Source organism: Primulina tabacum, chromosome 16 (assembly GCF_025594145.1).
Source record: "Primulina tabacum isolate GXHZ01 chromosome 16, ASM2559414v2, whole genome shotgun sequence".
Taxonomy (NCBI): Eukaryota; Viridiplantae; Streptophyta; class Magnoliopsida; order Lamiales; family Gesneriaceae; genus Primulina; species Primulina tabacum.
Window position 1 is genome coordinate 31,073,784 of NC_134565.1, and position 71,309 is coordinate 31,145,092.

Consider the following 71,309-nt stretch of genomic DNA (forward strand, 5'->3'; position numbering starts at 1 on the left):
TCTTGTAATTTGGAATTTAGAAGTCGATTTTATATGATTATGTGAAGTTTTTTTTATCTGACAAGGGAAATTGGCTTACCCGCTGGTGTTGCATAATACATTTTGCTAGTTTATCATAAAGGGTTCTCTATTGTTCAAGATTATTTTTTCAAAGTTTTAATTTGAAATATATTTTTATAGCAAGTCATTAGAACATCAATGGTCTTGTTCTAGTTACACTTTTAATAAATTATTGATATTATTGGATTAGTCAATTTTTGTCATAATTTAATGTAATTGATAAATTTCTAGGTGAATAATATGGATATCCAAATAATTTTTTGGCTTTTTTTTCAGTCTTGAAAAAAATCCCAAAACCACAACCCTTTTTAAATTGGTTGGCATATCCAAGCACTGTCGGTGGAAAACTGGTGGTAGATTCACGGATGTAAACTTTTAAATCTAATGTTATTATATGATATTTAATTTGTATGATATGATGATCGTGGTAATATTATACATTGATTAAAAATATTTAATTTAAATATATGATATTTTTTTCCGTCGAAATTCTTCATGCACATTGGAAAACATTAAACATAAATCTCTTATTCAAAAAATTTGACTTAGATCTGCATTTATTTGATACCTTTTAAAACTTCTACCATTGGGATGAATTTATGGCGATTATTGACATTTTTTTCATGTGAAACTACGTTGTCGTTAACCATTCAAAAACTAAAGTTGTCACAAACATTAGTCCTTTCAAAAATAGTATGCAGACATGGTCTGAATTTGACACACCACAAAAGGAACTGTAAAAACTAAATAATAAAACTGACATTTCAAGATAAATATAAACAAAAGTTGTCCAACGTTGTGAAACTCTCTTCTCCTCACACAATATCACCCACACTGAGAATCAAACTTACATGGCTCCATTTCCATCTGCTTTATTTCTGTTACTAATTCTCAATGCCACTTTAATTCTATCAGCAGCATCACTTCTCTCCAGTCTTCACTAAAGTAGACTGCAAAGATTTCGAGGCCAAAAACACCATACGAAACCCGTTATTTTCCTCAAACATTTAATCCCAAGAGTTGCAAGGTTTTCTATAAGAAGTACCAGATCAACAGCCAGCAATGGCGAAAGGGTGCCCCCATCTTTGTTTACACTGGGAATGAAGGAGATATTGATTGGTTTGCTGCAAACACAGGTTTCGTACTCGACATAGCTCCAAAGTTTCATGCCCTCCTATTTTTCAAATTTCATTCATCTCTCTGCCACTACAATAATCTGCATGGCGCCTATCTCTAAAGGGGGCCTTTTAACTATGTGCATGTGGCTCAGCATTATGTACTCATATGAAAATGGCCTCTGTTTTAGAACTGAAATGGTGATTTTCCTTTCTCTTTTTGGCCTGGACTGATTCGTAGAGAAGATGTCTGGCCTTGATTTGTTCTATAACTCGATATAATATATATCAATACTGTGATTGTTGGTACCATTTTCACATACTAAAACTTGTAAAAAGTTTAAACACGAGAATTGTTGGAAAATCCCTGAAACAAGTTGGTGTCCAGTTCCTATGTTAGAGATTTTTTATTCGGACTCTCTTACCCAGCACAAAATTCATTTTCCACTCTCTAATTGAAGATTTTACATTTCTGTCTGTCCTAGTTTATTTTTGCACCCTCCGTTCCGTTCTTCACCTGGATTAGCAGCAACAACGTACCCTCGCAATCTCAAACGCCACAATACACAGAAGCTTCTTCACTTATATATGAACCTGTTTGGCAGTGTTCTTGTGTCCAAGATTATAATTTTTCTTTGACTTTTTAAGAAAGTTTCTTGTCTTATTGCAATACGAAGAACCTTGCTCTGAAATTAATGGCTTCCATTTATTTCCCCTTTTAGTGTGATCATTGCCGTTGTTGTTAAGGTTTTTTTTTTTAGTGCATTACTTTGAAATCTCTTTCAGAAATAGGTAGAAAATTATTGTGAGCTATTAGATAAAAACTCGTTTAAACCTCGTTAAAATAAACTAATTAAGCTCAAATTTTATAATATTCAGCTTGTTAGATCGTGAACATATCGTTGGTAAGTTCATGAGTCATCTCTTAGATGAAAAATAATAGTTTTGATATTTGATTTATTGATTTTGTACATTACTTGTGAAATATATAAAAAATTAACTAACTCGATAAAAGTTTGAATAAGCTCGTGAGCCATGAATATATTTATTAAATAAAATTTGAGTTCGGCTCGATTATAGACAAGTCTAGCTCAAGCATTTAAGAATTCGATTTGACTCGGCTCGATTACATGTCCCTAATTGTGACATGACCATCCTTGCTACTCTGCCCATAAGATTCAATTTCGTCAACATAATTTTCTTTTATAATTATTTCTACATCAAAACAAACAAAACAATATCAACGTAACCAATTCAAATACAAATATAAATATCTAAATTTTGTGTAAACAACACGTTCTATCAAACTTAGCAACATAAAAAAGACCAAAACAATTAAATAATAATAAAAAAAAGCCAAAAACTTTCAAAGTAATGCACTCAAAATAAAATCTTTACCTGAACAAGAACTGCAATTATCCTTGGGGAAAAACACAATCTACGCAGCTCAACCAAGAAGTTCTTCAGGAAACATAATATCCAAGTGTGTTCTATACTCTGCTACGTTGCTTGCTTTAGTTTGTTTGTCCCTCGCTTTCGGGCATTCGCCACCTGATTTAGGTGGTTTGTGGCCTTCTGTATAACCAGGGGCGGAACCATGATTCAAAATTACCTGAGGCTGGCTCCGTCACATATGGTATTTAATAAAATAAATAATTAAATAAAAATTTTGAAATAAACAAAATATAAACATTGACTTCATGAAAACATAGAATAAGAGTATTTAATATTTAACACCTTCAAAAACATGGAGCTAAAACACTACTGAAGTAGCGCTCTTCGATTCGTTTTAGAATAAAACTCATTAATTATTAAATCGTTATCAATTTTTTCAACCAAATCTTGTTCGATGTAGACTACCATAGAATCTCCGAAAAACTCTGCTTCCATTTTGTTACGAAGAGCTGTTTTAACAAGTTTCATTGCTGAAAATGCTGGTTCCGTTGTTAATCCAATAAACCTCGAACAATTATAATTATTCCAAAACAATTGCGAAGTTAACATTTGACAATCTTAAGGCATAATATATTTAAATATAAAATTTTTACAGTCTTATAAGTTCGAAAATCCTATTTACATAATTCTGAATTTTTCAAAAATTCCTACAAAATTCCATAAATTCGCATTGATATTTACTATAGCATCTAAACATCCAAATAATAAATAATCAACATTAAAAATCGACAATCGAAAGCTGATTTCAAGACGACAAATAAACTTCGAAATTTTGGTATTAAAAGAAAGCTTATGCCTTGGGTTTTCCAAATCTACATTCGATTTTGAAAAATGGCGATCGATGATGAAGTTACGACCATTTGTAGTAATGAAAATTGTGATAGTTTGAGAGAAAATAATAGAGATGAGGTATGAGACAAGTGAAAAAAAGAGAAAAATAGATTGAATTTTGGGGCTAATCAATAAATTTTTTAAAATAAATCATATTTAATTTTTATTTTTTTTTAAAATTAGGTGGGGTTGGAGCCTAACCCAGCCCCTAATATACCGCCGCCCCTGTGTATAACTGCTACTGCTAGTTCACGTGAAGAAAAGAAGGTGAAAATATATTTTATGCTATCAATAAAAGAGTCCAAATAAAAAAATCCATGAACGCCAATTTACTTTTCTAATTAGAGATTTAGCTTTCTAGAGTAATAAGATTTATTAGAATATAAAATATTTATGATAAGATATGATATTGTTTATTTTCTAATGAAATTCTTGTTTTTATATTTGTGTAAGACTCTATACAAGAAATAAATTATAGGACAAAAGAAGGCTATAAATAAGTTATCATTGTTGTTGCATGCATGTGGTTTTCTTAGTTGAGGGAGAGCGGTCAAACGCCGCAAGAAAAGCAAGTAGTTACGTCAAAGAATTAATAAAGAGCTCAAGCTAAAGCGTATTGAAGTATTTGAGAATATTCAAATCAAAACATCTAATCACTATTTTGATTAGTGTATCGTTTATTCGAGAATTTCGACTTCGCTTTTGTTGCATCCGTAGTTTTAGTTATACGATTTGATATATATATTTGGATGCACTTTGCTCCCTCATTTGTTAAGGGAGTTAGCGTTTATTTATTCACTGATATCGATTTTTGTAAAATGACAACTTTTCTAGTGAATCGTTTTGCTCTGAGTCAACGCATAAGTATTTATATTTATACATGATTGGTGAATTATCCAACACAAGCTAATTTTATGAAGCCATTGCCAACCTACCCTGTGAAAGAGGTGCAATGTGTATCGCCTATATATTATTCATTACCATAGACAACTGGTTTTTGATGATTTTCGGATCCCTTGAATTGATTAATATCTTTCTTTTTCTGAGAAGATGTGCAAAATCATTGATGGATCTATGCCGGGAGAAACAAAGCTTAGCAGAGTTTTCGCCGCTGCCAGCTTGTATTATAACTACTCAGAGGACTGAAAAATGCTTCAAATTGGAAGATGAAACCGATGATCATGGCCTTCATAGTTGGGACTGGCAGGTAGACGAAGTTCCTGAATAATTAACTGTCGAAATACTGAGTGAATTCGTATGTTTTTATTCGTTTTCTTGATGAACAAACTATGTTTAGGTATGTACAGAGATGATTATGCTGATGATAGTTTCAAATGAGAGCATGTTTCCTCCATTTTCATTCAGTTACGAAGATTACGTGTCGGATTGCTTGAAAAAGTATGGAGTGATCCCCGACGTCCCTGAATCACCACTGAATTTGGTGGGGTTTTGAGTGTCCAATTCAAATATCATATATCAACAAGGTTCTGTACAAAGTATTTAAAAATCTAAATTTGAAGAATTTATAGCCAATACATGAACTGGTAATAAGCCATTTGCAATTGTTCTTTTATTGATGTGATAATTTCTGAGAAGTTTAAAATATTTGATTCATTGTTCTTGAAATGGATACACAAACACATATGATGTTATCAGAATATTTATTTTTAAACTGATGTGAGACAATGATATTACGAACACTTCTCTTTGATAAACGACCATCCTTGGCGTGGCTAGACTGGTCGATCCACCAGCATCGAGAGGTGGCACCTACATGTTAGAGAAGGGCGTCAGGACATGACGTATATCATGTTGATGTATCTGGCTGATGTATCAATGCACTCACTGCATTGATTATCATAATGTTTGATTATTTATCTGATGAACATATCTACTAGCATTGTGGCACTTGTGGCAGAGCAAGGTAGTTTCGAATACGTTGTCTTATGTCATATTTGGATCGATGGATTTAAATACAATGATTTCAAATTCATAATGACAAATATATTGGTTCGTGTCGTGAATTTAAATTCTGAAGTGATTAATTTTTGAATAATTGAGTGAATTTCAAATTAATTTCAAGTACTTTATCTAGACCTTCCAATCAAATTTAGACCTTAATATCGTCAATAATATCCGAGTTACCATAAACAGAAGCACACCACACAGATTTACGTGCTACAACGATTAGCAATCCCGAATGGCTAATTCATCATAGAAATCAAGAAGTTGAGATCTTCAAGAGATGGATATGAGATTACCATCTTGATCTGAAGCAGATTAAATAGATTGTTGTAATGACAGATGTAATAATATCTTCATCGAGTTGAAATGCAAAAAACATGGTACAAAGAGCTAAGGAAGTCTTACTGCTCAAATACTAATCTTGAATCTTTTGAAATGTTTCATTTCTTTTATAGGATTATTGGCCCTGCAAATGGATGTTATGTTTATATATTTTTAAATGTTTTATAGTCTTAAAATTTATAAAAATAATAGGATGTCTAATTACCTAAATTACATTATTACTCTTTTTTCATTTGTTAGTTAATGTTTGGATATTAGTTGATTATTAATGAGTACAATGATTGTACCAAGCATTTATTTATTTAAATATATTTAATTGATTATAAAAAACCATTTTTTTACAATAAAATTTTTATTATATTATTTCAAAGAAAAAATGATATAAGAGCATATAAGTAATTAAAATCACTTATAAATTCTAAAAAGAAATATATATTTTTTTAAAAAGAAAACTTTTATTTTACATATATCTATCTATCTATCTATCATCATTATTATTATTATTATTATTATTATTATTATTATATATAAATGTGATTTTTTATGTGAATTTTCATTTGTCTCTTTATAGATTATTTGTTTTAAATGTATTCATTTATCTCCTTATTCATGCTTTAAATATTTATAATTATTAATATTTGGTCTTTTTATGCATAATATGTTACTTTTTATCTAGTGATTTAGATTTTTTATTTATCATTTCATTATGTAAACTAAATTAATTAAAATTTAAAAATAGCTCATTATTGAATTGTGAATTTTTTTGGTATCTTACTGATTGTCTTTTTCATGTCCTCATTAATTAGTTTATGCATTGTTTATTTGGTTTGTCATCACACTTTATCTTTATTTACATTGATTATTTTTAAAATAAGGATAGAACTTATGTGTTTAAATAAAAAATTATTTGCAACCAACATTTTTTAATGGCTTACATTTATAAATTACTTGAATAAAATATGGTAAACAAATAATTGTTATATGCATTTTTTAGAGTTTTCAATTTTCTAATTTGTAATCCCTTTGTTTGTGATGTTAACTAGAACTTATATGTTTAAAAAAAATATTTTTGCAACAAACTTTCTGGGTTTACATTGTGATATGTCTTTTTATAGAGTTTATAATTTTCTACTCTCTGTTCTACTAGTGGTCATTAACCAGAAATTATATTTTTAAATTAAGAGTAGATCTCTTGTGATACTGTTTTACGGATTTTTATTCATGAAACGGATCAATCATGCTCATATCTACATTAAAAATAATATTTTTGGCATAAAACATATTACTCAAATTAGATATTTATTTGTCTCATAAATTTGAACAATGAGCCTTTACAGAAAAATATACCAACAGAAAAAACCATAAAAATAGTAACGATATGTGACCATTAAAACCATTAAATAACAAATATGCAAACATAATAATTTCATATATTTTTTTATTGAGCAATGAGCTTTTACAAGCAAATAAATCAACGAAAAGAATCATAAAAATAGCAAAAATATTTGACCATTAAAACCATTAAATAACAAATATGCAAACATAATTATTTCATATGATACTTTGTTACTAATAAACCATGGCTTGCGAACTTCATTTGACAAAGCGGATAGCTAAAGACTCATACAAATCTTTAACAATTCAACAAGGTCAACATCGGTTTAATAAGAACAACATCCTTTAAACTTGTTCTGCAGTGTGCTAATACCAAGTAGCTCTCTTAGTTTACGAAATGCACATAATTTGAGAGACTTGATAAACATATCAGCTACTTGGTTTTCGCTTCTACAATAGATGAGATCAATTGTTTCATTCTTTGTGAGATCTCTTAAAAAATGATATTTCACATCAATGTGATTGCTTCTTCCATGTAGATTTGGATTCTTTGACAGTTTTATGGCTGAACTATTATCACAATAAATTATAATAGGATTACGATTTTTAAATTTAAGCTCTTTAAGCATTTTTTTCAACCAAATAGCTTGACATGCACATGAAGTTGTTGCAACAAATTCAGCTTCAGTGGTTGATAAAGTAACAATTGCTTACTTTTTCGAAGTCCATGGAACAAATGTTGAATCTAAGATAAAAGCATATCATGAAGTTCTTTTTCTATCATCTCGATTTTCTTCATAATCACTAACACAAAAAGCCATCTGTTAAGAAATTATGATTACTCAAAAGTTTTGGTGATAGACAAAATAAAGATAGCACTTCACTATTTCAGAAAACCTGCATATCTTATGTGTAACAGGTATCAGTTCAACTATCCAGCCTAGCAACCAGACTACTTCACTACCGGCTACAACAAAAAGAGTTTAACCGCTTAAACAAAGGATATACTAAAGAAGTCTGACCGCTTGAATTTCAGACTGCTGATAATTCAACCGCTTAAAGTAAAAGAAGATGAACTTCTCAACCGGCTGATTCGATGACATAATTAAAGAGGGTTATTTATTACCTACTTAATGAAAGAAATTTTCTGACCAGTTCAAGACAAGTTTGCACAAAGTTAACTTGTCCTTAAATCAGTCCCAAGAATGATCTGCATTTATATCACTATCCTAGAAATGAAAGATCTTTTATCTTACAAAGGTCTGAGGATAAAAGCAGTTTCCATAAACGGTAACTCTGCAGCAACTCTTCAAAGAACGGTACTCAAGACAATATCAGCAAAGAGAACATTTAATGCATATCTGAAGAACATTAAATGCAGTTGCGGCTGATAGTGACATAGCTTCTCTCTATTACAAGTTAACGTTATTTAAATCCTTTCGACCGTTGGAATGATCGCTTATATTAACAGAGAAGGAAGTGTGCAAGAATACACACGATATATTATCAAATTCGCAACAGTGAAATCATCACAAGCTTGCATACTTCAAAGATTCAGAGCGCACTCAAAAGTCTACACACTTCATTGCTCATAAGCACGCACTGAATATAAAGATATCTGATCATTCAAGGATCATCTTTGTGCTACCAAAATCAATTTGTTTACTCATATCAGTAACTTTTCGGTTATTTGTTTAAGTTGTGGTGTCCGGTGAACCGAGTGTTCTTAAAATCCAAATTTGTAAAGTGATCATTAAGAGTTCCAAAACAGGCAGTGTGATAAGTCCTGATTGGAGTAAGATGTTGCAAAGAGTTTTTGTAAAGCCAAGGTCTTTTAGTGGAATCTTTCCTAAAGAGAAAGAAGGGGTGACGTAGGAGTTTTCATCTCCGAACATCCATAAAACCTTGTGTCTTTACTTCCTGCAAGCACTTACTTTTCACTATATTTGTTGATAAGTTTGCCATCAAGTTTTAAGCTATCATTAGAAATCTTGAACCGTTTTCCCGCACTTTACATTAGCTCACATTTCTAACAAGTTTGAGAAGAATTTTCAACCACTTCAAAACAGTTGAAAACCAATTTTAAAAAGCCAAATTTGAAAGAATTCTTTCAACCCCCTCCCCCCTCCCTTTCTAAACTCTTTCCCGATTCTATCACCATCAAATCTAATTATTCTCCTTTCTTATAGTAGGGACCAAGTTTTGGTGTTCGTTACAAGTATCGTAAAATCCTTTTGGCAGTTAAAAGATTCATTTCTGTAGGATTCCCAATGTATCTGCTTATGAAACTAAAAGAATACATAATATCTGGCTTTATTACTATCAAATACATTAAGCTTCCAACAATTTGCTTGTAAAATATATTGTCAATCTTCTTGCATTCAAAATATTTGGTTAGCTTCAAACCATACTCTATGAGAGTACTTGCACAATTGAATTTCTTCATTTTAAATTTCTACAAAACTTTTTGAATATATTTCTTTTGGGAAATAAAAATCTCATAAGTAGATTGAACTACTTCAACACCAAGAAAATAATGCATCTTGCCCAGATTCGACATATCAAACTCAAACATCATGGACTCCTTAAAATTTTCAAACATGACAATATCTGTGGGGCCCTTAGCTCCTAATCTTTATTACAACACAATCTGATTAAGGTTAATTAATTAATTACAGTGAAAAACGAGTTTAAATTTTCTTTACAATGAGCCCAAAATATTTCTTCTATAATTTGAATACTAAAAATAGTATTTTATCTCATATTATAAAACTCGTTCACACATAATCAAAACTATCATATACAAACAACTCATATTCTCGGGAGATGCCCCGGTATATAGATACATATATATATACTGGGAACAAAAAATAAAACCTCAGCCCAAACTGTGACTCCCTCCAGAAGTACCCTCTCCGACCTCCTGATATCCTGGAGTACCTGCCATTGTCCACACACAAAGACAACAACAGCACCCTTGAGGGTGAGCAAAGCTCCGTATGGAACAACCATCATATATACCACAAGTATCTAAACAATGATATATGGTATGCAATGCATGTATGTCGTGGAGGTATCAGGTCAAATGCCCATCCACTGAGCACATGTCAGAATCAAACGAATCGCTATCAAATCAATGCTCGAGCTGGCACACCGGCCTCAATCAAGGATACTCGTATGATAGCGTCGACAAAGCGCCATCAAATCCCAAATCTCAATCAATCGTCGGGGCCACAAATGTCTATGTTTTAAGGGTCATGTAATACCAAACATAGCATTGTGTTCACAAATCCCAGAATCCAATCAAATCATATCAGGGTATCCAAGGATCATAGCTCAACGTGCATGTCATGTATCGATATATGCATCAAACGATGTGTGTTAACAAAGCATTTATTTTATACATCAATATTCAAATCACAATGTCATGCATGCCACATAAACTCAACAAATAAGGCATATAGACATGTATTCTCATTCCAATCAATCAAACCAATCCAACATATATCATATAATACATATACATGTCGTATGTTACCCGGTCGCAACATACCTCAATTCTTCATTCCAGTTGATGTAGCTTGAAGATATCAGTATAATAATTATCTACATCAATACATATTCATTTCAATCAATAACATGATCCAAAATCAATAATATGAGTTTCAAATATCTTTTCAAACTTCAAAAATTCGTATCAAATCCAAATCATAACATAATTCAATTCCGACTTCGAATACGAGTTTCTTGTCGGTTATTCTACCACATATAGGAATCTTGACTTCAAATATATGCTATTCCAGCACTTCCATATTTAGAGCTGCTGAAACTAGAAGAAATTTATCTCAAAAGGAAGCTCTCAATGCGAAGATTCCGAATATATAATTTGTTTCGCGTTTGGACAACGTTTCGAAGTCGATTCGGACGAAAAAAATCGATTTCCCAACTTTCCCTCGAAGTTTGCTGAAAAAGAAATGAAGAAGGAAAGAAGAAAAAGCTCATTCTTATCCCCACCGCTCTCGCGCTCGGGCGGTAGAATTCTCGCGCCCGAGCGCGAGATGTTCTGCCCCCGAGTATCAATTGCACCGCGCTCGGGCGGTCAAAAATTACCGCTCGGGCGCGGAAAGTTCTGCCCGAGTAATAACATGTTCTACACTGGCGCTCGGGCGGTCATTTACTATCGCTCGGGCGCCCCATGTTCTGTCCAAAATATTGATTTTGTATTGTTTTGGCGTCCGGCTTCTCCACTCGAGTTCTTACAACTTCAATTTTGTTAATTAATCAATATCTAGTACGATATTTCATTATTAACACTTATTTTCTCATTTTCCATTGTCATGATATACCTCATATACATAATCACATGACAATTTCATAAATTATCGATAATCAACATAGGATTTACGATAATACGATACACGGTCCTTACATTTCTCCCCCACTTAAAAGATTTCGTCCTCGAAATCTCAAACATCTCTATATACATAACATTGACAACCATATATATGTCACCGGTTATAGTACATATCAAAACTAAAATCAGTAAACGGATAAGTATACATTGAATACAATGGAACAGATGGAAGAGAATCAAACAAATGCGGATATGAATCTCGTATCTTGCTCTCCAATTCCCACGTCGACTCTTCCACACCATGCCGTGTCCATTGCACTCGAACTAAAGGAATCGATTTATTACGCAATATCTTTTCCTTTTGATCCATAATGCGAACAAGTTGTTCAACATAGGAAAGAGAAGGATCAAGTTCAACCTCATCAGGTGCAAGTACATGCGATGGATCTGGTTCATATTTCCTCAGCATAGAAACATGAAATACATCGTGAATGACAGATAAAGATGGTGGCAATGCCAGTCGATAAGCAAGATCCCCAACTCGATCAAGAATCTCGTATGGACCAACATATCGAGGAGATAATTTCCCTCACATGCCAAATCGAACAATGCCTCTAAAGGGAGATATTTTCAAAAACACTTTGTCACCTTTCTGGAATTCCAAGGGTCATCTTCATTTGTTCGCATAACTCGTTTGACGATCCTAAGTAGCTTTCATTCTCTGTCAAATCAACTGAACCTTATCATTCATTTCTTGTATCATTTCAGGTCCAGTCAATTGTCTCTCACCAATTTCATCCCAGAATAATGGTGATCTACATCGTCTCCCATATAGAGCTTCAAACGGTGCCATACTAATACTCGTTTGAAAGCTATTATTATAAGAAAATTTAACTAATGGTAAGGCATCTTGCCATCCCATTCTGAAATCAATCACAATCGCACGTAACATATCTTCCAACGTTTGAATTGTACGCTCAGTCTGGCCATCGATTTGAGGATGATAAGCAGTACTCATAGCCAAACGCGTACCCATCGCTTCCTGAAAACTACCCCAGAATTTAGAAGCAAACCTGGGATCACGATCTGATACAATCGACTGGCACACCGTGCAGTCTCACAATATTTTCGATGTATAAACGGGCCATTCTCTTATAAGGATAAGTCCGCTCATACGGAATAAAATGTGCAGATTTCGAAAGCCGATCAATAATAACCCGAATAGCATCACAGTCCTTGGGCGAACGAGGTAAATGAATCACGAAATCCATAGCAATATGTTCTCAATTCCATTTCGGGATTTCGAGACTATGGAGCAATCCTCCAGGTTTCATTATCTCGGCTTTCACTTGCTGGCAGACAAGACATTTCGAAATAAACTCAGCAATGTCCTTCTTCATACGTTTCCACCAGAATTGAGGTCTCAATGTCAAATACATCTTTCGACCTCCAGGGTGAATACTGTATTTGCTACAATGTGATTCTCGAAGAAGGGCAGATTTCAAATCAGAATCATTAGGGACTACCAGCCGACCATTAAGTCGTAAAGAACCATCAGAAGAAATCTGGAATCCAGACTAATGTCCTACAGATACAAGTTCTTTCGACTTTTGGATCTGAGCATCGCTTCGTTGGGCCTTTCGTATTTTCGATATCAAGTTCAGCTCAATTTGCAATGCTGAGACAGTGACATAATTCCAATTCAAGTGAAAAGTCCAACAAGAAGTACATATATCCTCATGTACCTTGGCGACACAAACAGATGCTAACACAGAATCATGCACCTTACGACTAAGGGCATCCGCAGTAACATTCACCGATCCAGGGTGATATTGAATCTCACAATCAAAATCCTTCAGGAGATCCATCCACCTGCGTTGTCTCATATTCAAATCAGATTTAGAAAAGAGATATTTCAAACTCTTATGATCTGAATAGATAACAAACTTTTCTCCGTACAAATAATGGCGCCAGATCTTCAAAGCAAACACAATGGCGGCCAATTCAAGATCATGAACAGGATAACGAGTTTCATGAGATTTCAATTGACGAGACGCATAAGCAATCACTTTGCCATGTTGCATCAGAACACAGCCCAAACCTTTACCAGACGCATCTGTGCACACAACAAATCCTCCGGTACCTGAGGGAATAGTAAGCACAGGTGATGTGGTCAATCTCGTCTTCAATTCAAGAAAACTAGCTTCACATTCATCTGACCAAATGAATCGCTGATTCTTCTGTGTCAGTTGAGTAATAGCTTTAGCTATTTTCGAAATTCTTTCAATAAAACGACGATAATATCCAGCTAAACCCATGAAGCTACGGATCTCAGGAACATTCGTAGGTCTTGGCCAATTCAATACAGCTTCGACCTTCGCAAGATCAACAGATATGCCATGTCTCGAAATGACGTGGCCCAAAAATATCACTTTGTCCATCCAGAATTCACATTTGGACAATTTAGCATATAAATGACTAGTACGAAGAGTTTGAAGTACCAGTCTCAGATGTTCAGTATGCTCTTTTTTCGATTTCGAATATACAAGAATATCATCAATAAATACAATAACGAATCGGTCAAGATAATCTCGAAAGACACGATTCATTAGATCCATAAAGACAGCAGAAGCATTCGTGAGACCAAAAGGCATAACCAAAAACTCATAGTGGTCATACCTCGTACGAAAAGCAGTTTTAGGCACATCTTCATCTCGAACTCTTACTTGATGATATCCAGAACGAAGATCAATCTTAGAGTAAACAGAAGTACCCATAAGCTGATCAAATAAATCATCAATACGAGGAAGTGGGTACTTGTTTTTCACAGTAGCCCGATTCAATTGCCTATAATCGATACTCATTCGCATAGTACCATCTTTCTTTCGAACAAATAAAACTGGAGCTCCCCAAGGTGATACACTCGGTCGAATATATCCCTTATCGAGAAGATCCTGTATTTGTTCTTTCAATTCTTTCAATTCCAATGGTGCAATGCGATAGGGAGCTTTAGATATGGGAGCAGTTCCCGGCACAAGATCAATACTAAACTCAACTTCTCGATGAGCAGGAAAATCAGGAATCTCATCGGAAAATACATCTGAAAACTCTTTTGCAACATGAATCTCAGATAAAGAAGGCTCCTTCTTAGAGACATCAATAGCGTAGATAAGATAACCCTCATCTCCGCTAGTCAAAAGTCGAGACATTTTCAAAGAGGATACCAATGGAATTTTGGCTAGAGAACCCTTGCCATAAAAATTCCACTTGGGTCCATCAACAGGTCGAAATCGAACCACTCCATGAAAACAATCAACAGTAGCTCGATTTGTCGTCAAGATATCCATGCCAACAATACAATCAAAGTTGTGCATTGGGAGGACAATCAAATTCAAGAATATCACATTATCCTCGTATATCAATACACAATTATGCACAACTTGCTCAGACAAAATAATCTTTCCTGCTGGCGTGGCTATCGATAATGTATCATACAATGGGGTACACTCAATATCGTGAGATGCAACAAATGCATGAGATATGAATGAATGAGATGCTCCTGTATCAAATAAAATACGTGCAGGATAATCGCAAAGCAATGCAAATACCTGCAATCACACCACCAGGAGCTTCTTTCACCCGATCCTCCGTCATAGCATACACTCTAACTTGAGGAGTAACTTGAGCAGTCTGACCACCTGGTCCTCGATATCGTGGAACACTCGACTGCTGAAAAGATGGAACAAGAACAGCAAGTCTCATCATGCTGGGGCCACATCTAAATCCTGGCTGGGGTTGAGAAGATGTCGTACCCTTGTTCGGACATACTCGAGAGAAATGACCTTCCTGCCCACACTGATAACAAGTACCAAATATACCTCGACACTGCTCGATAATATGTTTACCCCCACAATGGCTACAATAAGAAGCAATCACAGGACTCCCTCTCTGGGATCCACTCGAACTCGAAGAAGACGAAGAAACAAAACTAGTCTTCTTGAACTTTTTACCTCTTGGGCGCAAAGTAGGCTGCTGAGCTGTCACTGGAGGTGGAGGAGTATACTGTGGACCTCCTCGCCTTAGTCCAGTCTCGGCTGCCTTAGCTCGTTCAACTGCCTCTGCGTAGCTGGTAGGCAATCCAGAAACAACAAAAGTATATAAAGCAGGATGCAATCCATTCAAAAACCTGTTATATTTTGCTTTTGCATTCCCAGCTACGTGAGGTGCATACTTCAACAGAGTAGAAAACTTCGAAGCATACTCTGCAACAGTCATCGTTCCCTGCTGCAGACTATTGAATTCATTCTCTTGGGCAGTATAATAAGAAGGAAGAGGAATATTGCTCCAAAAACTGGGCCTTGAAGACATCCCATGTGATTTCAATCCCGGCTTCTTTCAATCCAATCTCAGCGGCTTCCCACCAAGATTTTGCTCGGTCTTTCAATTGATAAAGAGCAAGTTTCAGTCTCCGAGCCTTGGAATATTCAACAATATTAAACAAATGCTCGATATCCTTTAACCAAGCCTCTACTCTTTCTGCACTCTCAGTGCCAAAATACCTCGGTGGTTTCAGATCCTGGAATCGAGCCATCACTATATCCATGGACAATCCTTCAAATTGCCCAACTATCCTCTCAGTACTGCTACTCGCAGTTTCATTCGTGGGATCCATCTACAAATCAGAGGATAAATATCACAAATCAATATCAATTTCACATCATCATCATCTCATATCATCAATCTCATCAATAACTTACTCAAACTAAATTAAGTAGGAAGCAAGTAATACAAATAAATCAAACACATACGTACAATTCATTTGTGCCTATTCAAGTGTACACAAGACTCAATCGAGCATTCCCAGCTATGCTCTGATACCATACAATGTGGGGCCCTTAGCTCCTAATCGTTATTACAACACAATTTGATTAGGGTTAATTAATAAATTACAGCGGAAAACGAGTTTAAATTTTCTTTACAATGAGCCCAAAATATTTCTTCTATAATTTGAATACTAAAATAGTATTTTATCTCATATCATAAAACTCGCCTACACATAATCAAAACCAATCATATACAAACAACTCATATCTTCGAGACATGCCCCGGTATATAGATACATATATATATACTGGGAACAAAACATAAAACCTCAGCCCAAACTGTGACTCTCTCCAGAAGTACCCTCTCCGGCCTCCTGATATCCTGGAGTACCTGCCATTGTCCACACACAAAGACAACAACAGCCCCCCTTGGGGGTGAGCAAAGCTCCGTATGGAACAACTATCATATATACCACAAGTATCTAAACATTGATATATGGTATGCAATGCATGTATGTCGTGGAGGTATCAGGTCAAATGCCCATCCACTGAGCACATGTCAGAATCAAACGAATCTCTATCAAATCAATGCTCGAGCTAGCACACCGGCCTCAATCAAGGATACTCGTATGATAGCGTCGACAAAGCGCCATCAAATCCCAAATCTCAATCAATCTCGGGGCCACAAATATCTATGTTTTAAGGGCCATGTAATACCAAACATAGCATTGTGTTCACAAACCCCAGAATCCAATCAAATCATATCAGGGCACAAACCCCAGAATCCAATCAAATCATATCAGGGTATCCAAGGATCATAGCTCAACGTGCATGTCATGTATCGATGTATGCATCAAACGATGTGTGTTAACAAAGCATTTATTTTATACATCGATATTCAAATCACAATGTCATGTATGCCACATAAACTCAACAAATAAGGCATATAGACATGTATTCTCATTCCAATCAATCAAACCAATCCAACATATATCATATAATACAGATACATGTCGTATGTTACCCGATCGCAACATACCTCAATTCTCCGTTCCAGTTGATGTAGCTTGAAGATATCAGTATAATAATTTATCTACATCAATACATATTCATTTCAATCAATAACATGAGTTACAAATATCTTTTGAAACTTCAAAAATTCGTATCAAATCCAAATCATAACATAATTCAATTCCGACTTCGAATACGAGTTTCTTGTCGGTTATTCTACCACATATAGGAATCTTGACTTCAAATATATGCTATTCCAGCACTTCCATATTTAGAGCTGTTGAAACTAGAAGAAATTTATCTCAAAAGGAAGCTCTCAACGCGAAGATTCCGAATATATAATTTGTTTCGCATTTGGACAACGTTTCGAAGTCGATTCGGACGAAAAAAATCGATTTCCCAACTTTCCCTCGAAGTTTGCTGAAAAAGAAATGAAGAAGGAAAGAAGAAAAAGCTCATTCTTATCCCCACCGCTCTCGCGCTCGGGCGGTAGAATTCTCGCGCCCGAGCGCGAGATGTTCTGCCCCCGAGTATCAATTGCACCGCGCTCGGGCGGTCAAAAATTACCGCTCGGGCGCGGAAAATTCTGCCCGAGTAATAACATGTTCTACACTGGCGCTCGGGCGGTCATTTACTACCGCTCGGGCGCCCCATGTTCTGTCCAAAATATTGATTTTGTATTGTTTTGGCGTCCGGCTTCTCCACTCGAGTTCTTACAACTTCAATTCTGTTAATTAATCAATATCTAGTACGATATTTCATTGTTAACGTTTATTTTCTCATTTTCCATTGTAATGATATATCTCATATACATAATCACATGACAATTTCATAAATTATTGATAATCAACATAAGATTTACAATAATACGATACACGATCCTTACAATATCATTACCCGTGAATATAATATCATCAATATATAACCAAGCAATGAGCATTTTTCCTTTATCTTTAAATTTTGTATAAAGTGTATACTCATATGGACATTTTTTAAAATTCGCCCTAAAAAAATAAGTCTCAATTTGACTATATTATAGTTCGTGGGACTTGCTTTAGCCTATACAAAGCTTTCTTCAATTTATGTTCATTTTCAATTTGGTTAATATCAATTATCTCATAATCTGTCATCATGCCGGTCTTCTTCTAACTCGTTGAGATCTTTGTTCATTTTTATTTCTCATTGACTGAAATATATTGATTGATTGTTGATTGTTGCTCATTCTCTGCAGATTGTGCATTCTCCAAAGGATGTTGAATTTCTTCTCTATTTTCTCCATCAAAATCAACTTGAATTTGTTGTGTAACTGTATTTCAATCATCGAAAAATTACCAAACATCGTGAATATTTTTGGCATTGGAATAGCCGACTCTGGCGATTCTCATGTTTGTATCTATTTGGTTCAATTTTGAACACGAGTCTTTTTTTGTGCATATATTTTACCTTGCTGAATTATAAAGTGATTGTGCTTTTTAGCCCAAACCTATAACGCCGAAAATTTTACGGGGTGTTCATTAACCCCCTCCTAAATATCTAGCCGATCTTAACAACACATGAGGTTGAATACACGTTGATCGTCATAGACTGAAAAACGAAAGCTAGAGAATTCCAACATTCATTGTTGCGATTGCAATTATTATATAACAAAATGAGACTTGATTATTGCATGTTGTTGAATTAATTCAATATAACTCGACGTAGTATATTGATAAAATAATGAATTTTTTCAAAAGCATTGCTTAAAAATTTAAATTCAATAATTATAAAAGATTCAAATGTATATGTATTAACTGAGATTCTAACTGGTTATTTATTTATTATTATAAATTTAAATTATTTATATTGTGTTTATTTCATTTTTTATTTTAATTTCAATTTAGTTTATTAATTTATTCAACTTTTTTTAAAATTAACTAAAAAATTATTCTTTAGGTATATTTGTAATATATCTACTTACATCGGACAATATCCGTATTTTTTTAATAAAACTTGACATGTACTTTTGTAATAATATTTTGTTTAAAGATATTCCATTATTATAAATTATTGTGCTAAAAAAGCTCGATCAGTTAAATAAAAAATTGTTATTATTATACATAATGTATTAAAAGTTCAATAAAAACATAAAATATATCAGTCAACATTTCATTAATGATCAAGAAAGTACACTACTAAATATAATGATAAAATATTTATATTCACTAAGAAGCTAATAGAAGATAAATATTAAACAAAACGATATAACAAAAATTAAATTATTTAAATTAATCACGTGAAAACATGCAAATTTCATAATATGATTAAGATGAATTTATAAAAAAAAATTATTTATTATATTAAATAATTTTATTTCAAATAAAAACACTGTCGCAGATACACTTTTCTAGTTAATATATATATATGAATGAAAGCTACGACATTTAATGAAGGCAGTGTGGATCTAACATCGTTTCTAGTTTCCACACAGAAAGATGAACAGAAGATCTGGGGCTTGCCTGCGCTGTTGCTTAGTGATTTTTGCAGTAGTTTCTGCACTCTGTGTGTCTGGCCCGGCTCTGTATTTCAAATTCAACAAGGGTTTGAAATTGAAAGCTTCTTCAGCTTGTCCTCCATGCATCTGCAATTGCTCCCCACCTCAATCCCTTCTTCAGATTGCACCTGGTATCATCTCCTCCACTCACTCGTGGTTTTTCTTGTCCCGATTCTCGATCCTATGTGCTTATTTGTGGTTTCAGTTTCTGGGGTAATGGGACATGTTGTGATATCTTGATTATTTGGTGTTCCTCTTTATCAGTCGACTTTTATTATTTCTAAGATGATTTCCTCCATACTAAAATGGAAATTTGATCTGGGTATAGCTGGATTTGTTGCTTCCATCTCTTTTTCCGTCCTTCCTTATCTTTGTGATATTTGTGCCTTCAGAGATCACAATCCAAGCTCCTTCAGTATGGGTTCTTGTTTTCTTGCGGTACATAATGGAGCAATTTTCATGTGTTAATTTAATCCTACTAGTTTTTCTTGCGATCACCAAAAAACAGGAATTGTCTTGTGAAGTGTAGTGCCCGTGACATCACGTGGGTTACTCGTATTTGTTATTAGTTTATGTGATCAATATTGATAAATCAAACACATTATGATGCAACACTGATCACTAGCATAGTAAATGCCCTTGATTTGTAACTCACCACTGGTGGGGTTTGGAAGTTCTGAAGGTTGGTCAAGTTAATTTAACTGAAAAAGATGGCGTCGAGATATTATGAAAGATGATGCAATTAGATGATATCCCATATTTTGGAATTATTAAAAATAATCTCTTGGATGAGTTGGTGTATAGCTTGTAAATGGTCCTGATCGTTTTAGCTTATCACTTTATTGACAATGAAATCAAAGGATACATTGGATTTAGTTTTGTCTCAACTTTATAATTAAGGAAAAGTTAGTACATCTACCCTTGTATCCTGTGGCGTAAATGGCGGGTAGTTTCATGTTAACATTGCAACAGCGCAAGAAGATTCTAAGCAGTGTTGCAATCATTTCAATTTATTAAGGTATGGACAGAATTCTTTCAAAAAATGGAATTAAATAGGGATCTGCAATCTTACAAGTTACATCCATGCTGTCTCGACACTCACTGTTTTTTAAATATCTTTGCGATTTTTTTCCATTCAAAATAGAATGAGTCCTGACAAAACAGGTGAACAGGTTTCCCCAGAAACTGAATATCTTGTCGATTATATAAGCTCTTCTTCTGTGCCACTCAGTACAAATTATGGTTTATAATTGTTCTCGGGTGTTTATTATATGAATACCTCTCCAAGATTGGCTAATGTATGGATTACAAGATTCCATTGATAAGAGCCAATTCAGTCTTCACGGAGGTCCTGAAATTTTACCGTGTTTCTTTTATATGTTTTTTGAAGGAGCTGCATATAAGAATATCAGTAGCCATTTTTGGCTCATGGAGACATAAATCCGAAGTCAGATAAATTAATATTTTACAAAGTCGTGCAATGCTGGAGGAGTTGTTAGACTATGTATCTCCTTTCACACCTGCGCTTCTTTTGTATTGTAGCTTTGACAACTATTTGAATGCTGTTTGTGGATAATATAAGAAGATTGGTGAGGATATGCAATGTAATTTTGAATCATTCAGGTTCTTATGATAAATAGAGAATGCCTCAATCTTTAATGTTCACAGGTTGCATTAGGAGGATTGAGGGATGATTGAGATTTTGTTTTTAAATCAATCAACAATTGTTTATCATGTCATTTTCTCGCATTTATCATCTTGTCTGCTTACATTTTAAAATTCAAAATATTCATCTTGTTCTGAAAAAGAAAACCCTATTTCGTTGATACACTCAGCTTTGTTTTCCTTTCTCTGCAGGATTGGCTAATCTTTCTGTTACAGGTAAGAAGTGTGTTTGATTTCATTCATTTCTTCTACTTTTGATAGTCTAATCAACTTCATAACCCGAAATTACAACTCATTATGATTGTCTTATTTTTGTGTTTTCTGGAAAATAAATATATTATTTATTGGAAATGTATTGGAGCATGTATGCTTGTTTTATTTTGTTTTCTGAAGTAGATAATCTTTTTTATTGCAGAAATCATATCATGTTGAGTTAGTGATGTCTCATCGTAGATGCATTATTTTTTAATAGTATATAGACTATGTTAAAATTTTAAAATATAGTCAAATAAATGAAATAATGTACTATTTTGAGGAGTAGTGAAACCTTAAGTCATAATGTTGGGAAATTTGAAAATTGGTGGAAAGGCATTGGCGGTGGAGAATGAAAATAAGAGTGTAATTTTTTGTCTCATATTAGGGATCAGTGGAGGTATAATAGATGAAACCAAACGTGCTCAGTGTTATGATTTTAGAATTTCATTTTGCTAAAGACCATTGCATACCATCTCTTCTGAATCATAAATAATCTTATCAACTTTCATTGAAATAGATTGTGGGAAAGATGACCCTGATCTCAAGGAGGAGATGGAGAAGCAATTTGTTGACTTATTATCAGAAGAGCTGAAATTGCAAGAAACTGTCGATGAAGAGAGTTCCCGACACATGAACATCACCTTTGGTGAGGCGAGAAGATTGGCTTCTCAATATCAAAGGGAAGCCGAGAAATGCAATATCGCCACGGAAACTTGTGAGGGGGCCCGGGAGCGAGCGGTGGTGCTGCTCACTAAAGAAAAGAAGATAACTTTGCTTTGGGAACGAAGAGCCCGTCAACTTGGTTGGGAAGGCGAGTAAATATAACCATAAGCCATGTACGTAGTGGTCTGAAGTACTCACAGGAAGATTATTCATTGGTAAATTATTCGTTTGCTGCCTTCTGCTACTTGTATTCTTATATTTTCGTCAGAATATTAGAATGTGCCTAAACTGGTGCGATAGCATTACTCTATTTCTTAAAGATGTGGAACTAATCTTGCAATCTATATACGAGGAATTTTCTATGCTAACTTCTGCTCATATACAACATATTGATACTGATTACTTTGGTACCTTTTACACCTCAGAGGTGAGCAACAAAATTAGAGGATATGGCTTATTTTTCCCGCTATGCTTAATTTTTTTTCGTGGTCACTTTCATTCATATTATGTTGTGCACAAGTTTATTCATATGTATAAATATCTCTAATTGACAAAGAAGGTATGACATGTTTCAAAGGATCCCCACTTTGGCTGAGATTTTTATTTTTTCGCCCCTATCAGAGGAAATGCGAAATGTGAAATGTGAAGATCCATCGATCCATGTTTCATCAAGGCTTTAAAGAAAAAAGGTTTCATTGGTTAACTGATTTTCCTTTTTAAGAGATAGTTTACTCAAAACAAGTTCGAATGAAATTCTGTTGGGATTTGTGATGAATGAGAACCTCTTGACAAACAATCTCACTAAATGAGACATTGTAAGCGTATAAATAAACATAGTAAATGAGTCGGTACCATTTATAAATGTGCACAAGATTGGGAGAAAATGTCTTATTCATAATTCTGGTTACCCAGAAAGAAAGAGTCTACAGCTCCTCGTGATAGCAACAACACTAACGTTTTCTCAACTGCAACTAGATAAGGAAAAAAAAAACAAAGAAAAATTCAAGCATGCTACAATGATTCAGAACGAAAATGCAGATTACATATACACACAGACTCCATGGGACAAGTTCCGTCATTTTGCATCCCACGAGAAAGAGTCGTCCCCGAAGAGCCTTATATACCTTGACCAAAAGCAGCATAATCATCAAATCCGAAGTCACAAATTGATGTGGTTACATCCTGTTCCTAAGCATCAAGAACACAAGGGATATTGGTATGACTCAAGAACTAGAGATATGTGTGCTGATATGATTGTCATGAATAAAATAAACAAAGGTTGTGATCTACGGTTACAGTACCCGTTTGATCATTGCGTTCATTAAATCATCCAATGAATCATAACTTTGATGAACGAAGCCACCTAGCAGCTTTGGTTGCTCCGAAAGGAAGTTCTCTTTGGACCTTGCTCTAGATTCCATTGGTGATTTGTCACTCTCGTTCCGCTGCACGAGACTCGAAACACCTCCACTTGATCTGCCATTTACAAACTCGCCAATCTTCTGTTCAAATATCCCAGTATTGTCGTCCAGACTCCGGTTCAAGGGAGAGATGATACCATTTTCGGGATTTTGAGAATTTAAGGAACCAAAAGCATTGTTTGGAATGTGCCTGCAATTCTGCCTTTGTTCTCCCCATCTCTGGTTCGTGGTTTGATTTGTATTTTGAGTATCACTCACCAAATCTTGGCAAGATCTCTCCCTCAAATCTTGAGGAGGCGCTGAAAAAGCAATGATGGGGTTGTTCTGAGAACAAGAACCATTTGAAGAGTTACTGTTTCTCATACTATTGAGAGGTAACTGATGATGATAAGTATTCGTGGAAAGCAAAGAATTTGGCTGAATTTTGGGTGATTCAATGCTGTTTTGCCAGGTCTCGTTACATTTACTGGGATCCAGTAGATTAGAGGCACAAGTGATACCAGTATTAAAGGATTCTGAGCAGAAGGAAGCCATGTTATTGGAAGACGGATTTCCAAATCCCCCACCAACAAGCATCATGGGATTATTTCCATTACTGCTAAACAAGTTGCTAGAGCCGCCTATCACTGCTCCTGAATCTGTAAATGTATTGGCAGTGGCAAAGATTTTTGAATCATTCATGCCATTGAAATTTAGAGTGCCTTTCTGTTGTATTTGATCCAGCTCCAATGATGGTATCCCTTGAAATAAACTCGGATTTTGACTCGAGGATGAGAGGACTGGGTGTGTATTCCCAACCAAGTTACTCAAGGTTGGAGAATGAGTCGGTTGGACTAGAGGAGATTGTGTGAGATTACGAAGGTTCATATTAGCAGGACTATTTAATCTCCCAAGTATGCCACTGGTTCCATAAGGTGATAAAGCAACATTTCCAAGTCTTCCTGGTCCAGACAAAGTACAAAAATTTCCGAGCCCATCCAATGAACCCATTCGCATGAAAGGGGAATCCTTAATCCCAAAAGCAGCTGCCATATTTGCTTGCTGGGTTGTGGCGTGGCTGATTCTTTTCAGGAAAAGCCTATACTTCTGCAAGAAAATAGGAATTTCTTCTGTTGTTTTGCTTATATTATTCGTAGTTTTAGGTGGAAAAACTTAATGGATCACAAGACATTCAGAATACGAAACTGTACCTGGAGGTGGCTCGCCACATTTTCCCGAGTAAGCCCTTCAACATTCATCATGTCAAGAATCCTTTTAGGAACAGCTTCTAAATTGAGAAAGGTATCAAATAAGGAATAGGGGCATGCATATGCAAAACAATAATGAAAAAAATAAGCACACAAACAAAGTGACAAAGGTGGATTAATTTACTCTCGATTCCTAAATGATTCACAGCTGCAACAAATTTCCGATGAAGCTCAATAGACCAGACTACACGAGGCTTCTTTTGTGTTGAGGGATCTTCACTTTCATTTCCATCATCTTCGCCATCGTCTTCCTCGTCCTTTCTTTTTCGAATAAATTTCCCGTGCGGATCTGAATTCCCTCTTGTTGGAGATACATGATTTTCTCCACAACCTGGCTGAGCATTGAATTGATCAGTGCATGGATTCTGGTTCTTCGAATCGACCTTCTTTCTCCTAATTACGTGTTGCCATATATTCCTCAACTCCTCAATCCGGACGGGTTTCACCAGATAATCACAAGCACCATGAGTTATCCCTTGCATTACAAGTTTGGGATCGCTATTTGCTGACAACACTGCCAGAACAAATGATAAAAAAAACTCAAAGATCAAATTAGCTGTAATATTGGTAATTTCACTTCGTAATAATCACATTTTGACATCTTCAAGCAAGAATCAAAACCCAAAAGGAAGATTTGAAACATGGTCTCAAGACTCTTGCATACTAAGAGAAACGAGGAAAAACGAAGTGAACTTACTGATGACAGGTAAATCCATTTCAAGACCAACAAGTTCAAGAAGCTTAAAACCATCCATGTCTGGCATATGCACATCACTGATAACCAGGTCAAATCTGTCTTTGTTTTCCCTCAACATCTTCAACGCCATACGAGCCTGACTCGTTGTAGTAACTGTGAGAACCACAAATCAATTTCATGAAAGAAGAATTCGGCCATTACATAACACTTGAAATAAAATGATATTAGAGATGAGATAAGACACGATTTTGAGTAAAAAAGGTATTAAAAGTATGAACAGAGCACCATAAATTGACAGACAAATAAATCAAAATCTGTTAGAACAAGATTCCCAAGCAATGGCCTGAACAGTAACTATTAGAAGTGCAATGCGCCCTAAGACACACGGATACTGTAGAGTCTAGGTGCGATGGATGCGGCAAGCATCCTAAGAGATAAAATGTTAGAATCCAAAAATTTAAACAAAATTACATCATGTATAACCAAATTGTACCTCATAAACTTTTTAATAGCAATACACAAAATGACAAATATTCATTACTCCATTTGCAACAATGAATGAATAATGTCTTGCATTTCATCATGCATGTGCTATACCCATATTTAAGATGTGCTTGAAAGATGCCTTGAGCATCTAAAGTGCATCAAGGTTGGTGTTTACAGTGAAGACACTATAGAGACGCCAAGGCTGAGCCTCACTGAGCCTCTAGGAACAATAGCGCTGGTAAACCGAGGTGCCAGTTTCAGGACTCAAATAATAGAGCAATTCCAAGAAAAATCAAACTTTGAAACTGCAGCACATTTCGTTCATACGAGTTAAAAGTGGCGGGCTGCTTCGGCAAGTACAATCTCATTATAGATCCCAAAATTGTTTTTGTTAACTAGTCCTTCAAGCATCAGATAGACAATTCTTCCAGTTCACATTATTTGGTAAAAAACTTAAAACTAGACAGAAATCAAAACACCGGATTTTGAACCTATTTCAAAGCTTCCCCAAGTTCATAATACATTGCAGTCTACTAAATATCATCTTACGAACTAACAACAAGATTTGAATGAGGAGAGTGAGAAGCTTATAGACATCAGTTGGCAGAATTAAATGAAATCGGAAGCCAGAACTCTTTAGATTAAAAACAAAAAAGAAGCTGAACAAGCGGATCAGCAAATTTTAGAACCAAATAAAAAGATCGGAATATCAAATAGTGCCACACAGCATAATTCACCATAACGTCTAAGGGTTAATCCTGATGACATACTCGAGAGTTGGAAGATTTACACATAGAAATATTGAAATACTGAAATATCCATAACCATAAACCAAGTCAATCCAAATATTGACGAATCAAAACAGATACATCAAGAATCGATCAACATGATTTCAACGAAAATTTCGAAGTAATAATGATAATAAATCAAGAAATTTCAAAAACAAATCCAGGATGCCACTCGAGAAATCCGCAAAACAAGTATCATCAACACAGACAAAAATGAATAACATACCATGATACTGGCACTTCCTAAGCAAAGTTTCCAATAACTTCAAGCAAATCGGGTCATCATCAACAGCAAGAACACGTAGGCCCGCTGGAAACTTATCAGAATTTTCATTGGCAAGAACGATTTTCTCCACAATCATTTTGTACACCCCACAAAATTCGAAGAACCCAGATGAGAAAAACGCAGATCAAACCCTACAGATAGGATCTTGGACACAACAGTCACTTTCTTGAACACCCAACACAAGACCCAGATACCAAAAAGGCTTTCTCTAAAACAAAAAATTCACAATAATCGGGAAAAATAAAAAAGAAACACAAAGTACACCATGAGTGTGTGTAAAGAGAGAGGGAGACGAGGGAAAAGACTTGGTTCAAGGAAGGTAAAAGCCGTACGTGTTGACAACGATGGTAAAAGGTTCCAAGTTGAAAATTCCAAGTTTCCAACACAGCAAGGAACCAAATCGGATAACAATTCTCATTACTTTCTTCCCCACTTCCAATAGTACCACTGTGCGCGATTTTTTTTTTAGGGATTATTAAAAATGACAAAGGGACAATGTGTTACATATATTAATATTTTATCTGTGCGAAATATTATCTTATGTCATTAAAATGAAAACTAATAAGTAATAGTATTTGAATAAGTATTAAAAATTATTGATATAATATAAAAATATATATTTAAATTTTAAATATTATATAAAAAAATTTATGTCATTTGAGATAATACTCAAGTGAGAACAATAATTTTATCTCGTTAAATTAACATATTTTTTTAATTGAATAGATCTGTTATTAATAAAATAAATAGAAAAATTATTTAAAAACATATATTATTATTCATCGAAATTTAAATAATAAATAAATATTTTTCAAAAAGTCAAAAAATTTTAAAAAAATTTGTCATTTATAAGATGAATAAATTTTGGTTAATATTTTTTATTATTTTCATTGATATGTTAAAAAAAAATTTAAAGTTATAAACAATCAATAGATCAAAAATTAATTACTACACTTTTTAAAAACATTAAAAATGTGATATTATATTATATTTTATTTAATACGATAGAGACTCATAATAATTAAATATATAAAAGTAACACAAAATTATAACTAAAATTAAATAAAATGATATAATCAATGTAAATACTTAATTGGTTTATATTTTCAAGGAACATCAAATTCAAATTTGAATTTTAAAAAAAGAAATTAAAATTTTCATATTTAATTATGTATCTACATCTTATTTGTTTTTAAATATTAATGTAGTAGGTAAATTCATTAACACTGATAAACATTTCATTTTATAGCATTTTATTTTTGGCTGAAAATTTTCAAATATGGAAAAAAAAAACTGTATTCTTATACAGATATATAAATAGAGAGTATACAACTAAATATATTTACATTTTTTGATAACTAAATATACAAAGGTAACTCAAAATTCAAAATTATAACCTAAAATTAAATTAAATAATATATATAACCAATATAAACATTAAAATCTAGCTTATATTTTTAAAGGAGATCAAATTCAAATATGAATTTAAAGAAAAATTGAAAAGATTTCACATTTAATTATGCTTTAATTCATATTTGTTTTCAAATAGTTAATATGTTAGATTAATATATGAATACTAATAAATATTTTTTTATAGCAATTTTTTGATTCAAACTTTTCAAATATGAAAAAAACTTTGTTTATGTATATACATATTATCACAAAACTCTATTAAGAAACCGACTAGTGGATCCAACCCAACCCATTTAAGATATGAATTGAGACAACTTGTCTCACATATAAAAATCCTATGAAAGCGTCACACATGAAACTTACTAATATATTGTATATAAACATGGATATAGAGATAGATACAAAGTGTGTGTATATATATATGCGTGCCTAAGTGAGTGTGAATAATGGAGCTTTATGGTGTCAAATAATGGAGCTTTCTTTATATTCTGCTTCCAGCAACTTTTTTCTGTTTCTCAACTCATATAAAGCCAGAAGCATGCAATTTTGGACACAGTACACACCACACTTGGTTAAAGAAATCCTGACCCTTGATTCTTGAATCCAATTAATTCTGTATAAAATATAAATCGGGAGAAATTCTATATTTAAATCTTATATAAATTATAACATAATCATTAAATTATTAGGTTGTTTCCTTATCTTTTTTTAGTTTGGGAGTAATTTGTTACATGTGAATCGAACCTAAGACTACGTCCTAAACTCGTGATTTTGATGTCAATGAGCTATAAGCCATAAAATTATTTTGTTGTTTCTATATCTATATTAAATTATTATAGATAATATGCAGGGCCAGAGTATGTCTAACCATGAATAGTGAGGATAAAATATTTATCCTATACGACATTTATGCAACAAAAAATTTCGCTTTGAGTTCGATCTGTGTTGTGGTCGAGCAGAGCTGTGGTAGTAATTTACTCGGTTCAGACTTCAGACCAAATCAACAAAGAGTATTTGACTCACCGGATCGAACTCAGTCTAAAATTTTGTATTACATCAAACACAAATAAATCTCAGTCATATCTATCATGTATTATTTGTACAAAATAATTTTATTCGTTTCATGAATTAAAAGATTCACACAGATACTCCGTTCGTCCCAAATATATATATTTGTTTGTTTTTCACACAGATTAAGAAATAATCAGAAATCAAATGTACATACACACTTCTCATTTTATTCTTATTTAATTCATTTAAAAAATGATTTTATGTTTTTCGAGACTTAATAATATGGATCTATTAAACGTAGAAATTTGACTATATATTTGAGACATGAGAAAAAGAAAAGAAACCTACGTAATTGGGTTGGAGGTAATACTAAATAAAGATATTAGACTATATATTTAGGATGTATGAAAAATGAAAAGTGGTCTTTGTATTTGCAACGGAATGAGTATTATTGAAATTATACAAATTTAAGTGTCGAAATTAATTTAACTAATAAATTATGATATTATATACTTGATGCAGTATATACTGGTTCAATAGAAAAATATATGTGAGAATTTTCTTATTTTTTTTATTAATTATTTTTAAGGCTTATGTCACATTCCATGATAAGCCAAATCGCAACTCACAAATCTTTGACTCAAGCACTAAACATTGTTTGAAATATTTTGTGGACCAAAACCTTCAATGGAATCCAATTTAATTGACCAAAAAATTTATATCCACTCAAACTTACTATAAATTCTGGTGCATAGAATTTCTCGTATGATACAACGAAAAGTAGGGGAAACAATATATACTTGGATGAATGAAATGAAGTAAAATTTGGAAAACATTAATTTAAAAAAAAAATTACATAATTTTTCAATGATTAAAAAAAAATAGAAGAATTCAAACATGAAGGAAAAACAATATTTTAACCATATGTTAGAATCGCCAAGTATCGTGGTTCTCTAGCTAGCAAGCATAAACATGAGTAAAAATAAATATTAATCCAAGCTCTAATAATGGAATTAATATGTGTTTTAGACCTAACATTGATATGTTGTATTTGTCTGATCCTACGTCTTTATTTTTTATATATATAACATTTAAGTTTGAATAATTGATTGCGATAGTTCCCTCATATTTGATCATCATTTACATATTATTTTAGTATTCGTTTCTTTTAAACAAGAAAATGTTTATTTATTTATATATATATATATATATATATATATATATATATATATCGAAACATCAAAGTGAGAATAAAACCATTGATTCCTTTCATGCTTGGAAACGACATTGAAAATTAATTGAAACTAAAACAAAGGCTTATCCTTCATTGCTGTAGAACTTGAAAATCTCTCTTTGGTCATGGAAAATAGGGTTTTAGCAACGGAAATATCTATTTTTAAATACCATAAGTTCGTCTTTCTTTAAAAATAAAAATACAAATACAAATAAAAAGTCATCGAAAAATCCATTTTGAAAAGGGCCGTCGCAGCATCGACAGAAAACCAGTGATAGTTGAGCATAATTTTCCTTCTTGAATGGAAAAAAGGAACAAAAAAAAACGAAAATTATCATTAGTGGAAATCAACAAAAATATTAATAAATATGCTTCCAAAAATACAATGCAACATAATTTTTCAAAACAGTTTAATTATAAGATAAATGAGCTTATAAAATGTTTAATTAAAATAAATTTAGCCTCACATAATTTAAATATAAATAAAAAATTAAAATATATAATTTTACAATAAATAAAAATTCCAGGTTAATTAAATAAATATAATCAAAACCCTAATAAAATAATATAGACGGTGTTGCTTTAAGAAAACTGGTTCATGTATGATTTTACAAGTATAAATTGTTGGTTAACATAATGATCGAAGAAGTTAAACCCCACCATCTCCTCCAGCAGCTTCTTAGTCTTTATTCGCATATGGAACAATAGACAACACGGGGTTTGCTGCAAGAAAAAAAATATTGATTCTTTAAGAAGATCAATCGATAAAAAAAATAATTCACAGAAAAACAAAGCAAGAGAACATCATAAAACCTGTCGATTCTGAACCATTTATAGCACGTGAAGAACGAGCACGCCTCCTCGGAACATGATTATCATCAAATGATACAGGGGGCTGAAATGAAAATTGAGATATGGCAAGACCCTCTTGCACAAACTGTGGGTGCTCACCAAGGTACCTAGGTGCATGTATGGCGACTTTAATTTATCAAAATATATGTTTTGGATTTAATTACATATATTGTAGTACATCGGTTATTTATTTGGTGTTTAAAGATCGAAGGATACCTATTAAGTTCCACCGTTGAACGCAATCTCTTGTTAGATGGTGTCACATAATACCTGTTAAGATACAACACAACAAAATGCCAATTGTTGATCATAACAATATAGATGATAAATCGCTCAAAAAATCTTATCTCCGTGCAAAATCAACAATTTCTTGTCGAGACAAAATCATTCAAGTATACATACACATCAGCAAATTTCGCGCCTCCTTCTGCTCGAGTTCTTATAATCCGTTGCCAGCCCTTAGGTGTCCGAGGAATGTTGGGCTTGTCCATTGCCCATACCCAGTTTTGATCCTCCTGCTTGATATCAGATTCCTTCTCACATGATATATCAGGCTTCCACTGTCTGGCTATATCACACGTGAAAGGTTGTTCATTGATTGTTTCTCTTATTTCCTCATATTTCTCCTTCGACGGGATGAGCCTCCACTTTGAACACGAGGCGCACTGGACTGTATATGCCCTGACAGATTCCCAAACCTTATTTGCCGAGCTGCTTGGACTTTGTTCCATTTCAAGAACTGCCAATAAAAAGGGAAGAATATTCTATAGTATCGGTGTCACGATTCCGCATTAATCAAGTTACTAACTAGAAAAAAATAAGAATTAGACCTGGATATTGTAACAAAACCTAACTCAATTGTACATAAGCACATACCTAGTTTGAACATAGAACAAATGAGCACGGCCGCTGAATAAATTAAATTAAACAAAAACAATGAAGGAGATAATTATTTTGCCTTAGAAGTATGTGCTGTTGAATGGTGTCCCCAAGAAACTGATCAACACAAATACTTTCTGTGGAAAATCTGCAACTGTAGCATTTTTCTAGTTCTTTTTTCCTGTAAATTTCATATGTTTACTAAGAAAAGGCCTCTTTCAAGCAGGTAGCATACCACCATGGCAAAAAATCGTCGATGAATAAATATTATAGTATGGACTGTTAATGTCATAATTTAAATCAGCCAACATATTGTTTTATCATATTATGATCATCAAGAAAATTTTCTAGTAAAGCAACCGCTAGCATCAGCAAATAATAAGCCTTGCCTACCAAGAAACCAAAGATGAAAGATAACCAAGACAATATTATGATCCTCTATCTGAAAAACATTAATGCTGCTTGTAGTAATCTCTACTCGGTCATCAAACAAATTATAGGTCTTCAACAAGTCAAACAGACATGCTGCCTATTTCTCTAAATCCAGCATCAATTGGGCATGTTTAGCTTCAGTACCATTACATTATTTAGATTTTTTTTCTAAGGGTAGTACAGATGCATGCGGTGGGACTAAGCATGCAATATAAGTTCATGTATTTGATTGCAAGAACTAAACCACACAAAATGCTCATTGAATTAAAAATACAATATGAGAATATAAATGCTAATATGTTCTTGAAAACTTTACAACCAAAGAAAATACATATAACTCGGTGCACGCCAAAAATTTTTATACAGTTTTTTTAAAACAACAATTCAAGTTCTTCACAGTATATCGTAGATGCCTAGTTCAAGATTGACAAGTTTTCCATAGCAGTGTATGGTTAAACAACGAAAATTTGAGTTGCCTAAGCCTTGCGCAAAAAAGAAAAGACTTCACAAAGTTGCATAGACTTGACATATGACATTGCATCTATACTTAAAATATTTAGCAAAGGGAATCAAGATCTAAAGAATGCCCCCGACCAACATATGAATGCAACACATAGTTCAAGTGTGGAAATGCCATCTACATGACGCCAAGCCAAGGATAAGCCAACTTTGTCATCAGTAACGAAGGGAATGAAATTACAACCTCATTAGCCATATAAATGTGTTGCCATAGATGAACAGAATGAAGTAAACTTTGAAATAAGACGTAAGTGTTGCTATTTGGTAAACTAGCAACAAAGCTGTCAACATCAAAGTTGACAAAAAAACTGTCTGTCGAGACTCGAGACGCAAAAAAGATGAAAGAATCTAAACATAATGACAAACTAGATCGCGAAACTTCATAAGTACTCACATTAAAAAATGGAATATTACTAAATTTTCACTCATTAAATAGGATATCCTCTCCAGTAACTTAAGAAAGTGGAAAACTGATAGCCGAGTACTGAAGAAAACGAAAAAATAATTTTAAAATAGAACAAAAATTGAATCGTAGACCAAAAAAAAAACAAAGGACTTTAGAACCTATGACTTATAGGAACGGTCATAAACCTCTTCAGAATTTTTTTTAGTAGTTAAGTAACTGACCAACTGTTTCTATAGATAATGATTATATGTTCAATAGCATTGGTTTTAGTAATCGATGCTAAGACTTGCTGGAACCACTTGTAACACGGATAAACCGCTCTTGTAAGTTAGTCGGTTGTCTTTAACCGGTGCATAAACAAACTCAAGAAACTGGAGCAGTTTCAGACCACGTGGAGTGGATACAAAACCTTAAAGGTGTGTAACCATATATACAGCCGCACGTGTATGCCGGTGTGCGCTTAATACATCGGTCTACTTTTACCTTCCTCTTTGCTGACAATGAAACTGATCAGAAATCTTTGACGCTAAATTCCCCCATAATTTCCATGCCAAAGATGCATATTTTTCCCGTAAAAATTACAGTTCACATTCTATTTCATATGGATAAAAGGAATATCACATTGTCATGATGTCATCTCTCCCGAAAAGCATACATGCAAATTGAAAATTTTAAAATGCTGTGTATGCTACATCAAAAATCAAATTCTACATATACATGCAAAAAAACGAACACTCTAAATATAACCGTCAGTTTTCGTATGTCACTAGTTATTCAAAAATCAGAAGAATACATTCTTCAAACAACGATATACACAAGTACACAACCAAAGTTAAAATAAAAACGAAAAGATACACACTTTCAACAAATTCATAAACTGGACATAAAATCACAATCACACACTTGCATGTGTACCTGGGTTGATCGATAAAAAGAATGAATAGCTTAAACATCCCCAAGAAAAATTGAAGAAAAATAATATCCACAACACAATGAATTAATTAAGAAAAACCCAGTAGTAATAAAATGATTGAACGCAGAAAAGGAAGCTGGAATGATACCGGTATTTAGATCAGATGAGAAATCACGTGGGTTCTGATCCGGGTCTTGGGGACAGAGCTCAAAAAGGTAGAGGCAGACGAAGAAGTCGGGGATACTGCTAGGGTTTAGTAGTAGGGTTAGGGCAGCGGAGGAAAACAAGGAAAAGGAAACAAGCTAGACATTTGTGAATTTGATGATGAATGCGTGTCTTATATAAATATTTAAATAAATTATGTGTAAGGAAATATTATTTTTAAATATTAAATTTTGATTTTTTAAAAACCAAAATTGTAAATTTCTCTAAATAAAAAGTAGGAATCCTTAAAAAGTAATATATATATATATATATATAAGCAGAGTTTTTACCAAAATAAAAAAGTTTCCGCCCAAATTATTTACTAAAAAAATACAATATTTAATTAGTTTCATTTAATTTTTATTTAAAAAAATTGGTTGAGTATTAAAAGTTATAACTTAAAGAATGTTTTCCAACGAACAATAAATTACTATTTAGTAATCATAAATGTTTGACCTCAAATGTATGTTATTTTGAGATTACCTTAATTTGAAATAATTAATGCGTAGTAGTTTTCTTCCAATGCCGTATGTATATTGTATCTCTTGGTCTGCCTTCTTAAAATTCAAATAAGATAGTCCAAGAAAATTAAAAGAGATATATTCAAAAGGGTTTCAAATATATATTAAATTACCATCAATAAACATGTCTATTATTACCCTCAATAGTCAAAATTTTTGACATCCAATATATGCAATTCGAGATTTCCATAATTTAAAATAGTTAATGCATGGTATAATTCTGTCAAAAGCACCCATTGTATAATTTTTTTCTTTTGGACTACCTTATTTGAATTTTAAACTATAAATAATGCACTGTTGCATAGCATATTGTAAATCAGTTTTATTCTATATATCTTACTAAATTTATGTACTCCAAAATTGAATTCTGAAATAACTCTTCTTTTCAGCACCATTTATGAGTTGAATCCTTCCAAGTTGCAATGAAGGTTTAAACGTAGATTTTTTCGCTATTATGAACTACATAATTATAAAAACAACGAGAATAATGAGACATTAAGTTTGAAATTTGTCTTTCATGGTCGAGAAGTAAAAAATATTATTATCATATTTGTACAAAATTTTAATTAGTATGCATTTGCCAATATAATAATTTTCTTCTATATTACAAAGTTCACATATACAAGGTAGTATAAAATGTCACGTAATGGAAAAGATTAAACTAATTCTAAAAAAATACACATCTTATTAGAGGACACCTTATAAAATTTATTTGCATTGTTTTGGAATACATATAGTAAATGTTAATAAAATAACGTTTTGGTTTATACACTAATTTACTTATAATCATATATTTCATTTTTCTTTAGGCATATTAGGCTGGTGTATACATTATGTATAGATTTTGTGGATAAAATCATAATCTATTTGGATAAAGATATTGATTAAGCAATTGTTATTACCTACAAATTTGTCGAACACGTATCATGTCACAAAATTGTTTGTGAATGAGGATTTAGACGGAGTTACTGAATTTTGGAAAAAGTATTTCTCATTAGTTTTATTGAATTTGATTTAAAAAAATTTATTTATCACATGTTAAAAAATAATAATATATAACTTCTCGGAAATTAAAGAACTAAATATATATTTAGGTTGGTAATCGATATTAATACATTAAACACGATAAGAACCATGTCATTACCTTATAATAATACAATTAATCGACATACATTGTATTTAAGAAAGTTTTTCAAAATTAACGAAAAAAATATTTTCTTATTTTTATTTTTTTATAATTATATTATTTTTTTACAATTTAAATATATATTATTTTTAAAATAATTAATTTTTAATAATATCATCATATGCATTGCACGGGTTAAATAATATTTTTCTAGTAACAACACAGATTTATAGAAAATGTATAGAGAAAATATATAATTCTTTAAAATTTAAAAGGGACAAGGGCAACCGAGCCGAACAGGATGGATTTAATCGGAGCAAATATCTCCGATTTGGTTAACAGCCATGAAGTTTATAGAAGCTCCATTTTATGCCATAAATCTGACTAATCTTATGACATAATACCCAATGACGGCGTAAAACAGGTGCGTGAAATATGCGGTGGGAATATCAGATGGTGAAAGGGTTTCTGGTTACCACGAAGGCCAGCATGCACCTTTGATGCCACGAGACAGCGGCGGGGGCGATGCAGCATCAGAATGTGCGGAAGAAGTTGAGATATTTGGGACTGATAAAAAAAAGAACCATGGGTACAATGAGTGAAGGGATATTCTGAATCTTCATGATTCAATTTAGATTCTTGGATTGATTGATGATCTCATGGCATAATGGCCAAAATATTTATAGATGCACGGAAACTTATTATGTATTGCAACGTAGACCACATTGGCCATTCTCATTAAAATCGATGCCAATAATTATTTTGCGTCTATAATCCACTATTTGAGTTTGGTTTTGTATATTGTTAAATTTCATTCATAATCAACTATCTTTATTTTTTTTATTTTGATCATTTTTTCGATATATCGCTGACGTGATTTCGAAGTAGCGTTGAGTTGATCCTAGGGTGGCGTAATGTGTGTGGTTACTCCCGATGAAAATAGCAAAATTGCCCAAATAATAAAATACAATAGTAAGATTCAATTTCTCGCCGATGATATCTTTTGATACACATTGAGTAAAGTTTTGGGCACAGTAAAATTTTATTTTGACAATATAGACTACCAAAATTATTTAAAAAAATCATTTATCAATTTTAAAATTTATATAATAGAATTCATCCTAAAACATTAATGATATTTCCTAGTCAAGAAAATTGTAAAATGAGTACATAAATATTTGAGAAGTCAAAATGGAATATCTAATCTATCAATTTGCGGCGCGGCGAATAAAGTAATTGTTGTCTGCTTGATCGGAAATACGTGTTTGGAACATCGGAAAGCCCTTCGTGTATATCTTTCTGGCTTTTGCCAACTGTCTTCTTGAAACTTTGGTAACTTTTTTGTGAGTTTTTGAATGGTAAGATTCGATTAAGGCTTTGTCAGCAATCTCCGGCTTATAAAAATGTCATATTCTAAAATTTAATTTTTCAACAAGTATTAGAACAATATAATTATAGATAACAGTAATGAAATTGGTACGAAATCTAAAAATAAATAAGATAGAAAGATTTAGACGTATGTACAATTTTTCTTTCAAAATATCAACTACGTTGTTCTTGGCAAGCAAAGGATACTAATTTTTTTCCCGACAATAAAAACTAACTTGGGACCTAATTAACACATACAAGTATGAATATAAAATGAAAATGTAATTTTTGCGAAGAAAACTGAAAATATGCATATTTTCCATTTCCAGATGTCCGAAAATAATTGTGAGGCCCAATATCATTAGCCCAGCCCATTTTCCAGATTTTTATTTAAATTACCCAAACTCATTTGATACAAGAAATCTGAATCGCTCATTTCCAGAAATCCCTTCTCTTCCATTCCAGCAACCCGTCGTTCTCATCTTTCCTGCATCAATCGCGTAGCGCCGCCCTCGGTCGGAGAAGTAGCCCAGCAACTTAGTAACATTCTTCCTCCTTTCTATTAGAGTATTTCCTGCCATGAATCGGAAGTTATCCAGTTCGATCGGTTTGATTTCCAGCAACTGTGTGTGAGCTTCGATTCGGATTTAGGTAAGGTTTTGGCTTCGATTCTTGGTTGTTTTTGGTGGATTAGTTTGAATAAGTGTAATATTAAGCTTTTCCCCTAATTTCCAGCTCGTTTTTCAGATCGTGAACAGTGTTTTCGGCGACATTTCCGGCGAGCCATTTTCGCAAGATCACCGTTGTGTGTTTAAGCTTCGTTTCTTGAGGTATTAAGCTTGAATTCAGATTTTATAAGGGTTTTATAGGCTGTCCGAAATTTGATTTTAACCGCTCCGATATAAATTGTTTTAGTCAGTTGGGATGCGTTATATTGAAGTGTATATCGAATTAATTTATATTGTAGGTTATAACGTTGGACAAGTTCATCCGATATTTCTTAAGATTTTTTGTGGTATTGTAAGCTATAGTTGAGATACACTCAAACCTATATCATTATGACGCTTATATTGGCGTGTAAGAATATTCGGTGAATGTTGTTTGCTATTATGTGCTTTGAATGTTTATTCTGATGCATTCATGCATAAATTGTATTGGCATAACATATTGAGTCTTGACTCCTTTGACGGCTATTTATGATGATTCTGTTGAGATATATTGAGTCATCAGAGGGACGAGTGGGTTAGGATTAGCCACATTCCCATATGATAGCTAGGGACTAGCGACTTAGCTACTCGCATTCCCGATGCTACGTGCATGGACGAGCGGCGATTTGATGCTGCATTCCTGGCACGGGTGGCCACTTTTACTGTTGATGATGCTATTCGTTTGGACTCCATTTGGTATCCGTTATTCCATTGTTACCATTCATGCATCGCATAGCATTGCATTTACTTGGTATTATTATATGTCTTTTATATACATTGTGATTTCACTGGTTTGTCGTACTGGGGTCCGATCCATGTTTTCTTTTGTTGTTGTGGTTGTTTTTGATGCCATAGCAGGTCATTCCAGGAGTTTTGACGTGTCTGATGGAGCGTCAGCGAGTGGTACCTAGTCAGTTGGTTTGTGTCAGAGTTCCCAGATATTTATATATATTATGTGGGTTTGATACATTTGCCAGGGAGATGCCCTATGTAGCTGTATGGTTATGTTTTATGTTGTTTGGAATTTATTTGTGGTATGTTGTGTCTAGTCCTGGCCAGTGCGGCTGTAGAATGTTTGTTTGGTTGATTGTGAACCTGTTGTTATTTTCGAGTGTATATTGTTGTTGTTGTGTTTTGAAATTTTTGGGATGTCCTACTCACGGGGAGGTCATGCCGAAATTTCTGTAGGCCCAAATGAACATCTTAAACTCGTTTTCGTTGTTTACACCAATTAATCCTTGTTGTTTGGTAATTAAATATTAATTAAGAGCACGGGTCCTGACAGTTTGGTATCAGGGCGTAACTGGGATACGCTCGAAATAGAGTCTAGGACACTTGAGTTTAGACACAAATAAAATGATTGTGCATGTATTTGATTATTTGCTCTTACTTGTTTATATGTTTTGAATTAATTTAATTAGCATGACTAGAGCGTTAGTTTAAGTTTATGTTCTTATACTCAACCGATTACTCTGTTTCTGCCTGTGGATTAAATCCTTATGTCTTGTAGATGGCACCGGGACGTAAGGGTAGAAAAGGAAAGGAAGCTGTTCAGGAATCTGAAGCTCCTAATGTAAGAGGACTTAATGAGACTGATTGGGGAAGACGAGGTCGTCGTCCTCGTGGTGAAGCACGAAATGTTAACGTTGAGCATGAAGTGGATCAATTGACTAGAGGAATGGGTGAAATGGAACTTGTGATATCTCGATTTCAGAACATGCGTCCTCCTCGATTCCTTGGGAATGAAGATGGTGAGAAAGCTGTAGCATGGTTAAAAAGTATGAAGCGTTTGTTCAATATGTTGGATTACACTCCTGATTTGCAGCTTCTGTTGGATATTTGTCAATTAAAAGACCGAGCTCAGTTATGGTGGGAGACTACTGAGGAAGCTCTGAAAGAATCAGGTGAAAGAGTTACTTGTGATGTATTTTGCGCTCAGTTTGCTCGAGAGTATTCACCGCTTTCGTATTATTCGGCCAAGGAAGCTGAATTCAATAGATTGACTCAAGGTAATATGACTGTAGTGGAGTATGCCTCTCAATTTTCAGCACTTCTTGCCTATGTTCCTCATGTTGCTAGCAGTGATCGGAACAAGCTATCGCATTTTATGCAAGGATTGAATCGAACCATTTGCACTTTAGTAATAGCTGGAGCACCTGTTAATTATGCCGATGCTGTAGAGAAAGCCAAGAATGTGGAGGCAAGTCTACTTTTGGCAGAACCACAATCAGTTCAACCAGGTTTTTTTCAGAGTTTCGGAGGTAATGTGCTGATGCCAGTTGGTGCACTACTATACCGTCCTTTACTGTCGTATCAGCCTTCGCAGTCTTATCAACAACCAAAGCAGCAAAACTTTAAGGCCAAAGGAAAACAGTTCAAAAAACAGACTCGTAGTAGTTCTTCTAGTTCCAGCAGTCAGCATGGAAGTTCAGTTGGGTCATTGGGTGGAGTAGTTTGTGATCGTTGTGGTGGTAAGCATTTCAGTACTCAGTGTACGGGAGTTCATGGATCTTGTAATATCTGTGGGCAAGTTGGACATTACGCTAGAGTATGTCCGAATGCAATAAGACAACAATTTCAGCAACCTCAGTTTGGTCAGGGTTTTAGAGGACAGACAAGTAGACCTTTTGTTCCGACTCAGTCTTTTCAGCAATCTAGCTATCCTCAGCCTAAAGGTTCGGTTCAGCAACGTTTTCCCGGGCCACAGCAGGCTCGAGTTCATGCTCTAACTCAAGATCAAGTTCAAGACGCACCGGGCGGAGTTATCGCAGGTATCTGTCTTATTTTTAATCATCGTGCGCGCATACTGATAGACACAGGAGCATCTTATTCATTTGTATCTGTTGTATTTGTTAATGAGCATGAGATTCTACTACTCCGTTGATAGATACTGTGTCAGTCTCTACTTCTGCCGGTGTATGTTTGATGTCTCATGAGATAATTCTGAATTGTGTGATTAGATTCGATGATAATATTATGATAACTAATCTCATCAAGCTAGATATGTCTGACTTGGACTGTATTCTGGGAATGGATACTATGTCTAATTATCGAGCTACCGTTGATTGTTTCCATGGAGTTGTCAGATTCAGACCGTATTATGGCAGTAAATGGAATTTTTACGGTAGTGATTCACAATCACGTATTCCATTAGTGTCAGCAATGAAAATGTTTAGAATCTTGTCGACAGGAAATCAAGGATTCATGATCTATGCAATTGATGCAACACAGGGAAAAGATTTGAAATTTCAGATATTCCTGTTGTCAAGGAATTCCCTGATGTATTTCCCGATGAAATTCCTGGATTTCCACCCCAGAGGGAAATTGATTTTAGCATTGAGTTGGTGTCCGGGACAAATCCTATTTCGAGAGCAGCATACCGTTTGGCTCCTGCGGAATTGAAAGAACTCAAAGAGCAATTACAGGACTAATTGGAAAAAGGCTATATTAGACCATGTATGTCACCTTGGGGAGCTCCGGTATTGTTTGTAAAGAAGAAAGATGGAATGACGAGAATGTGCATTGATTACAAGCAGTTGAACAAAGCTACTGTGAAGAATAAGTATCCTCTGCCGCGTATCGATGACTTGTTTGATCAGTTGCAGGGTACGTCAGTGTATTCAAAGATCGATCTTCGTTCTGGCTACCATCAGCTTAGAGTTCGAGAGGAAGATGTTCCGATGACAGCATTTCGAACGCGTTATGGGCATTATGAATTTTTAGTTATGCTTTTTGGATTGACTAATGCTCCTGTAGTTTTTATGGATTTGATGAATCGTGTTTTTCGAGAATTTATAGAGAGATTTGTTATTGTCTTCATAGATGACATTCTGATTTATTCAAAAACAAAGAAGGAGCATCGAGAACATTTAAGTTTGGTTCTCCAGACACTCAGAGCAGCGCAATTGTATGCAAAATTTTCTAAATGTGAATTCTAGCTAGACAGAGTAGTATTTTTGGGTCATGTTATATCAGCTCAAGGAGTATCAGTGGATCCTAGTAAAGTGGAAGCTGTTATCAATTGGCCAACATCGACAAATATTTCCGATATTCGCAATTTCTTGGGTTTGGCAGGATATTATAGGTGTTTTATTTAAGGATTTTCTATTATAGCAAGGCCTATGACTCAATTAACGCAAAAAGATCGACGTTTTGTGTGGACTGATGAATGTGAGTCAAGTTTTCAGACTTTCAAGGAAAAGTTGACAACAGCTCCAGTGATGGCTTTGCCATCAGGCTCAGGTGGATATGTTATTTGTTCAGATGCATCTCTAAATGGACTTGGTTGTGTTCTAATGCAAAATGGGCGAGTGATTGCATATGCTTCTCGTCAGTTGAAGCCGCATGAGACCCGATATCCAGTCCATGACTTAGAGTTGACAGCCATTGTATTTGCATTGAAGTTATGGCGTCATTATATGTACGGTGAGCAGTTTGTGATTTATTCGGATCACAAGAGTCTTAAATATTTATTCTCTCAGCCTGACTTGAACATGAGACAGCGTCGATGTATGTAGTTGCTTAAAGACTTTGATTGTGAGATTCAGTATCAACCAAATCGAATAATCTTGTTGCAGATGCTCTCAGCAGGAAAGTTCAGAATGCTATGCTGACATCTTTGACTATCTCTAAAGTTCACGAGCACTTGGGAACTTCAGGATGGACTTATCAAATCAGTGGAGACTACTTTATAGTGTCATCTATTCAAGTTGAGCCACAGATTTTATCCAGCATCAAAGCAGCACAGAAGACCGATCCGAACATTCATAGATTAAAGGAATTGTCTCGAACAGGTCAAACAGAAAAGTTTAGTGTTGCTTCAGATGGTAGTCTGCGCTTTAATGGTAGACTTGTGGTTCTTAATTTGATAGATCTGAAAAAAGCCATACTAAGGGAAGCACATTGTAGTCGACACAGTATTCACCCAGGAATTCGAAAGATGTATCATACCTTGAGAGCTCATTATTGGTGGGAAGGTATGAAGAAAGATATTTCTCATTTTGTGGCTAAATTTTTAACGTGTCAACAAGTTAAAGTCGAGAGAATGAGACCTGGTGGATTGTTACATAGTCTTGAAGTGCCGTAGTGGAACTGGGAGCACATTGCTATGGATTTTGTGACTCATTTGCCTCGTTCTAATCGTGGTTGTGATACGATTTGGGTGATTGTTGATAGATTGTCTAAATCATCTCATTTTACTCCGTATGATCATACTTGTACTTATATGAAAAAGGCGAAACTGTACATTGATCATATAGTAAGATTGCATGGTGTGCCAGTAACCATAATATCCGATCATGATCTAAGGTTTGCTTCGAAGTTTTGGGGAAGTTTGCAATCAGCTTTGGGTTCAAAGTTGGCTATGAGCACTGCCTATCACCCACAGACAGATGGTCAGTCAGAAAGAACCATTCAAACACTTGAAGACGGGTTACGAGCAGTAATGATGGATTTCAAAGGTGGTTGGCTAGAGTCATCTGTCTGTGGGTGATAGGCAGGAACCATTCAAACGCTTGAAGACGGGTTACGAGCAGTAGTGATGGATTTCAAAGGTGGTTGGCTAGAATCACTGTCTTTGGTTGAATTCTCTTACAATAATAGTTTTCAGGCAACAATCGGACCATTTGAAGCTTTGTATGGAAGAAAGTGCAGATCGTCGATATGTTGGGAAGATGTAGTGAAAGATAAAGTTGAATTGATCAAGAAAAGGATGAAAGCAGCCCAAGATCGACAAGCCAATTATGCTAATAAAAGGCGTAGACCTTTAGATTCCAAGTGGGCGATTATGTTTTCTTGAAAGTATCACCATTTCGGGGTACTATGAGATTTGGACATAAAGGGAAGTTAGCTCCACGTTATATTGGTCCGTATGTGATTGTTGAGAGGATTGGCACATTGGGGTATCGTTTGGATTTGCCGCAGAGTTTGTCTTTGATACATAATGTGTTTCATGTATCTATGTTGCGGAAGTATGAGCCAGATCCGTCTCATATCTTGAATGTCGAAGATGTGGAGTTGGACAGTTCTCTTAGCTATGTTGAACATCCAGTGCAAATTTTGGACCGCAAGGAAAGACAGCTTAGGAGCAAGACGATTCCACTAGTTTTGGTACAGTGGAGTAGATATGGAAGAGAAGAATCTACATGGGAATTAGAGGCAAAGATACAACAAGAATGGCCTCATTTGTTTGAGAATGTAATGAATTACGCGATGTATTTTGAATTTCCTATATATTATCAGTCGTAATATTGTGGATATCAGTGTTATGTTTGTTAGATTTCGAGAACGAAATCTTTTATTAGTGGAGGAGAATTTGAGGCCCAATATCATTAGCCCAGCCCATTTTTCAGATTTTTATTTAAATTACCCAAACCCATTTGATACAAGAAATCTGAATCGCTCATTTCCAGAAATCCCTTCTCTTCCATTCCAGCAACCCGTCGTTCTCATCTTTCTGCATCAACCGCGTAGCGCCGCCCTCGGTCGGAGAAGTAGCCCAGCAACTTAGCAACTTTCTTCCTCCTTTCTATTAGAGTATTTCCTGCCATGAATTGGAAGTTATCGAGTTCGATCGGTTTGATTTCCAGCAACTGTGCGTGAGCTTCGATTCGGATTTAGGTAAGGTTTTGGCTTCGATTCTTGGTTGTTTTTGGTGGATTAGTTTGAATAAGTGTAGTATTAAGCTTTTCCCTTAATTTCCAGCTCGTTTTTCAGATCGTGAACAGTGTTTCCGACGACATTTCCGGCGAGCCATTTTCGCAAGATCACCGTTGTGTATTTAAGCTTCGTTTCTTGAGGTATTAAGTTTGAATTCAGATTTTATAAGGGTTTTATAGGTTGTCCGGAATTTGATTTTAATCCGCTCCGATATAAATTGTTTTAGTCAGTTGGGATGCGTTATATTGAAGTGTATATCGAATTAATTTATATTGTAGGTTATAACGTTGGACAAGTTCATCCGATATTTCTTAAGATTTTCTGTGGTATTGTAAGCTATAGTTGAGATACGCTCAAACCTATATCATTATGATGCTTATATTGGCGTGAGAATATTCGGTGAATGTTGTTTGCTATTATGTGCTTTGAATGTTTATTCTGATGCATTCATGTATAAATTGTATTGGCATAACATATTGAGCCTTGACTCCTTTGACGGCTATTTATGTTGATTCTGTTGAGATATATTGAGTCATCAGAGGGACGAGTGGGTAAGGATTAGCCACATTCCCAGATGACAGTAGGGACTAGCGACTTAGCTACTCGCATTCCCAATGCTATGTGCATGGACGAGCGGCGATTTGATGCTGTATTCCAAGCACGGGTGGCCACTGTTACTGTTGACGATGCTATTCGTTTGGACTCCATTTCGTATCCGTTATTCCATTGTTATCATTCATGCATCGCATAGCATTGCATTTACTTGGTATTATTACATGTCTTTTATATATGTCGTGATTTTACTGGTTTATCGTACTGGGATCCGACCTCTGTTTTCTTTTGATGTTGTGGTTGTTTTTGATGCCATAGCAGGTCATTCCAGGGGTTTTGACGTGTCTTGTGGAGCGTCAGCGAGTGGTATGGTTATGTTTTTATGTTGTTTGGAATTTATTTGTGGTATGTTGTGTCTAGTCCTGGCCAGTGCAGCTGTAAGATGTTTGTTTGGTTGATTGTGAACCTGTTCTTATTTTCGAGCGTATATTGTTGTTGTGTTTTGAAATTTTTGGGATATCCTATTTACGGGGAGATCATGCCGAAATTTCTGTAGGCCCGAATGAACATTTTAAACTCGTTTTCACTGTTTACATCAATTAATCCTTGTTGTTTGGTAATTAAATATTAATTAAGAGCACGGATCCTAACAATAATGGCAAGATGTGTTTTCCATCTTAAATGGCATTTTCCATGCATGTTCTGGTCACATTCTAGTACTGAAATTAGGCGCAAGTGTTCAATATACAACGGGCACCAATTATCATGAATCCATGAGACGAGACAGTGAACCACTTCAATGGGCGATTAAATGGCTCGTGTTGAACAACAATTTAAGTTAAAGATCACATTACACCACACAAGAAATGATGAAAAATATATTCCAGAAGCCAAGTATCAGGCCTTGCGAACAATTTGTCGTCGTTCTCGAGAGTATTCAACTTCCTCTCTTTGATGCATGATTAACAAAGCTCTTCTCACCTGACATAAACACCAATCATGCAAAGTCTCGTCAAAATAATTTCGCCTTCTGAACCGTAAATTAAGAGCAGCATAATAAGTTTCTACTCGTATTAAAGTATTTATCCTTACTATGGATTCATTCATGCCCATCCTGGCAAGTTCGTCAATCAAACGTCTTTCTGATAGACGCATTCCTATTCCCATTCTTCTCTTTATCTGAGTTTCAGCTTGCTGTTCATTATAAAGAGTTAGCATGGATAGTCTACTTCGAGACTGTAGACAAGACTAATCAAACGGAATGATCTCACCTTTATCTCATTTGCTAGCTCGGGAGTTAAATTAATATGTTGATTAACACCGGAACGTGCTGCATCTATCGTAGAGTTGTTGAAGAGTCTGATAGCTTCATGAACGTGCTCATCAGTGGCAACATCTGACCTGATTATCAGAAAAATAATTCTGTAAACAACAGCGAACTCAGAGTAAAAGACCAAACGACAAGAATAATATCACAAACCGCCCATGAAGAAAAAAAGAAATAAAACATAACTTCAATGCCACAGACCTGTTCCATTTCAAAATTGTGTACACATAATTGATGGAACTATCTTGTATACGATCAAATATGAAAGGACTCGACCTGTTTGCAATGTGTCTCTTTACTTCTCAATTATTTGTTTAATTCCCATGTTAGAAACCTTTCAGAATTGCCTTTTCTAGCCATAATAAGCAGCAAACTCTGCATATTGATGTGTCATTTTTCGAGGGCAATTAGCAAGACGTTGGTTCTAAATATTCTTGAAATTTTCGTTAAGGTCATTGTTCAATCAACAATAAATTTCCAAACACGCAAATACACCACTTCAATGTAAGAACAATAAGAAAATGCAGTCACTTTTGTCAAGGCAAGATACCCCGACAATTTTAAATCATGGTTCGTTTGAAATAAACAAATGTTTACTCTGTTACTCAACAATATAAAAGTTGGATTGTCTGCATATATCATAAAAGAAATCTGATAAACCCTACCCTTGAGCTCTTACTATCCTGTTAATGTAGAATAGATAATAACAAAAACAACTTTTAAAAGCAAAGGGAATCATTACAATATTATACTGTGGATATGCTACAGGTAACAACTTACAGTGTCATTCTAGCACTTGCTTCACTCAACCTCACAATAGCTTCCAACTGTCTGACTGTAATTGGTATTACAGCTGCTTCCCCAGTTTCATTTGCTTGCCGTCTCATGTCCTAGAAGAATAAAAATATCAAATGGAGCAGAAGAAACTAATCTGATCAAAAGAACATTTGCATCATTAACGGACATGAAATTTCTAGCATTGATCCAAAAACAGGAATTCTCAACACTGATACTGTACCCATTAAAATACTGTGGTTCCTCAATGAAACAAATTGATTGCCAGGAGGAATATCTAAAATTTTAACATTTTGCATTACCCCATGGATCTTTCACCTATTACCTCACATGGACTACAGAAATCAGTTACAGTTTAAGTTACTAAGTCATGTTTATTCTTGATTTTGCATAGAGTCCACTGCTCTTCTTAGAATCTAGAATCAAGTGTAAAGGTGAAATGCACATGCACAGATACTTCACGAGATAATAAATTTTTCAACCTTGCATCTGAGACTTTTATAACTGGCTCAATCTATTGCAGACACAATAATCCACCTGTACTTTTGCAGTAGGAAACGCAGGAGATGAAACCAACTCAATACAAGAGATATTACCATTAAAGCATAAAAATACGCGACAAATAACTTGAGAGTTTCAAGTGGTAAGAACTCAAAAGATTCAGACAATATTTCGCCATTTAATGCATCATCTTAGGCTATCTCTGATTTATTGGTTGACAAGTACCTGTCTAATGTTTACGTATCTTTCTTGCAACAAAGAGGCAGCAGATTCTGAGAGGCGAGGATGGCACTCGGTTCGAGCATAGTGAATGTACCTGCACTAAACAACTAAATACTTCAGCAAAGGAATCAACAACTGTTGTTCAACCATTATTAACATTGAAAGATGTTTTAATCAAAAGTAAAGACCTCTTCAGCCAGTTATCCTCCTTCGAAGTCCTTGAGTCAGTTGAGGCCGCATCAGCAGATGCATGGACTTTTATGACGTGACTGGCAATATTCTGCAAATGCATCAAATTAGATTCAGCATCGTCACCTTGCACATCCGCTATTTCAGAGTATATTCTCTTAGAGCAGCAAATACATAATTATAAAGAAAAAACATTTCCATCAATTTGGAGTATGCCATCATGTTAGTCGAAGAAATACGACCTGACTCGTTAAGAAAAGATAACGAGTGTATACATGCCTGTAGAGAAGACACCAAACTTTGAATTTGTTCCAACTGTAATTAATACTTTTGTACCTTGTCTTGAGAGTACATTCGGATATCTTTCACGATAAAAATCATATCAAATCTTGAAAGGATTGTGGTCTGCAAATCAATGTTGTCTTGTGCAGTCTGAAAAGAAAATGGTTGCTAGTTAATCTCTTTAGCGAAATAATCTATAAATTGATATGAAGTAAGCACTTATAGAACTGAAAGTAACGTGCCTTCAGATCATCATATCTCCCAGATGGAGGATTGGCCGCAGCAAGCACAGAGGTTCTCGAATTGAGAACAGTCGTTATTCCTGCTTTAGCAATGGAAATAGTCTGCTGCTCCATTGCTTCATGAATGGCAACCCTGCATAACAAATATAGTTTTCCTAAGAACTCCAATTGTAACCAGTAAAATGGCAATTCTTATGTCAATAAAATTATACTGGCATCACCTGTCTTCTGCCCTCATTTTGTCGAATTCATCGATGCAAACAACACCCCCATCAGCCAAGACCATTGCACCTCCTTCCAAATAAAATTCCCTCTGCATATTTTGGTAAATATCATGACAAACATTGTATGAAGCACAAAGAAAATGCATGCTAAATCAAAATTAATCCATAGATGCTTAGCACCTTGTAAACAATAGACCAGAGTGAAAACTTACTGAGCTATTGTCACGAATAACAGAAGCAGTAAGACCAGCAGCAGATGATCCCTTTCCAGAAGTATATACAGCCACCGGAGCTGTCTTCTCAACAAACTTGAGAAACTACACAGTAAAAGTGTGTATCTTTTTAAACCGTATTATCAGAAATTTAATGTAGCATAAAGAAAAATTCCCTAATTTTACATGCCGTACTCTTATTTAAGATGTACCAGCCATGATGGGAAAGGTTTCGCATATGTGGTAAATACATGATAAATTGTCGTAACCTGTGATTTGGCAGTGGATGGATCCCCCAAAAGTAACACATTGATGTCACCTCTCAGTTTTACACCGTCAGGCAAAATCTGCATCAGCAAAGGCGTGATTTTCAAGAAATTGAACAAACAAAATACTATAAATACTGTAGTTAGTCACAAGGCGCTTTGAGACACATGGGTGGGTGCACTGAAGACTAGTCCCTAGTAATATTCTAGGATTTGGATGTGTGAAAACAGTTCATTTGCACAGTATCCAATATAAACCACAAAAAATATTGATCGAAAATAAAACAAACATATATTTAACATAGAAACAAATATAGAGTTACATTGTATTTCATTTTAAAATAACAATCCTACATTAAAGGCACGTACAAATACACCTCGTACATTCAACCGTGCCAAGGAGCGGATTTCACCAAAGAGTCACACCCACACATAAGGGCAGAGCCCTGTCATGCCCAAGATGCAATGCAGGTGAATTTTTAGCAACTATAATTAACACAAATGACCAGTTTATTGCATACCTTCCTTGAACCTCCAAACAAAAGGCAGGCAACAGCCTTCTTCACATCACTATGACCAAATATGGATGGAGCAATCTTAGAGCAAATTTTATCGTATGCATTTTTATCCGACGAAAATTTTTTGAATTCGTCAATCTGAAAGAGTGAGATGTGAAGACGAGTTTATTTACCAGCAGATATTAAACATTATTCTGAATTATGTAACTCTAGCTATTAAAAATCTATACATTCGATAACTTAAATGAAGAAAAACTATGACAATGATTGTTACCTCCTCTCGAGTGAATTTAGTCGGACCTCGGGAATTAGCCTCACCTGTTTCCTCTAGGCCAACCACCCGGATATAGGGCTGCCTAATTGCAACTGCACCTTTGTGGCTGCAAAAAAATTCTGAACACGTCACATAATGAAGATAGATATTTTCGATTCTTTTTCACCTAAGTACAGATTTCTTACGAAGCAGACGAGTTGGCAGCTTGAAAGATACTGTAAATTCCTATAATGGTCAACCTTGTCCCAGGAACAATTGTTTGCACTAGATGCCGATCAACAGATAAAAGAATGTTCCTTGGCAACTCTCCAGTGGGCACATCCTTGGATTTAAATAAAAAAAACCAACATAACCAATAGAGTTTATAAGATAATATCAACTCTTAAGAACACCAATGACAGAGGCCATATTAGTTTATCTCTAATAGAATAAAGCAAATACCTCAGGATTTTCCTGCAATTTTAGTGTCTGTTGATCCACGTACTTGCTTTTATCTGAAAGCACGATCCAGGGATCAAGTGGGCATGGTTCTTCCCCAGCCTGAGAAATGACAGCAATCGCATGTCATTCTAACTAAATCAGGCAGAATTTGAAAGGGTGTTCATATAAATGTTCATGTCAACAACCTGAGGGATGTGATCACAAGATCTAGGCACAATAGCTCCACCAAGACCGGGACGGCATGGAACAAGCTTGACATTCTTACAGTTCTTGCACAACAACGTCACGTATGTTGCTTTTGCCTTGGTTCTTGATGCTGCAATAACAATCCCAGACACCTTAACCAGTTTTGAAATATATTGTGCCTGCATGTCATCATACCAAAAGACACCGCTAATTTCATTAAAATGCACACTCTCAGCAGATTTAAGGCAACAAAATGCGCAAATCAACTAACCCCCATTGATCTCATTGATAGAGGATCCTGATCTGATCTCAACAATACTTGCACTTCCCCAGTCCTCGGTTCTTCCATTTCACCAGTTTCTCCAGCAACCCTTGATTTAAGACCTGCCAGTACTTCTGCTGCTGCACTTTCGAACTGTTTCATATTCAGAAACAAACAAGTAGGCATGCTTAGTATATCAATCAAGTGAGTTTTAACCACATACATTATAGGCATCATTAACGATTAGAGAAATATATTACGACTTAAGCTTACAGTGACAAATCAAGAAAATTTGTCCGTGGGATATAATCATGCTTTGATAAAAGATATATATTCAATCAATATTATTGTAAAAACAGCAAACATTTTTTTCGATTTATTTCAAAGTAAGAGTCAGTCTAATGAAGCAATATGAAACATACATTGACATCGTGGTGTCATGTTCTAGAGTGATCCCGTGAAGTTCTACATTTTAAATAGCTTCAAGTGCATCCCTTTTAATTTAAAAAAAGGTCTCGTAAAAAAATTTCCACGTACAAGTGTTACATGGATTCGTGGTTTTATTGGTTTCACTGCAGTATTTTGAGGAGCCAGAGTACTATAATTCAACATTTCAGATATAGCTTAGCCAGGAAACATACCACCAATATATAATGCTAAAAACCTACAGTCGTGTGTAAACAAATCTTACTATTCAGGACGCAACAAAAAATTCAGAATGTCAATGGGCCTAACCCCCCAATGGCCATAATGTAGTTTTGCCTCCGCACAACAATCTGCACTAATTCTTTAACTAGAAGAGATTAAATTATACCCAATTTCACTCCACAACCAAGCTCTACAGAAGAAGAAATCGTAGAATGCGGATCTTGCACACTTACTAGGGGAAGGTACTCAGCAGGATTCTGACGAAGGAATTGGGGAAGGGTTTGATCGGGATCGTAAGAGATGAGGTCAGCGAGATTGACGAGCAGATATTCAGGGTTGGACAATAGGACTTCTCTGTAAGGGAAAACATTAGGCTGGCTCTTGCGCTGGAAATTCCTGATGAATTCCTTGAATCGCTGAAGCACCGCGTGCCGATTGACCGTGTCCGAATCACCTCCACCACCGCGGGGGAACTGGGCCTGGTCGCTGTAGTATATCCCTCCCTCGTCCCAGCCAGACATCTCTTCTCTGTTGGTGTGTGTTTTCTCTATGTATATGAAAATGGAGACGGCGAGTGAAGGAAGGAAAAGGATTGGGAAAGTAACTCCTAAGTAGCTGTTTCTGGCGGGAGATATTTGGCGGGAAATTTAACCACGTGACGAGCACGTGTGAGATACATTGAGAGTATATATATATTTGGTAGGAAAATTTATATATACTAGTTACTGTACATGCGTGTGTATACAAATTTTTTTATCAATATCGATAGGATTGATCCGTCTCACAGATCCATCTCATAAAAGACCTACTCTTTAAGTAATTATATTTGGTGTCCACGTTAGACAATTAATAGCGTTCATCTTAATTAATTGTATAAATTTATAAATGATAATATAGACATAGAGACTTTTTTTTAGTAAATTTCAAATGAGACTTTCTCAAATATCTATATCCGTGAGATGAATAATGAAAAATAATAATAATTTTTATATAAAAGGAAAAACTTTGCATTGTTTGGATCAGATCGAAAATATATATCACAAAATTGATTCATAAAATGATGTCATAAAAATTCGTGAGATAAGTCAACTATGTTTATATTTAAAATTAAAAGTAATATTTTGAATTTTAAAAATTAAATTTAACATTCTCTGCGGCTTGAATTTAACGATAACCATCACCTGAATCCTTTTTTTTTCATTTTCAAAGATTTCAGAAGAATTTTTTGGAAATATTTCAGAAAACTCTATTTCCTAGCATGAGATCGAGTTCTATATACGGTAGGTCTCTTGTGAGACGGTATCGCGAATTTTTATCTCTGAGACGGGTCAGCTCTACTGATATTCACAATAAAAAGTAATACTCTTAGCATATAAAGTAATAATTTTTCATGGATGGCCTAAATTTGAGATCTGTCTCACAAAATACGACCCGTAGGATTGTCGCACACAATGTGGATTTTGTAGACACCGCATTCTGCCGAGGGGAGCATTTATAAAGATGCCCAAAAAAATTGGCAAACAGCCTAAACGAAGATTAACGGGAAATTTTTTCACATGTTTTTCAAAAATAACAGAAAATCCGTGGAATCCTTTTTAAAATAAAAAATGCATTGTAAGGTTATTTTTAAAATTAAGAATAATATTACCATTCTCATTTATTTTTAGTTTAAAATTTAATATAATATTTAAATTTTTCTTTGCTAAGTAAAATTTATTTAACATACTTAAAAATTATATTAATTTTTTTCGAAAATAAGATTAAATTAATTTAAATAAAGTAGTTTTATAATATGTAATTATTTATCTAATTATATTAAAAAGAATTATTAATAAATATATGGTGGGGTCATCTTAGTCAATACAATCCAAATAACATAATTAGTTCAAAATTTTTAAAATCCTACTAAACATCAAATAATTTATCACTTTTTATTATTCGTACGAGATGTGACGCACCAGCGCGCCTAGCTCTGTCCAATGCATCATCTTGACAACATTTTCCAAATAAATTTGGTCCTAAAAGATTAATAATTGTCAAAGACCGCATCGGGCCGGGTGCGTGTGCGTGTTTCACCGAGACACAGCCTATTAGCGTCTTTCCCCTTCTAAAAACTTCTGGTACCCCTTGGGACCCAAACCCGTAACTCAAACTTGAAGATTATAAGGAAGACCCAACTTATCTCATTTTCTGATGTAGGACAAATCCCACTTCCTTTTCTTTTCAACAATCTTCTTAATTCATTTATCCAACACATCATACATAAAAAATAAAAATAAAAAACATTTTCGGTGTAATATAAAACGAGCTGGATGTTAATATCGTGGCTAGTGTATGAGTGGCGAACAAAATTAGACAAGTATATCTGAAAATAATAAAAATAAAAATTTATACAGTTCCTCTGTTATGCAGCAATTAAGTTGATTTTCACACAAAGCATCAAACTACCAACAGTTCAAACATCAAAATCATCAGTCACACAAATGACAATATGAATAATACACACATTCATTCATTTACAATGCTCCATGGCCTTCTCTTCCTAAAGACCTGCCATTTGCTTGCAGATTCAACACAGACAACATCTTTACGACTTCTTGCATCGATGTTCTGCTTCTTGTGCATAGTAAAGCAACTTCAAGAATCGACCCCATCTCTTCTTGGGACGAGGTGGAAGGGGCGATTCCACTATTTTTAGTCATTTCCCTTATGAGAACCTCTCTAGGAGTGCTCTGCATACTTAAACTGGCGGTATTTGCCAATAGACCGTCGCTCAGCACATGAAGAACTAGCTCCCCGAAGTTGATTATGTCCTTTTGTAGCTCATCTGTCATGGATGTGTTTAATTCACCGACACCTGCACGATTAATGTTTTTGATTTAATCGATACAGATTGCAGACCAAACTAGAGAAATCTATGCATTCGTCGTCAGAAAACAGAGTTTTTACATTTCAAGTAAATGAATAAATATGCCTTCAGATTGGACTATATAAGCTACTTAAAATGATCACATTATGTCACAATATTTCAACTCCTGCTAAATATACACATAGATAGCAGATCTTTTTGGTAGAAGGGAGGCATATCCAATATTTGTTTGCTGTATGTTTCCGAATATTGAACATGGAAGTATGAGCATGCATGTACCTGTTTCTTTTCTAGTCTTTTCTGGCAGTAGACTACCACTCGATTGAATGAATGAGGTGAGCCCATATTCAGCCAAATGGGGTTCCATATTTTCGTCAAAATGCACGCTACTCGCCTTCAAATTGCCATGAGGAATTGCTGGATAACACTCACGATGGAGGAAATGTAGTGCCCTTGCAACTCCAACTATTATTTTACACTTAGTTTCCCAATCTCTCCTCACCCGAATCTTTTCTGCTAAATCATTATTAGGCAGGTAATCATACAAAAGATAAGCGAACTCGTCATTGTAGCAAATCCCAAGCAATCTTGTCAAGTTCTTGTGCCTTGAATTACCAATCCTAATCAAGTGCTCTACAGCATTTTTCTTCTCTTTTGGCTCCCATGAAATCTTCTTTACTGAAACCGTGATTCCTGTGGGTAAAACGACTTTTCTGATTGAATCGGGCAATGTGTGCACTGCCTCCTCCCCAGCTTCATTTACACTGAAGCTTTTCAAAACATCTTTTGCCGTAAACCGAGGAAGCCCATCAAAAGCGACCATTTTCCACTGACCTTCACTTCTTTTCTTGAAGTATAATATCCCGAACACTGCAGCCATGATTAATAAAACCGAGACAGCGCAAATGATAAGAATCCAGGCTACCTTTTGTGCTCTTTTGCTTCCTACTTGTAGTCCATTTGAAATCCCCTTTTCACGATTGCAACGTCTCAGAGGTTCCCCACAGAGCTTTGAATTACCAAGAAACGCACTAATATCCATGGACTTGAACTTCGATTGTGTAGGGATTGAGCCCGATATATCATTATATGATACATTCAGCAGTTCCAAGCTTGAAGAGGTCCCAAACTCGATCGGGATTGGACCGGTGAAATTATTGTGTGACAGGTCTAATACACTGATAACGGGAAGTCTAGCTAACTCCACAGGTATTGAGCCGGCCAAGTTATTATCAGCCAAATCTATCCTCAAAAGTTCCTTACAATAGGATACACTTTCTGGGATTTTTCCTGATAAATTGTTCATTCTAAATTCAAGAACAGACAAGGATTTGCAATCCTCAAACGAAGGAAGATTGCCTGATATCCCGCAAGAACTCGCAGAGAAGTTTTGAAGAAGTGGCAAAGACCATGCTCTAACCGGTATAGTGCCTCCAAGAAAGGGATTATCAGATAAATTGAGAAACTCGAGCTTTAGAGCTTGATCAATATCAGTTGGAATCCCTCCTGTGAACCTGTTCCTAGACAAATCCACATATGACATGTTCTGAAATTTTCCGAATTGCAGTGATATTTTACCTGAGAATAAATTATCTTCGAGCCTAAGGCGAACCAGAGAAGAACAATTGGAGAGCGACGGAGACAGCCCACCAGTAAAATTGTTTGAAAACAGGATTAACTTGAGCAACTCTGCTCCATAACATATATAAGGTGGTATGCTACCAACAAAATAATTTGTTGAAGCATCCACGTGTTTAAGCTTCGAGTATCTTCCCAAGTCAAACGGGAGTGACCCTGTAAAGTAATTGTTCCATATAAGCAATGTATCCAAATTTGGAAGCTGAGCAATACCTTCAGGAACTTTGCCACTTAAGTCATTGTACATCAAACTCAACAACCTAAGATTCTTCAGCTCTGAAAAACTGTCTGGAATTGGACCAGAAAGAAGGTTGTCAGATAGATCCAAGCTTTTGAGTGCCAAGATTTTGCTGAATTCTGATGGGATTTTCCCAGTAAGCTGATTTTTGAACAGAAAGAGTGATTCAAGATTGGTGAGATTGTTGAGTTGGTTTGGTATAATGCCTGAAAGATTAGCATCTGCAATGTCAAGATACCGAAGTTCACTCATGTTACCAAATTCCCATGGAATCCCACCTTCATATGAGTTGTACCCAATCTCCATATGCGACAATCTTTGCAGTTTCCCCAACTCAGGCGGCACACCGCCACTTAGAAAATTTCCTGCTAAATGGATGAATTCAAGACTCTGAAATGAGCCATATTCAAATGGGATTTGCCCACTGAAGTAACTCCCTGCAAAATTCACCACTTTGAGAAATTCCAGCTGAGAAACTTCCGTGGGCAAAGGCCCTGAGAAGCTGTTGCTGAAGGCATCAAGAACAACAAGATTTTGCAGATTCGAAATCCCACCCGGAAACCGGCCAGAAAAATTGTTCCTGCTGATGTCCAACAACCTCAGGCTTGTGAGATTGAAAATCCCAGTCGGAAGTTGATTCGAGAAGGAATTGTGCCCGAGGTTGAGCTCAACAAGATCAAGAAAAAGAGCGAACTGTTTCCCCGACAATGAACCTCCAAGATTCTTCATTGACAGGTCTAAACCAATGATTTTCGAAGAATTCTCATTGCATTTAACTCCAGTCCAAGAACATGCATAAATTTGAGTCGAGGGCTGAATCCCATCAGGTAAAAACCAATCATTCAAACTGTCGGAGCCATCCAAAAGCTCGGATTGTAAGCTCAAGAGAGCGTCCGTGAGAGGATCAAAAGCTAGTATTGGCACCATAAACAGCAAAGAAACTATTACAAGATTGAAGCTTATGGGATGAAGAATCTCCATGGGAACTTGCATAGAGGAAAGATATGGTGGCTCACTCCAAGAGACCCCAGGGACTAGAGAAAAAAAGTTGTATAAAAAAATCAAATCTTTATGCATATTTTTTTCCACAAAAAGAATGCGTCCGTTAATTATTTAGAAGTTCACGGTGTGGGAATTGATGCATAGTCGTCCGTGGCCGGAACGGCGATTTTACGATTATCGCGGTCGTTGCGAAACATTTATGAACTTTTTCAAATTCTTCCTAATTTTTCCAAATTATATAAATATTTCTATTTTTATTATTTAGAAGTTCACGGTGTGGGAATTGATGCATAGTCATCCGTGACCGGAACGGCGATTTTACGATTATTGCGGTCGTTGCGAAACATTTATGAACTTTTTTCAAATTCTTCCTAATTTTTCCAAATTATATAAATATTTCTATTTTTATTATTTAGAAGTTCACGGTGTGGGAATTGATGCATAGTCGTCCGTGATCGGAACGGCGATTTTACGATTATTGCGGTCGTTGCGAAACATTTATGAACTTTTTTCAAATTCTTCCTAATTTTTCCAAATTATATAAATATTTCTATTTTTATTATTTAGAAGTTCACGGTGTGGGAATTGATGCATAGTCGTCCGTGACCGGAACGACGATTTTACGATTATCGCGGTCGTTGCGAAACATTTATGAACTTTTTTCAAATTCTTCCTAATTTTTCCAAATTATATAAATATTTCTATTTTTATTATAAAAATATTTCGCAATGATAACCATTACCATTATCAATAAAACGGGAAAAATAGCTTCCTCCGAAGTTCTCCGAACCATGATGCTTAGGGACTAGGTAAAGATTTGAAGAAAAAATGGATTGATATTTAGTGATTTAGTTGAAATGAGAATATGATTGGATTTGCTTTAGGGAGCAACATGGGCCATCTCATTATTTTATTAATTTAATTTTAATACTATTTACCATTATGGAGAATATAAGGCCATATATTATCTTTCCCAAAAACTGTTGTGAGACGGAATTACGGATCAATTTCGTGGGTTGAATATCTTATTTAGGTCATTCGTGAAAAATTATTACTTTTTATGCTAAGAGTATTACTTTTATTGATAATATCGGTAATGTTGATCCGTCTCACAGATAAAGATTCGTGAGACCGTCTCACAAGAAACATACCCATTAACTTTGGAGCATCTCCCCTTTTTTTCTTGCATTAAACAAGAACAAGCTAGTTAATTCAAAGTGGGATTTAACTATTTAAGCCATCTTTTTATCATTTTCTCATCAACCCATTCCTTTATCCATACCTAATGATACAAAAACAGTGGAAAACAGTCACATTGTATTGGAAAGTGATTCAATAAACAAAGATAATATATTAGAGAAAATTAAGATATTTTTCTTGTACGTTTGTCTCGTTATGATTTAAATTATCTATGTTATTAAAACTTGACGATTTAGGTCATCTTTCAGTAGGGTGTTGACGTTCATCAAACATGTGAGCACCATGTTTTGACACCACGTTTGTACCATGTCGACGTCACATATTAATGTTAGTCAGAAATAGGACCAAAGTTGCACAAAAGAAGACAGAGTGAACTCAAATTTGAACTTGACAATATAAATTACTAAAATAAAAATCAGAGAAATATAGAGAAATAAAATTGTAAATGTTTCGATATTTTATTTGAATAATGTGTTTTTTATATAATAACAATAATATTTAACAAAATGACTTTTGTTTGACAATGAATTTGAAATCCAATCTTTCAATCAATTTTTAACTTTTGTTTGATCTTTATTTTCCTATATATTTGAAAATCATTTTGCAATGCAATTTTTCAATTTTTGACTTTTGTTTGAGGATGAATTTGAAATCCAAACATGTTATTCCTAAGTTAATATTTAACCGTGAACATTTATTTTTATATGTTGTTCGACTGAAAAAAAAAATTATAAATTCACATGTTGGGACATATTCAACTTTGGATGCATCGTTACGGTAATATTTTAAGGGGCTTGGTTTTTTTTTTTTTTTTTTTTTTTTTTTTTTTTTTTTAATGATAAACATTCCATTTGCTTGTTATTTACATTATGTATATATTTGACCATTGACATTGACTGTATAGTTAGTTTATTATTATTTAATTCTTCGAACCGTTGTGGGTAATAAGTGACAGCTAACATGATTTTATTTATTATAATTTAATCTAATGTTGCAATATTAGACATTTAATTTTATAAATGATCCAATAATTGAATGTAATGGGTTTAATTACAATTTAAGCGGGAATAGATCGAGAGACTTATGTGGATCTCAATTTATAACTATGTGAAGTTGAATTTAACATACCATGAGAGCACTACCCTACCATAGATCTAATAGCATATGTGTTTTGTCATATCAGCACAACTAAGGATCACAATGTGGTGAGACGGGATGGATTTGTCATTCACATTCCCGTACTCGAATTCCATCATTACCTCCATACCCACCTCGATCCCCGTTTTTCCCCGAACCCGAAACCACCTTCACCCTTATTCTCGTTTCCACAATATTAATGGGACAAGACTGGGGCGGATGTGAGGATTCCCCGAACCAAAATTTATTATTATCTATTATTATTAGTGTTTTAAAAATAATATTATTATATATTATTAATACAAATAATATTTTTATTATTAATATTATTTTCGGGACGGGTTCAGAGATGGAGATAATATTCTCATACTCGTCTCGAATTATTTCGGAGATTTTAAAAAATCCCCGAATCCGAAAAAATCGAAGATCCCCGTCCTCGTTGCGAGTTTTTTCCCTTGGACTCTTATACCCGTAAGAAAAATTATCATCCCCACGCAGAATCGAATATCAATATTAATATACTCGTGTATTTAGATGTAGTCGATTAGATAGATATACGAATAACTAATGGGTAGCATTTCATTAGCCGTGTTCCGGACATATCAGTAGCATTTAACGGCTTGTGACAGACACACAGAACGACAGATTTGTAAACAAAATTTTATAATAATCGCATGCAAGTATTAGAAAATTCACAAAACTTGTGCATAAAATGTCATGAAAGGCTGCTGCTATGGATGCCATTCTGAAGCCTGGATTTGTTTATATGTTTTTAAAAGAGTCTTTCTGCAAAAAACATTTAATTTGCCCATAAATTAGCGTCAGAGGCTCACAGGTTTTCTTCTCTGTGTGCATATACGCATTTAATACAACACCACCAAACTATACTCATTACTTCCTCTATCATTATTATCCTCCCATCTTTTTTATTTAAAATCCCAATCTGTATTTTTTATCCATAGATGTACAAATAAAGATTGCTATACAATATTTAATTTTAATCTCAAAAGAAAATAAAATCGTTTTATTCAATTTGAAAAAAGAAAAATAAATTATTCAAAATATCATGATATATTAAATAAAAATTATATGATATAATAATTGTAAATATCGATGATTACTATCTTCAGTATTATTCTGATAAAAGAAAACGTGAATTTCAAATATAGTTTTATTTTCGAATAATTTATTATAGCTCGCTCGAAGGTAACTAATGCTTGATTTCGATGGAACAAGATATATAACCTAGCTTTTATGTCATAACATTGTATTTAAATAGACATATTTAAAATCCGTGGATTTCATATTTATTCGAATATATTTTTATTTTTTTAAAGAAATATGATCACGTTTGTATATTTATAATATAATGTTTCATGTTATGATAATAGATTTCGAATTTATCTAATAATCATGCTATTTGAAATTTATTATATTTTTTTAAAATAAATAATATATAAATTAATAATATATAAATTTAAAATTTTATAATCGGAAATTGAATGAATGCACCATAAATGATTGTATTGACTAGACCACAATTATGTTTGTTAATCAATAGGAGATGAGATGCCTCCACATTGTTCGAGGCTCAAATAAAGAAATCTTTTTTAGCAAAACTTAAAGATTCATTTATTGTCGATAAGATATTTTATCGTACGATGTCGAAATGGTAATGTTTTTTTTTTTTTTTTTTACCATTTTATAATTCTTAATTTGTATTCTAAAAATAAAACCCGGGGCGGGAGCGACCTGGAGAAATTATTATCATCCAAATACAGAGTTCCAGAGTACCCTTCTTTAATAACATGAGTAAGTCTCTTGTCAGACGGTCTCACGGATCTTTATGTGTGAGACGGGTCAACCCTACCGATATTCACAATAAAAAGTAATACTCTTAGCATAAAAAGTAATACTTTTTCGTGAATGACCCGAATAAGAGATCCGTCTCACAAACTACTACCCGTGAGATCATCTCACACAAGTTTTTGTCTAATAACATAATAATGTATATTTTAAAACAAAATAAACATGTATTCCCTTCTCTTTATGTGGATATAAACATGTGAAAGCCATTAGACATACTTTAACAGTGTTCAGATTCCAGTGCGGTTCCAGCCGGTTCCAGGTCGGGTGGTTCCGGAATCGGTTGTTCCAAGGTAAACTTTGATCCAATCCAAATCGAGGACCAGTTCTATAATTTATAGACCGATTTTGGTCCACGTCGAACCGGTTTTGAATCCGAATTTTTATTATTTTTAATATACAATTACAATTATTAATGAATGATTATTCTACATACTGAAAATGTTGATTCGGAAGCAGCACTTGATACTGGAGGAGGTTCCGGGGAACCGTTCATTCATATCAATCTCGGTTTCGGGATCGAGTTCCGGTCCATTACAGCATGCCTAAAAGCCATGTTTTTTCCACTGTTCACAGCATTAGTCAGCTATTTATTAAGTGTGTACCGAAAAGTTGCGGCATCATATTTCAATTTTACATGTATAAAAAAAGATTTATCTAATTTACACATACCCAATATCTTAGCCACTCTCAATAAAATAAAATGTAATAAAAAAGCATTGATTGAGAAAGTCAAGTGGCGCAAATTTTGGTTTAATCAATTAATTATGAGACGGAAATTAATGAATGAGCCCAGCGCTGAGTTTTCTACCAACCAAAACAATAACATATAGTCAATTATGGTGTGTGTCTAATATTTATATGTATAAAAAATTTCATATAATATCGTTTATATTTATTATCGATTAAAATTTAAATAATTAATAATAGATTTATTTTGAACTAAATGCGTAAGATGATACTGAGAATAAAATTTAATTTATGTTTAATGTTGAGTTGACAGAGAAATAAATAATATAAGAATATATTATGTGATATTTGTTAGATAAATTAGTTAATTTGAGTATATTTCTTTTTATAATTTTTTGTTAAAAAAATAAAGGGGTAGTTCTGTTCACAGACTTTAAAGTAGTACCACTTTGAGTCCTTCCTTTACATATGGTACATATATATACACGACGAGACATTACTACATAAATACTATTCTTCTTTTGCAAAATACAGAAATATATATATATATATCTGTACGTATGTATAATGATAATAGAATCCGCAACCATTAATTCGAGTTTTGTTTCTATAGTTTAATTTTGAAGAAATTTTGGTTCTTCGATTTTCAGTTTTAGACATTTTATACGGGACAACTACTTGGTACTAGGCATACTATCGACATGCTATGTTACATTGGATTAATCTCGGGCACGTTTATAAATAACTACCTCACTTAGCAAATTAAGGCTCGCAATATCCCTAGCAGTGTGACAAGGTTCGTGATGCAGTCGAAAAGGGATTCGAGTAGACAGGGACGGAGCTAGAAATTTTCAATAATGAGGGAAATGTTTTAAAACACATAATTATATAAATAAAAAAATTAACCTCTGTGTATAAAATAATAATAATTATTATATTTGTATATATATTCTAAATAAAATATGATTATAGGAAAATTATTGATTTAGTACAATAAAAACAAAGTAAAAAAACGAACAACGATTTTCAAGTAAATAAATTAGAAACGGGAGCAAGAGTTTACAATATTAAAGCTTTCCAGCATTCACAATGATCAAGTTGGCAAAAAATGACAACAACAATATTTCAAGCATTCTAATCCAATTAGTAATATAAAAACCAGAGTTACAAAAGATATATATATAAAATAAAAGGGTAAGTTACGTATATTATACTTGTGAAATCTCGATATCGTTGAAAACCGTTTATGACTATTAACTTCTCGTGTTTTCATATCTTGTGCTCATATATATTATACCGCCTAAAAACACATATAGACAAGAGTCTATCCGCTCAACATTTGAAAATGTGTGAAGTTAAATCATTTTTCTCACGATGAGTTTTTAGTAATTTCGACATTTCACATGAGTAGTATACATGCAATTAACCCAAAATAAAATTTGTCAATTTATTTATTATGTTAACCATTTTAAGTTGCAACTAATGTTTATTTATAATATCAAACTCATCCATCATTGAGTCAATATAGAAAGTTTAAGCAATATATTAGCAATTAAATATATTTTTTTGTATGATTAATCTCACTAATATGTGAGAGTTAAAAGATAAGACAATTAGCCGAGCAAAAAAGATGAGCCACTGTCGATCTTCTCTCACGCTGAAGGGAAATAAAGGGATCTGAATCAAGAAGTGGCCATCGAAATTAAAGCACGGTTTCCATGGCTAGTTAAGGAGAATGAGCCACTAGCTTTTACATATGAGGTTTCATTTGTTGAGAGTAACATCACTTTCTTGGCTGGAATCGTTCTCGTGATCTTCTTGCGGACTGTTAGGCGGGATCTTACTCGGTATGAGGAGCTTGACAAGGAAGCACAAACCCAGATGAACGAGGACTTGTCTGGTCATTCTTTTGTGTGATGGTTGGAGATGGAGTTCAGATTATCGGAATGGCAATTGTGACAATTTTGTTTGCTGCCCTCGGATTTATGTCACCAGCGTCTCGCGGGACATTTATCACAGGTATGCTGTTCTTCTACATGATTCTTGGGATCGCAGCTGGATACGTTGCTGTTCGTCTATGGAGGACTATCTCTTTTGATAGTTCCAGTTATTTACCATGGTTCATCGCATATTATTCTCATCAATACTAGACAATATTAATATATGATAGTACATCATCACGTACATGATAATCGAGTATATATAAAAATGCATATTTCTTTGATCACGAGGCTCGTGACGTATTTATATAATTTAACAATAATTATATAACACCCTTAATATACAACATCAAATAGCCCAACAACAATTAGTTCAACAAAATATAACAATTAGTACTCTGATGTATTTAGTTCAACACCAAATAGATCATAAACAATTAAATTTAAATAATAGGCTATATCAAAACAACTGCTAAACTTCGAAAACTTCTTGTCAAAAGATAGTCTACACTTCGTAGACGCCGAATATATAATCATAATTAATAGTAAATGACAAAAAACTTGTCAGTTTCAATTTAACAATTAAAATTCATATCTATAATATATTAGGAATAATTCCAAATAACCCAATTACAATTTTTATTATCCGTTAAAAATCATATATTATACAACAATCTCCAACTTCAATATAATTTAACAATTTATCATATTTATTCTAAAAATTGACGAATTCCAAATATCATCGGAAATATGAAATTCATACCTCCAATCAAAAAACTCGTGTTAACGATTTCATAACAGAAATCAGTTCCTCAATTAGATAAATCATTAAATGGCAAAGCGAAGAAAATCGAAAATCTTATTTACTTCTCTTTCTATCTCCTTTATATTGTTTTTGTCCGTCTACATTGGGGAGTAAGGATGTAAATGAACCAAACTGTTTGCGAACTATTCGAAGCTCGGTTCGATAAAAAGCTCGTTTGAATTCGTTTTTTAATCATATCAAGTCAAGCTCAAGTTCGATTTTGAGCTCGAAAATTTAATCAAACCAAGCTCAAGCCTAAAGATATTCGGCTCGTGAGCTCGCAAACATGTTTGATAATAGGCTCGCGAGCTCGAGCTCGGCTCGTTTAGGTGGCTCGTAAGCTTGAGCTTGACTCATTTGTTGAGTTGACAAATAAAAATATTAGTACTAATATCAATGGAAGGAATTGAACACAATACAAATAAAAATATTAGTACTAATGTTATTATGAACTTTGCAGGATACTTGACTAGTTGTTATTAGAGATATTTTGTAATTCCTGATTTTAATGGATTCTTTGACGTCCTCCCTACTTTGTCACTAGACTTAGTTGAAATATTAAAGGGGTGAAATTATTTCATTGTTATTTATATGGTGATATCAGTGTATGATGAATATTCTAGATGTATTATTTTGGAATGTTCAATAATATATTGATTTATGTTTTTTTAGCTCTTATTTGTGTCGTTTCGGTTATTTATGAATGAATTTATATTTTTGTGTCTGATTTAAAATTAGTTTATAGAGATATTTAATTTTTAATAAGCTCGAATCAAGCTCAAACTCGAACTCAATTATATGCTTTACGATCTCGAAAACGAGCCGAGCTCAAGCCAGACTTGTTAAACATGTTAAACGAGCTATTAATGAATCAAGCTCGAGCCTGGCTTGATTAACATGCTAAACGAGCTTTTAACGAGCCGAGCTCGAGCTTTTCCTGAACTTGATAATTTCAAGACAAAACAAGCTCGAGCCTGATAATAAAAGCTCGAATCGAGCTCGAGCCTCAAACAATCTTAAACGACCCAAGCTCAAGCCTGATACTGTTTGGTTTGATTTGGATCGTTTACATTCCTATTGGAGAGTGAATTCAATTTCCGATTTAACTTTTCATTTTTTAATATTATATGTAATATATATATATATATATATATATATAATTTTTTTAATAGATGCTATATAATAAAATTGACTGATTAAATATTTTTATAAAAGTTTTTGTGTAGATAAAAGCATGAGATGATATATTGACATGAATATAATTTTTAAATTTTATGTGGATACATATCTCTATACTATTTTAAAGATTAGCCTAATAAAGACAAAAAAACCGATAAGATTGGTTAATTTTTATAATTATGATTTTTTAATATATAAAATAAATTAATTAAATATAAAACGTGGAAGCACCAATATGTTTGCAGGGAAGGAGGGGTCGAGTGTCGACACGTGACTCTCCACACGTGCCGGTTTTTGAGATCCGCGTTCCCCTCCCACGTGGACACGCAATCAAGAAAAATCTATAAAAGGTTTCATTTGTAACGCCGTCAATCTATACAACACCAACGATTCCTCGGTGGGGAGAATACCACATGGCGACGGGGGCAGCCGGAGATGGACTTCTCCGGGGACTATTCGAAGGCTGCATCTCCGCCGGAGATACGAGCATCCAACGGCGTCCCTATCACAAGAACTGCGGCTGCGCTTTGCACGATTCGCGTGGTCATTCCTCCCACATGTCTAGACACAACAACGTATCCTATCCCGTCCGGCGGTCGTGGAGCGAGGGATGCCTGTCCTTGATGGCGTCGTCTGACCAATCCTCTCCGTGTTCTCCCTCCTCGTCACCCACCGCGGCCGCGGCATCGGGGGAGCTGAAGAGGGTGAAAACGCAATCGGTGTTGTGCGATGAAGAACATTAATCGGGCGGCGGGGGGCCTTCGATCTCAGTTTCATGGCCTGAGGTCTGGAATTTGTTATTCATTTTGTTTTCCTTATTGGATTTTTTTGCTATAAATCTGAGTTTGATCCATGTTTTTATTTAGATATTTATTTTCATGATTAACAATATATGTATGATATAAAAAGATGAATTAGCAAATCTTTTGCTCCTTTTGTAATATGTTACTATTAAATATTGCGAATATTTATTTTCGAGCAATAATTCAAATAGTTTATAAACATATTTCAATTTTTTTACTCAAATTCGAGCTTTAATTTGAACCAAAAATTTTAAAAAACTTCGAATTTGAATAAAACTAATTCGAGTCGATTCAAATTTTCGTCATATTCATTTTGATTTCAGATCATTTGCCATATATTTATAAACTTCTGTAAACTTATCATAGTTTGAAACTAGTTTGAAACTTTTATAAATCCTTTAATAGTACAGTGGTATCAAGAATATATATATATATTTATTTTTATGATTATAGAAGAGTTATTTTCATGGTAATTAAATATTTTCATTGTAAATATCTGGATGTAAATTTTTTGTATCATACTTTTGTAGATTCCACTCTCCAATTTCCACCAGTTCGTTTATAGTTTATTGTATGAAAAACATTAGAATGATTTTTTCATGAAATTGGAGTATATAGAATATAAAATCAAATACAAATATAATATACATTGGAAAAAAATATACATTTTTTCTTATCATAAGTACTTTAATTAGCACGTATAAATCAATAAAATACTATTTTTTACGTTCGATGTAATATTGTTCAAAAATTGGTTTTTTAGCCGCAACATAGGCGCGTGCTCAAAATATCGCGTTAAAAATCACCTCCACCTCTTCCCATTTTGCTTCCTCCATGATAGATAATTCACCACTTGTTTGAAGGGCCTTTTAAATGTTTGCAGATGTTTCTGTAACTTTTTACCTCAATGAGGTAAATGGATCTTTTTTCTCTGTTTTTTTTGGAAATCTCAGGCTTATAATCAAATTGCTGAATGAAATTTGACGAGCCTGAAATTAGTTTTTGGATTCCTCAGTTTGATCATTGCAAAATCTTAAACTATAAACACGTAAATAAGACATAAATTGTAGTATCAAAACATGAAGATATATATAATACAATATTGAACTTGCTTTAAACTAGAAAATTGTAAAAGAATCATGACCGATGATATTTTTAAAAGAATCTGGTTGTACTGTTTGATAAATGTTATTGACTCATATAAAATATAAATATGATGTAAACAACTATATTTTAAAATTTGTTAAAATTGTATGTGATTATCATATTTTATTTTAAAAACAAAAATAAACAAAAGTATGACATTCACAAAAAAATAATAATAAAGAGAGAAAAAACATACATCTTGTTTTCAACTTGCAGCAGTTTTTATATTTGATGGATTTCTTTTTTCTGGTGCTGTACATGAAGAACGTAGCTTTTATTCTAGCTCGAACCCTGATCATTTTCCACCACATAATTTGGCAAGAACTTAAATTGTGAGGCAACTGATCTTGTGATATTGCATATTTTAGCAGAACTTTGGCATAAGTTTTATGTAGAACACTGAAAGTTGCTGAAAATTAAGCGATACAAACATCAAAACCTATCAAATGCATGGGAAACCTTCCAAGTCGTTTACATCTGATATCAAGAATAATATTTCATGTTTCTTAAATGGTTCAAAGCATATTACCTACATTCATGATCTTGTCAATTAGTAGTTGCTGAGTTTGTCCATTTCCGCCCCGGCCTCATTCTATGAGGAATGTGAGTGTTTTGTGTGGCTAAGGATGTTACTGTATGTTTCTTCCATCACACAAAACGATCGTTGCTTGTTTTGTCACCTGCACCACTATTTGAGAACGAAATCAAGTCGGGGTTTGAGCCAAAGTAAATACCGATATGGGAGTCGAGAGACAAACAAACCTCTTGCGTTTGCTTTTCTGGGAAGTAGACGATGAAGGATTGCTGTGCCAATTCCTTTTCCTTTGGTTGATGAACCAATTGTTGATCTGTTTCAGTTGCAAACCGGTTTCCTGCACCAGTCTTGCCTTATCTTCCTCCTAAACAAATGCATCATGAATTAAAGACGATGATGTGAAAGTTTGTTAATCTAGAAAGTAGCTGTCATAGCAATTTAGCGTTTTCTTACGGTTGGATAAGGCCACTTGGAATGTGATTGCCACCAGTTTTTCAAGACAGATGTGGTGTCGCCTGGAAGTTTTCCAGCACGTCTTTTGCGTAATATTTCTTCTCTGATGTCCACAATCTTGTCCTTATAACCCTATAGAGAAGAAAAATGATGCTAATCAATTATAATCACGTGAATGTGTCAAAGCTATAAAGCATTATCATCTGTTCAAGTTCACATCTTTAATCTCTAACCTGTTTAAGTTCATGCTTGAGTTCCAATCTCACGCGTTCCATCAAGGATCTTTCGGTCTCAGTGGGTACTGAAGGACCAAATCCCAGGCTATCTGGCCCGTCTAGACTTTCGTCAAATAAATTGGTTTCGCTATCAGCCTGGTCCTCGTCATCATCAGACATAGTTGCTCCCGTACCTTCACCCGGTGCTACCCCTGTCAACAAATGCTCAAATGAATCAGCCTGATATACACTGAAACAGTCACGTGACTGTTAAATTTTTTTTGCCAGTGGCATCCATAATATTTAGATGAGACACTAGCTAGTAATCGCGTTAAACTACACTATCACATCTGTGCAAGGAGAGATTAGAAAGCCTACACAAGAAATATTCATATATATTGCTTCAAAATGCCTAATCAAGAAAAAGCAACTGAATAGAAGGTAGGATTGCTTGGTTGAGCTGATGTTTGGGGTAGTTAGGAAACAATAAGATGCACAACCGGCTTAGCATAAATTTTTTATGACGATGGATGTTCAATGGTTAAAACTTCAGACAAGTCACATTTGATTACGACGATGGATGTTCAATGGTTAAAACTCCATGGAAATGTTGGTTGAGATGAGACACCATGATTGACATGTGAAGTTCGATAGGAAACATTGAGAGTTAGAAGTAAATGATCACCTGTCAAACTTTGCAAAGATTGCTCTAGCTCCCAACAAGCCATCACTGCTTCCATTGCATGAACCCGAACATGCTGCTGCAATTGCTCTTTGAAGGACGAGAGTAATAGAACGTAATGCGTCTACATGAGAACGATAGAACAAACAAAGATTTCATACATTAATTATGTGACATTATAACTGCAATAAAAAAATAA

General features: G+C 34.2%; 8 protein-coding genes and 1 long non-coding RNA gene across 12 annotated transcripts in view; 4 read left to right on the forward strand and 5 right to left on the reverse strand.

Moving 5' to 3' along the window:
• The first annotated feature begins 19,735 nt into the window (after positions 1–19,735).
• LOC142529277 (uncharacterized) lies at positions 19,736–22,772 on the forward strand. Its single transcript, XM_075634764.1, has 3 exons — positions 19,736–19,952; positions 21,679–21,702; positions 22,259–22,772. Exons 1-3 carry the CDS (start codon positions 19,763–19,765, stop codon positions 22,558–22,560), a joined length of 516 nt encoding a protein of 171 aa, XP_075490879.1. The 5' UTR covers positions 19,736–19,762; the 3' UTR covers positions 22,561–22,772.
• Positions 22,773–23,232: 460 nt separating this feature from the next.
• Positions 23,233–27,762, reverse strand: LOC142528927 (two-component response regulator ARR12-like). 2 transcript variants are annotated; one of them, XM_075634218.1, is made up of 6 exons: positions 27,270–27,762; positions 25,770–25,922; positions 25,197–25,586; positions 25,016–25,092; positions 23,706–24,911; positions 23,233–23,586 (listed from the first exon to the last, which is right to left on the reverse strand). In XM_075634218.1, the coding sequence occupies exons 1-6, from the start codon at positions 27,403–27,405 to the stop codon at positions 23,521–23,523; spliced, it is 2,028 nt and encodes a 675-aa protein (XP_075490333.1). In that variant the 5' UTR covers positions 27,406–27,762; the 3' UTR covers positions 23,233–23,520. The 2 variants fall into 2 exon arrangements, with proteins under 2 accessions (XP_075490333.1, XP_075490332.1); XM_075634217.1 differs by having other exon boundaries at positions 23,233–23,592; positions 27,270–27,761.
• A 3,800-nt stretch (positions 27,763–31,562) lies between these two features.
• LOC142529957 (methyl-CpG-binding domain-containing protein 2-like) lies at positions 31,563–35,264 on the reverse strand. The gene is made up of 5 exons (XM_075635687.1): positions 35,137–35,264; positions 32,242–32,578; positions 32,056–32,109; positions 31,801–31,946; positions 31,563–31,710 (listed from the first exon to the last, which is right to left on the reverse strand). The coding sequence occupies exons 2-5, from the start codon at positions 32,568–32,570 to the stop codon at positions 31,667–31,669; spliced, it is 573 nt and encodes a 190-aa protein (XP_075491802.1). The 5' UTR covers positions 32,571–32,578; positions 35,137–35,264; the 3' UTR covers positions 31,563–31,666.
• A 5,160-nt stretch (positions 35,265–40,424) lies between these two features.
• Positions 40,425–42,345, forward strand: LOC142528492 (uncharacterized). The gene is made up of 2 exons (XM_075633539.1): positions 40,425–41,685; positions 42,146–42,345. Exons 1-2 carry the CDS (start codon positions 40,425–40,427, stop codon positions 42,343–42,345), a joined length of 1,461 nt encoding a protein of 486 aa, XP_075489654.1.
• Positions 42,346–44,734: 2,389 nt separating this feature from the next.
• LOC142528493 (uncharacterized) lies at positions 44,735–45,718 on the forward strand. Its single transcript, XM_075633540.1, has 2 exons — positions 44,735–45,109; positions 45,617–45,718. Exons 1-2 carry the CDS (start codon positions 44,735–44,737, stop codon positions 45,716–45,718), a joined length of 477 nt encoding a protein of 158 aa, XP_075489655.1.
• Positions 45,719–46,790: 1,072 nt separating this feature from the next.
• On the reverse strand, positions 46,791–53,308 carry LOC142529887 (DNA replication licensing factor MCM5). 2 transcript variants are annotated; one of them, XM_075635579.1, is made up of 18 exons: positions 52,946–53,307; positions 52,074–52,217; positions 51,802–51,981; positions 51,617–51,715; positions 51,361–51,497; positions 51,176–51,281; positions 50,905–51,039; positions 50,387–50,464; positions 50,118–50,222; positions 49,903–49,994; positions 49,682–49,814; positions 49,494–49,589; positions 49,157–49,248; positions 48,972–49,062; positions 48,231–48,340; positions 47,395–47,524; positions 47,216–47,317; positions 46,791–47,104 (listed from the first exon to the last, which is right to left on the reverse strand). In XM_075635579.1, the coding sequence occupies exons 1-18, from the start codon at positions 53,231–53,233 to the stop codon at positions 47,021–47,023; spliced, it is 2,202 nt and encodes a 733-aa protein (XP_075491694.1). In that variant the 5' UTR covers positions 53,234–53,307; the 3' UTR covers positions 46,791–47,020. The 2 variants fall into 2 exon arrangements, 1 of the variants encoding a protein (XP_075491694.1); XR_012815979.1 differs by lacking the exons at positions 46,791–47,104; positions 47,216–47,317 and having other exon boundaries at positions 47,405–47,524; positions 48,972–49,067; positions 52,946–53,308.
• A 1,766-nt stretch (positions 53,309–55,074) lies between these two features.
• LOC142529558 (uncharacterized) lies at positions 55,075–58,620 on the reverse strand. The gene is made up of 2 exons (XM_075635109.1): positions 55,861–58,620; positions 55,075–55,569 (listed from the first exon to the last, which is right to left on the reverse strand). The coding sequence occupies exons 1-2, from the start codon at positions 58,532–58,534 to the stop codon at positions 55,229–55,231; spliced, it is 3,015 nt and encodes a 1,004-aa protein (XP_075491224.1). The 5' UTR covers positions 58,535–58,620; the 3' UTR covers positions 55,075–55,228.
• Positions 58,621–68,642: 10,022 nt separating this feature from the next.
• On the forward strand, positions 68,643–69,789 carry LOC142528594 (uncharacterized). Its single transcript, XR_012815687.1, has 2 exons — positions 68,643–69,334; positions 69,442–69,789. It is a non-coding gene; the product is annotated as an uncharacterized LOC142528594 (long non-coding RNA).
• Positions 69,583–71,309, reverse strand: part of LOC142528593 (homeobox protein knotted-1-like LET12) — a 4,616-nt gene continuing 2,889 nt past the window's right edge. Inside the window, exons 2-6 of one of the 2 annotated variants that reach the window (XM_075633641.1) lie at positions 71,114–71,234; positions 70,447–70,640; positions 70,214–70,345; positions 69,988–70,124; positions 69,583–69,905 (exon numbers count right to left, since the gene is read on the reverse strand). In XM_075633641.1, coding sequence (XP_075489756.1) covers positions 69,902–69,905; positions 69,988–70,124; positions 70,214–70,345; positions 70,447–70,640; positions 71,114–71,234 — 588 coding nt within the window. In that variant the 3' untranslated portion in view covers positions 69,583–69,901. Of the gene's footprint in view, positions 69,914–69,987; positions 70,125–70,213; positions 70,346–70,446; positions 70,641–71,113; positions 71,235–71,309 lie in introns of both variants that reach the window. The other variant, XM_075633640.1, reaches the window with a different exon arrangement.

What these genes read in the sequence shown, in the direction of transcription:
- LOC142529887 (XM_075635579.1), bottom strand. Translation starts at nt 53,233, where the DNA reads ATGTCTGGCTGGGACGAGGGAGGGATATACTACAGCGACCAGGCCCAG. An exon ending in GATACGTAAACATTAGACAG is followed by an intron (nt 48,341 to 48,971) that starts GTACTTGTCAAC and finishes TTATTCTTCTAG; the next exon opens with GACATGAGACGGCAAGCAAA. An exon ending in AGCTAGCAAATGAGATAAAG is followed by an intron (nt 47,318 to 47,394) that starts GTGAGATCATTC and finishes TATAATGAACAG; the next exon opens with CAAGCTGAAACTCAGATAAA.
- LOC142529277 (XM_075634764.1), top strand. Translation starts at nt 19,763, where the DNA reads ATGAACAGAAGATCTGGGGCTTGCCTGCGCTGTTGCTTAGTGATTTTT. An exon ending in CCTTCTTCAGATTGCACCTG is followed by an intron (nt 19,953 to 21,678) that starts GTATCATCTCCT and finishes CTTTCTCTGCAG; the next exon opens with GATTGGCTAATCTTTCTGTT. An exon ending in GGCTAATCTTTCTGTTACAG is followed by an intron (nt 21,703 to 22,258) that starts GTAAGAAGTGTG and finishes TCATTGAAATAG; the next exon opens with ATTGTGGGAAAGATGACCCT.
- LOC142528927 (XM_075634217.1), bottom strand. Translation starts at nt 27,405, where the DNA reads ATGATTGTGGAGAAAATCGTTCTTGCCAATGAAAATTCTGATAAGTTT. An exon ending in GAATCATTTAGGAATCGAGA is followed by an intron (nt 25,093 to 25,196) that starts GTAAATTAATCC and finishes TTCTCAATTTAG; the next exon opens with AAGCTGTTCCTAAAAGGATT. An exon ending in TGAACGCAATGATCAAACGG is followed by an intron (nt 23,593 to 23,705) that starts GTACTGTAACCG and finishes CTTGATGCTTAG; the next exon opens with GAACAGGATGTAACCACATC.
- LOC142528493 (XM_075633540.1), top strand. Translation starts at nt 44,735, where the DNA reads ATGAGATTTGGACATAAAGGGAAGTTAGCTCCACGTTATATTGGTCCG. An exon ending in GGCCTCATTTGTTTGAGAAT is followed by an intron (nt 45,110 to 45,616) that starts GTAATGAATTAC and finishes CTTAATTTCCAG; the next exon opens with CTCGTTTTTCAGATCGTGAA.
- LOC142529957 (XM_075635687.1), bottom strand. Translation starts at nt 32,570, where the DNA reads ATGGAACAAAGTCCAAGCAGCTCGGCAAATAAGGTTTGGGAATCTGTC. An exon ending in TCAACGGTGGAACTTAATAG is followed by an intron (nt 31,947 to 32,055) that starts GTATCCTTCGAT and finishes ACATGCACCTAG; the next exon opens with GTACCTTGGTGAGCACCCAC. An exon ending in AAATGGTTCAGAATCGACAG is followed by an intron (nt 31,711 to 31,800) that starts GTTTTATGATGT and finishes TTTTTCTTGCAG; the next exon opens with CAAACCCCGTGTTGTCTATT.
- LOC142528492 (XM_075633539.1), top strand. Translation starts at nt 40,425, where the DNA reads ATGGCACCGGGACGTAAGGGTAGAAAAGGAAAGGAAGCTGTTCAGGAA. An exon ending in ACCGGGCGGAGTTATCGCAG is followed by an intron (nt 41,686 to 42,145) that starts GTATCTGTCTTA and finishes GATGCAACACAG; the next exon opens with GGAAAAGATTTGAAATTTCA.
- LOC142529558 (XM_075635109.1), bottom strand. Translation starts at nt 58,534, where the DNA reads ATGCATAAAGATTTGATTTTTTTATACAACTTTTTTTCTCTAGTCCCT. An exon ending in AAAGACTAGAAAAGAAACAG is followed by an intron (nt 55,570 to 55,860) that starts GTACATGCATGC and finishes TTAATCGTGCAG; the next exon opens with GTGTCGGTGAATTAAACACA.